The sequence below is a fragment of the Poeciliopsis prolifica genome, unplaced genomic scaffold (assembly GCF_027474105.1).
Source record: "Poeciliopsis prolifica strain line A6 unplaced genomic scaffold, Auburn_PproV2 SCAFFOLD049, whole genome shotgun sequence".
NCBI lineage: Eukaryota > Metazoa > Chordata > Actinopteri > Cyprinodontiformes > Poeciliidae > Poeciliopsis > Poeciliopsis prolifica.
Window position 1 is genome coordinate 600,593 of NW_026562424.1, and position 70,004 is coordinate 670,596.

Below are 70,004 nucleotides of genomic sequence, written 5' to 3' on the forward strand. Positions count from 1 at the left end.
TCCTGTGAATAAGGAATAACAACACTGAATGTTTTCGTTACATTCTTTGCTTTCTACTCCAACATTAAAATGATCATAAACGGAGATGCAGATTTTCATCCCCAGGTTTTCTTGGTTAAGAGACGTGCCGTCATAGAAACATGAAGACATGAGGGCAGCGCTGAGCTCAGGCCGTCTGAACTGGACGTTTGGATCGTCTGGATCAGAGCAGAGCTGATGGAGGATGTTCCCTCTGACATGTTTCACTTTCTGTTCTCACGCTTTAAAAACAACGGAGCTTTTGTTCAAAACCCGGCAGGTTTCAGTTCTTTAATGACCTACTGAATCCAATTTGCATTATTTTATATAATCCGACTAATAAAACGTACTGTCCCGCACACAGTGAGCAATATCCTGGCATGGCGCGCCTCCACAGCCATATAGCAGTCGCTGGCAGGAGAGCCGCCGCTTTATTGGCTTCTCTGACCTGGAAGAAGTCCAGCCAGAGTCTGCTGTAATTTCCCTGCCACCTGCCTGCAGCTGCAGCTGCAGCTGCAGCTGCTGCAGCCTGCGTCCAGCATGCAGGCTTTGTCCCCGGGAGGCAGAGCGAGCCATGAATGCATTTAATGACATGGAGGACGGCCGTTCTGTTCTGGCTGAGACCCGCTTTCTGATCTGCTGTTTGATGATTTAACCGCCTTGTTTGGTGACTTTCGTTCTGTGGCAACTTGGCAGCAAGAAACATGACATTTTAGGACATACAGAGGAAACATTCTGAAACGACATTTACTCTTTATTGTAATCAGCACACTTACAGCATGTTTCCAGATTGGAAATATTTGAACATTTTAATCCAGACAACTTTTCTATTTCAGATATATTGAAATAATAATTGTTAGATTGACGTCACTGATATGTGAAGAAATTATTCTCTCAAGCCAAAATGCCCCAGATTTAATGAGCATTTAGAAACTTAAATGAAAAAGTGAAAAATGCTCCGTTTTCATTTTGCTACTGGGTCGACGGCAGCAGGTTCTGTTCTCCAGAACCAAACACACAAACTGCAGGAACGTAAACATCCATCAAAATCACAATGAGTCTGTGTCTAGTCAAAGTCCTGAAATGTAAACAGTCAGACAAAACCGATTTGATGTGAAACGACTTGCCATAGATGTGGGCTGAAAATAGCAGTCAGTGTTCCAACTACTCTGAAGAAGCTTCTGACTGAAGACACTTTAATCTTGTGTAACCACCTGCTGGAGAGGCTGACGACTTTTATCAGGAACCAGAACCTGAACAGAACCAAAACAGAACCAGAACCTGAAGCAGAACAGAAACAGAACCTGAAGAGAACCAAAACCTGAACAGAACCAGAACCTGAACCAGAACCAGAACCTGAACCAGAACAGAACCAGAACCTGAACAGAACAAGAACCAGAACCTGAACAGAACAAGAACCAGAACCTGAACAGAACCAGAACCTGAACCAGAACAGAACCTGAAGAGAACCAGAACCTGAACAGAACCAGAACCTGAACCAGAACCAGAAACAGAACCTGAACAGAACCAGAACCAGAACCAGAACCAGAAACAGAACCTGAACAGAACCAGAACCAGAACAGAACCAGAACCTGAAGAGAACCAGAACCTGAACAGAACCAGAACCTGAACGGAACCAGAACCTGAAGAGAACCAGAACCTGAACAGAACCAGAACCAGGTTTCTTTCTGTTTGTTTTGCTCTTCCTGTCATTTCCAGGTTCTTTGTTCTGTTTTTATTAACAGTTTTAATAAGGAATCTGTGACCAGTGAAGTTTTTATGTTTTCTAACCTGATTGCTGTTGGACGGCTAACGCTGCGTTTCGCTAACTGTTCATAAACGGGTCAACGGGTCAGAACCAGCGCCTGCCTTTAGCTGGAAACTTCTTCCATGTGGAACATGTTCTGTAACCTTTGACTGGCTGACCTCACATGGAACGGCGGCTCAGGTTGTGTGTTTTGCTCAGGTTGTGTGTTTTGCTCAGGTTGTGTGTTTTGCTCAGGTTGTGTGTTTTGCTCAGGTTGTGTGTTTTGCTCAGGTTGTGTGTTTTGCTCAGGTTGTGTGTTTTGCTCAGGTTGTGTGTTTTGCTCAGGTTGTGTGTTTTGCTCAGTTGTGTGTTTCGCTCAGGTTGTGTGTTTCGCTCAGGTTGTGTTTTGCTCAGGTTGTGTGTTTTGCTCAGGTTGTGTGTTTCGCTCAGGTTGTGTGTTTTGCTCAGGTTGTGTGTTTTGCTCAGGTTGTGTGTTTTGCACTGCGTTTTGCTGCGTGTGTGTCAGCTTTGTGCTGCAGTCAAACAGCTTCAGCAGCTCAGGGTAAAAACGCGGCTGATCTCCTGCTGCTGTCGGCTTCATGCTGTTCACACACTTTCTGTCCATTCGTCATTTTTACTGGGAAAGAGCCGCAGATGGATATCTTTATATTTTCAGCTGAACAGGATCCAGAGTTGCAGCAGTTCAGATTTTCAGATTAACTTGCTTTTAGTAAAAGTTACAAAAAAGAAATAAAATTAAATACTATTTAACAAACCAATAATTTACTAATAAGTAAACATGTTGAAGCCAATTAGACATAAGTACGCATACATTTACATTTACATATGTAAACTCACATGCATACATTTACCTAACAGTATAAGCTTAACTAATTTGACATTTTAAGGCTTTTTTCAGAGCTCATCATTTGAGATCTTTTCGTTGATGTCATGATTCGTGTTTTTCTGTTGTGTTTATTTGAGTTTTCTGTGTCCTGAGTCTCCTCGTTGTCCTGTCTTCCCCTTGATTGTTCCCAGGTGTGTCTTGTTCCCCTGATTACCCTCAGTGTATTTAGTCCCTCCTTTGTTCCTTGTCGTACCGTTGGCGTTTTGTCCTATGCTGTTGCATGTTTCCGCCCGTAAGACCAGTTGCTGCCGGTGTTGAGCCCTGGCTTCCGCTCAGCCGAGCTGCCTGGCTGCGGACCACTCTGTTCACTGTTTTTGTGGACACCTTATTTATTAAATTTCATTATTCACCTTACCTGGGTCTCCAGCGCCTGCCTCACCACCTCATCTACACACCACATCCTGACAATTTATTCCAGAGTTTCACACTGATAACTGAAACACATCAGGATTTTAATTTACTTTTCTCTTTAAATGTTCAGATATGACAAACTTGGGGAATTGTATTTACTCTTTCTTTACTGTAATAATTTCAAAATTCCAGAAGGAAACTTTTGTTCAGTGTTTTATACATTATTTACAGTATAACATTAAAGTAATGTTAAAGTATAACTTTAAATTAAAAGTATTATATCAGTGGTTTCATTTGCATTTCTGCAGATTTGTGCGGAAAATGACAAATCATGTTATATGGAAACCTGCATTTATTAAATCTTTTATTTTAAACATTATTCCAATAGTTTCTGCCATTCTAACTAAGTTGATACCTAAAGGTTCATCTCCTTCACCTTTGACCTCAGGAAGCTGTTATCATTTAAAAACAGGCTATTCAATATTTCAGCATGAAACATGTTTCTTCAGTTATTCTGAATGAAACATACAACAGGAGCGTTCATGTTTTTGTCACACTTGTTCCTCTGAACAGTGAAATTGTTCTATTTCTCTGAGCGTCGCCGTAAAGCCGTACATATGAAGGAGATTTGTGGTTGACCATGTGGGGGACGGCAGCGCCGCTTCGATTAGCCGCTGATTTTACAGCATCTGGGACTGATGACCTGCAGAAAACACCGTCAGCGGCGATGCGACAACTGCATGCAGAAAAACAATTTGATCATCCAGAATGTCTGAGCTTCACCACACAATTCTAACATCTATTAAAGGTAAACCTGGGAGTGGAGAACGTTTTTCTGATTCAAACATGAAAGACTTTGACACAAAAATGTAAATTATTTCAGTTTATTTTGTTCTGTAATTCAGTGGTTCCAAATGGTGGGGCGAGGGCCTCGCAGAGGGACGTAAAACACCAATGGAGGGACGTGAAACTCACCTTCATGCACACTGTAATAACAAAGAAGATTGGTTTTAGTATTTCTGATCATTTCCATATTGAATTTAAGAGACCAACCAGCAACACAAGTCTTTCCCCTGTATCATGATCATTTATTGGTTTATTTGCACCATTATTTTATCCTCATGTGTGGAGGCACAATGTCTTGTTTCATCTACGCTAAACAGCTTCAGTCAGACTATCGATGTCTGACTGAAGGTGTTTATCACTTCAACAGATTTTGAGCGCTACCTTAGCTAGCTACTTCATCTATTAAAAACTAAACCTGTAACTTTGGGCTGATTGGGCATCATCTTTGTAAAAGTACCGAAATGTATCTATATGGTAGAGCCAAAGCAATTTAATGCAAAAGCACTTTCACCGTTCATGTCTTTTCAATGTCTTTTTCAATATCCAGATGTTAGCCAGAGTAAATTATGGCTAAGCTAGTTGAGGTCGCATCAAAATTCTTTCATTTTTTTTAACACAAATGAAATTAAATGACATATTCCTCAAATTTTTACTCTTTGAAAAATTTATCAGTGTACTTTTTGTTTTCTTCATATTTTAAGTAAATATTCATATGATGACCAGGCTAACTTGCTAAACTAGCAAACCAGAACCGGTGCTACTGACAGAGGTGACAGGTCAACAGTTGAGCTTAGATAATACCAACCATCAAATCTGATTAATGACTATTAAGCAGCTAAATACCAGACACATTTTCTGAAATGTTAGCTAAGTTACCTTAAGCTAGCTAAGCCTTTACATGATTCCAACTGGAGCTAATCTGGTTAAAGGTATATGCTAGAGAAAAAGTGATTCTGCTTCAACAGAAGCATCTTTTCATGATCATATCTATATAGACCTTTCCAAGATTTTTAAAAATCTAAACTTTTTATAATGGGGAAACAGTTTTGAACTAATATTAGTTGTGTTAGCTAACTTACTAGCCCCAGTTTCATTCACTTCTAAAGACTCCTGCAGTGTTGTAGCTTTTCTCAGATAAACGTGATTCGATGAGCAAATTGTTCTTCAGAATGGAAGTTTTTCAGAGCGCCACATGGACGGCCAGGCTGCCATGCATTTGACGTGTGTGAAGGCAAACCATGTTGCTCTGATCCCAAATCCAGTTGGATGTCATTTAGGTTCTGCTTAAACCAAACTCTGCAATTAGAGGGAAAAGATTTTGCATCTCTTTTAGTCTTGAGATGTAGTGCTGGGCCTTGGGATGTTAGTAACATCACATATGGAAGACATCATGCTGTTACAGAGCAGCTTCTCTCACCAGGCACTAATAACAGTGTGGCTATGAGTTTAATAAAAAGGAATGGAACGAATTATGGCCCCATCCTAGTCAGGGCCATCATGTACTGCAGAGCATTAGCTTGGCCTCAGCAGCCAGCCCAGACCATCACAGACAGGGAGGGGAACTGGGTTCAGAGCTGCGGTTCTGCAGAGGAACACACAGAGAGATCCGGAGCCTGTGGGAAGCCAGACCAGGGTGCGTCTGATGCATAGTGTCAGGATGGCAACAGCAGTCTGGCAGGGGTTAAACTGAGACTGAAAAATGGTAAAGAGAAATCAACCCACTGACGAGTCAAAACGGAGACAGAGATCCTGAAGCTGCAGACACGATTAGAGACTAGATCAGGCGTTCTGTTCCTCAGATCCAACTCTGCATCATTCTTCAATTCTGTTCAGTTCGCTTTAATCTGACTCCAGTCCGTTTAATTCAGCTCCAGTTCGTTTTAATCCGACTCCAGTTCATTTTAATCCGACTCCAGTCCGCTTTAATCCGACTCCAGTCCGCTTCAATCCGACTCCAGTCCGCTTTAATCTGACTCCAGTCCGCTTTAATCTGACTCCAGTCCGCTTTAATGACTCCAGTCCGCTTTAACCCGACTCCAGTCCGCTTTAACCCTACTCCAGTCCGCTTTAACCTGACTCCAGTCCGCTTTAATCCGACTCCAGTCCGCTTTAATCTGACTCCAGTCCGCTTTAATCTGACTCCAGTTCATTTTAATCTGACTCCAGTCCGCTTTAATCCGACTCCAGTCCGCTTCAATCCGACTCCAGTCCGCTTTAATCTGACTCCAGTCCGCTTTAATCCGACTCCAGTCCGCTTTAACCCGACTCCAGTCCGCTTTAATCTGACTCCAGTCCACTTTTTTATAAAATCCAGTCCATTGGTGAGTTGTTAACGCTAATCGACCTCTGACCTCTGGTCCTCCATACCTCAGTCTGGTTCTGTTTGAATGTGAAAGCCAAGCGGACCAGAGAGCGCTCCAAAAGCAGGAAGTGGACTACAGTGCAGGGCATTCTGGGTAACCAAGGCTAACATGCTAGCCTAGCGTTAGCAGCAGAAATGGCTCCTGGTCTTCAGCCAAACACTAAAGAGAAATCACTAAACTCTGACGCCTCCATCTTGTTTCATCTGGTGAAACAGGAAGTTGCTCTCAGTGTCTTCAGAGGTTTCAGTGTCGTTTCCTGCAGTGGTTGTTGGTGCAGCGCCCCCACGGGCCAGGAGGGGAACAGGCTGGTTTGGGTCAGAACCACAGCAGCTGGAGGTGGAGCAGATGTTCTGGTTCCAGTAGAACCGGGTCGACCCAACTGAAGGAGGAAATCACATTTAATCTGTCCAGGTTTTTGTGATTCCAAGATTGAAACCATCAGATCCCTCCATTTTTCATTCTAATTTATAATAGTTTATTGCAAATTTTCCCAAAAAAAGGTTAAAAAAAATAAACTGAAAAGCTGATGCTAACTCGTCTCCCTCGGTCTTACTTGATGTCACATTATTATCTGCGTTATATAAACATAAAAATACAGTTAAGTTCTTTCAGTTACTATTTTGCGTGTCCAATATGGCTGCCTGTTTTTTCTCATCTTTTTCTTCTATTGTAGATTTTGTAAGTGGTTTAATTTAGGAAAATATTATCAAAATTCCTGACAAATATTTCTAAAGTGTCACCACAACAGAGACATGTTAATGTATCTGTAACTTACATGAACTGGTTTTATTTTGAAACTTTATGAATTTCCCAAGAAGATTAGCTGCAAATGTCCCTTAAAAAAATCTGTTTTGATTAAAAATCAGGAGAAGCGCTCACAAATCTCCTGGATGTGCTTTTTATGAAATCAATAAACCAACTTAGAGTCAGCTTCAGCCTCGCTCAGCGTGGCTTACCGTTTCATTTATGACCATAACAACAAAACGCAAAACCATCCCGGGTTGGTAAAGGCTGAAGTTTAATAAATCTATGATTTCATGAAAATGAAATATTTTAACCCAGCCTAAACAAACTCGATGTGAGTTTTCAGTCTAATAATTCCAGCAGTAATTTTAAGGGTTTATCTTGTTTTACTGCAGTTCAGCTGCTCTGATTCATTATTAATAAATTCATATTTAGCACAATAAACACATTTTTATTCTTCAGCAATAAAACACCATTTAGAGCAAATGAAGGCAAAATGGAGTCGGTACGTTTTCGTTCCTGGACGGGCGGACCAGTTCTGACCCGGTTCTGACCTCGCACCAGATTAGATGGAGAACATCAGTTTTCAAGTCTTGTCTCAGACTCCCAGTTGGATTTAGATCTGGACTTTGACTAGGCCATTCTTTCTGACCTCTGGATCCTGAATGTCAGAACGTGTTGATAAAATCAGAAACAAACTGTCTGCAGTCGATGATTCCTTCAAAGAATTAAGTCTTTCCAGGGTCTGTCCAGGATTTTGTGAACGTTTCTATGATTTATCTTGACCTGGTTGAGATTTGAAATGTTCTACTTCCTTCATAGGAAGTAGAACATGAATCTAGCGCTTCTTCCCCTGCATTTTTCAGAGTTAGGCTCCTCTGGTAAGGCACAGCGCCACCAGTGGATAGGAGGGTTCACTACATCAACATCTATTCAGCTGACGGTTAGCTACCATGTTTCCGTGTTTCATTAATTCTTTTTCTGAAAAGCCAAAAAACCAAATCAAGCAAAAAAACTTTAAAATTAACTTTAAAATTAAAAAAGTCATTTTGAATTTTTGTAATGCGACATTTCAAAATACACAGAAAAAACATGGAAAGACGATTAATGTCAGTTTGGACTTGGCCCATCGACAGCGAATGAATGAGTTATTCAACAACCGTCCGGTCAACAGCATGACGTTCTAAATCATCCTAAGAATAACTACAGGTTCTGATGTGTAAGGAGGATTGTTGCTTGTTTATAAATCATATAGATATCTGAGTCCATTCATAGATGAACTAAAGTCATAACATTAAGATCCTGCTGAGTCTGTCATTGATTTCCTGCAGGCCTGACACTTGCTGCTGCAAACCCAGAAGATGTAAACTGGAAAAATATACATTTATGTTGTGAAAAGATTAATTAACTCAGGTTCACGCCTGCATGCATGGCTCCTCACACACAACCTCAAAATCAAACACATCTGCTAAACATCGCAGTAATTGCAGCTCCATCGATATCATATTATCTGCTCCTTTCACTGCCTATTGATCCTGTGGCTGCTATTGTTCATATGATGCATTCAATGCACTCTATTAGCAGTTCCAAGTGTTGGGACTGACGATGCATCACAGCTCAGCTGAAGGATGGAGGAGCCGCTCTGCAGGACGCTAACTAACTAACAAACTAACTAACTAACTAACTAACTAACTACTAACTAACTAACTAACTAACTAACTAACTAACTAACTAATAATTAACTAACTAACTAACTAACTAACTAACTAACTAACTCGGTGTGAAGCAGCCTTTACTAAAAGCAAAGAAAGATGAGAATATGCTGAATATGTTTTATTTTTGCTGTCAGTTTGGACTCGTCTCCCTTCGTCAGGGTTTGGATGAATCTAATGCCTGAACATCCGCAGCTGAAACGTCTCCATTTCCTCCTGAGTGGGACTTGCTTCTTATTGACCATTAACCTTTGACCTTCAAGGAAAGTACTGGGCTATTAAACAAAGCAAATCTGATTTTGCTCTCATCTCTGTGCTTCTAAAGCAGGAATCAAGTCAAGTCCAGCTCTCAGGGAACAGAACAGGTGTTATGCAGAGAAAAGTCTGGCCTGTCGCTGAACGCACATCGCTCTGAACGCATCGCTCTGAACTCATCGCTCCGAACGCATCGCTCCGAACGCATCGCTCCGAACGCATCGCATCGCTCCGAACGCATCGCTCCGAACACATCGCTCCGAACGCATCGCATCGCTCCGAACGCATCGCATCGCTCCGAACGCATCGCTCAGAACGCATCGCTCCGAACGCATCGCTCCGAACGCATCGCTCAGAACGCATCGCTCCGAACGCATCGCTCCGAACGCATCGCATCGCTCCGAACGCATCGCTCCGAACGCATCGCTCCGAACGCATCGCTCCGAACACATCGCTCTGAACGCATCGCTCCGAACGCATCGCATCGCTCCGAACGCATCGCATCGCTCCGAACACATCGCTCCGAACGCATCGCATCGCTCCGAACGCATCGCATCGCTCCGAACGCATCGCATCGCTCCGAACGCATCGCTCCGAACGCATCGCTCCGAACGCATCGCATCGCTCTGAACGCATCGCATCGCTCCGAACACATCGCTCTGAACGCATCGCATCGCTCTGAAACGCATCGCTCTGAACGCATCGCATCGCTCTGAACGCATCGCTCTGAATGCATCATCGCTCTGAACGCATCGCTCTGAACGCATCGCATCGCTCTGAACGCATCGCTCTGAATGCATCGCATTGCTCTCTGAATGCATCGCATCGCTCTGAACGCATCGCTCTGAATGCATCGCATCGCTCTGAACGCATCGCTCTCAACGCATCGCTCTCAACGCATCGCTCTCAACGCATCGCATCGCTCTGAATGCATCGCTCTGAACGAATCGCTCTGAACGAATCGCATCGCTCTGAACGCATCGCATCGCTCTGAACGCATCGCATCGCTCTGAACGCATCGCTCCGAACGCATCGCTCCGAACACATCGCTCTGAACGCATCGCTCTGAACGCATCGCTCCGAACGCATCGCTCTGAGAAGAAAACGGACTGAAGTCTGACTGTAGAGGAAACCTTTGAAGATATTTGTAATATCATGTAATGTAATGTAAGCCCTAAAACGGTGGGTTTTATGTGGCAGAAGAATTGAAATAAATACGGTTTTGCCACCTTTATTGAGACTCAGGAGTCCAATGATTTCCAGTCACTGTCTGGTGAACTGGTTCTTCACTGCTTTTTCATTAACACCATAATAAGTTCACGCATGAGAACATGATGTAGAACATTTAATTTGAACTCTAACATTAATAGACTGGACTAATTGTCCAGTCTATTAATACAGGAGGGGATTCATTTTAATTCCTGACCTGATATCTGCATCGCCTCTCTACTGTCCTGTTGATATGAAACTGATACCTGAGCCCAGAATCCGTTTTCCCATCAATATGAGAGTTTAGAGCGATGCGCTCCAGTGGCAGGCCATCCGTTTGTCTGCATAACGTCTTTAATAAACTGTCTGCAGAAACTTTCTGCTCTACAAAACCATGGAGGTCATTTCTTTCTGAGGTCTAAACAAATCATTCCTCATAAAGAACTGGTTATTTAACCGATAAGTGACTAAGTTACTGATCCAAGTCATGATGCAGATCCTTCAGCAGATGAGCATAGAGGAAGCGGGCTGTCCGTGGAGGCCATCGGCTCCCTGCAGAGAAAAGCCCAGAGACTCTGAGGCCTCTGCTGGTGGGATGGATCCAGTTCAGAGGAATCAGGTCTGATTCCTCTGAACACAGTGACAAATCTGAGTTATTCATCAAGTTATTCGTTCATAAATGTCACAGCTTCAAGCCAAACAATTAGATAAAATGCAGATTCACGGTCGGTCTTCACTTCCTGTGAAAATAGTCGCCAAATAAAATCACATTGAATCATTTTTCTAAAAATCATTAAAATCATATTTTACGTGAACCTTAAAGTGACTCAAAGTGAACGGTACCAGAGTTCTGTCCCCATCGGGCCAGCTGTTAGCTTCAGCCTCCAGAACCAGAACCAGCTTTACACCCAGGGTGTCCAAAGTGTGGTTCTGGGGCCGTTTGTGTCCCCAGAAATGATTTTATTCGGCTCCTAATCTTAAATCAATGAAGGTACAAATGTGGCCAACAAAACAATTGATGAGCCTAAAATGTGGAAACTGTCAGTTTGTGTTCTGATGAGGCAAAAACCTGGAGCTTTTTATGCTTCTGGGTCAGATTTTATCATCTGGACTTCTTGTCTTTATTATCAGAACTAATTAACTGAAGCGTTAGTTACTCATTTCACAAACTTACTGTCCACTTTAAGGGTCAAAGGTCATCTGCAGATTTTTAATTGCAGATGACCCTGATTAACTGTAAATGATCTCCTTGCTACATTTCTTAAGCTTCATCAAGTTAAGACGTTATCAGTAATAATTCATTGATTTAAATTCTGATATTTAAAAATGTTTTTTTCAAGGATTTTTTTCGTTTCACAGCAAAACTGGAAAGATTCTTGGATGGAAAGCGGAGCAGAAACTTCTCCCGCCTGGATCTGGAGAACATGTGTTTGAATGGATCCTCGATTATATTTATTAAACTGTCGGCATGCAGATGAATTATTGTGAAATATGAGACCCCGGATTTTCATCCTGGGAATTAGTAATCAGGTTTGGCACATTGCAGCCTTGATCTGCTAATTAGAGAGGAAACGTAGGTGCAAATCCGTTCTGATTTGCTGCCAGGAGCTCTGAAGGCCGGCTGCAGATGAGGATGTTGGTCTGGCGTCAGAACAAGCAGCTGAGACGTTCCAGAGAGGAATGAGACATCTAAAGGAATCATTTTTAATATTTTAAGGTCTGATTCCCTTTTAAGATCGCTCTGTTCTTGTTAGCGAGCTCGCGGCTCGCCTTCCTCTGGAAAAGCTGGGTCACTTCTGTCTCATGTTCAGAAACGACTCGTTTAAAAAGCGTCCAGTTTTCCTACGGACCCTGAAGTAAACCAGCTTTATGCTGTTTGGTTCCTTAGACTGAAAAATGTTCACAGAAACTTCAGGCTGAGTGATGAAATGAAAGTCCAGTTTGTCTGACTCCTCCAGTCCTTCAGACCTTCAGGTCAAAGGTCAACAGATGACCACTCTATGCAGTGACCACCAGGAGAACCAGAGGACAGCAGTTGTTCAGTCTTTAGGCTGCGATCATAATCACTGTGTTGGAGCAGAGAATTCTGGGAAACGGAGAGGGTCAGTTGACCAGAAGTGATCCCTGGAAGTGAATGCACTTTGAACTGTAACCCCAGAGCCGGGTGGAAGCCCACAGAGAGTTCTGTGGACTGGATCAGAACCGGGGCCAGTTGCTGGATCCCTTAAGGAGTAAAGTGGGCCCAGAGGGCCGGGGGGCGGACTGAGCGCGCTCAGAGCGGCTCTGCTGCTGGATTATTACTGAAAACAGAAACATGCTCTTCATGGACGGTGTTTGGTTTTTTTGGAGCAGAGATAAAAGATTTGGTCATTTGGTGACAGATCAACAACAAAACATCTAGAATGATTCATGACCTTCAACATTTCTCAAACTGACATCCTCAAAATGTGGATTTGTGTTATGAAGCATTTTTAATATTTATAATGGAGACTTTAATTTCTTTTTAAGATCATAGTTCCCACAAATCTGAACAGGAAGTGATCGGCGCCATCTTGGTGGCGAAGCATCAGGACGATGGGAGAATCTCTCTACAGGAGATGTGAGCAGTGGGGATGGACCCGTATGAGACGGAGCCAACGAGCTGCCTCTGACCTCCTCTGGGTCAAAGTTCACTGCTTAGTGACCAGGAAGAGTTTATCCAGCATGGAGGAGATTCACAGCCTCAAATCCAGACACTCAAAGTTCAGACGGATTCCTAGAGGACGTACAAACTCTTGGTGTCAAACATGAGGTTCTGCCGACCGGCAGAGGGACTGCATGGAGTAACTGCAGTAGGCTACATGCTAGCTAGCGGATAGAAGCTACAGTAGGCTAAAAGCTAGCTAGCAGGTAGAAGCTACAGTAGGCTACATGCTATCTAGCAGATAGAAACTACAGTAGGCTACATGCTAGCTAGCAGATAGAAGCTACAGTAGGCTACATGCTAGCTAGCAGATAGAAGCTACAGTAGGCTAAAAGCTAGCTAGCAGGTAGAAGCTACAGTAGGCTACATGCTAGCTAGCAGGTAGAAGCTACAGTAGGCTACATGCTAGCTAGCAGATAGAAGCTACAGTAGGCTACATGCTAGCTAGCAGGTAGAAGCTACAGTAGGCTACATGCTAGCTAGCAGATAGAAGCTACAGTAGGCTACATGCTAGCTAGCAGGTAGAAGCTACAGTAGGCTACATGCTAGCTAGCAGGTAGAAGCTACAGTAGGCTACATGCTAGCTAGCAGGTAGAAGCTACAGTAGGCTACATGCTAGCTAGCAGGTAGAAGCTACAGTAGGCTACATGCTAGCTAGCAGGTAGAAGCTACAGTAGCTAAGCTATCGGTGCTAGTTCTGCAGAAAGTACTGCAGTAAATATCACTGACGATTAAAACTGAAGTACTTCTTTAGTACTTATATTGTTTAGAAGGACTTTATAGGACCAGAGCTACTTGCGGTTTGTTTATTGTTGTCATAGCAACTGTTAGGCTAGAACCTATGGAGCCCTGCAGGGGACATGGGAAATAAATTATTTTACCTTCACTGATCAGCTCATGTGGCATAATTAAATCCTGCAAGCTTTTCCTACAGGCTGCCATACTTTCTGCTTCAGTACACGGTTATGTTAATATCTCAGACCAGCACAACAGAGACACAATCAAAACTGTCAGATAATAACTCAGAAATAGTCCAAATAGTTTGGATGTATTTTTATTTCTTTCCTACTTGGAGAAAGTTTCTGTTTATATCGGGTTTTTGGTGCTTTTCTATCCCAAAAGAAAATATATAAAATGTCAGATATTTCACTAGGAGATATGAACATTCATGGAAAAACCTCACATAACGTTTTATTAAAGCAGAAAGTCCATCGGCTGCTGCAAGAAGGGCTGACAGGATTTAACTATGCCACATAACTGATCAGTAGATCATTGCAAGGGAACGCAAAAGGAAAACTGTCCATGTCCCCTGCAGGCCTCCGTAAGAACACACTGCAGGTCTTAATGAACAAGACAGATTTTTTGTGAAATCTGATTTTTGTGTATGTGGTCGTTCACAAATGACCTAAATGAGTTCTGCATGCGCAGGCGAGCGCGCCGTGACATCACATGCAGAGAGCATGCTCATATCTATCAAGATGGCTGCCAGCTACAATGTTTTTGTCACGCGAAAACTATTCAGTTCTGTATTATCTTGATTTTATTCTGAAATGAATTTAAACCTTAAATTAATGACTATAAACAGAAATATGAACGTGACAGAAGCTCCAGTCTGACACTATAATCTTAAAAAGATTGAGGTCCGTGTCCAGCACTCAGATTGATCGTTTATCAGGTAAAAATACAATTTTACAGGTAGACGCCAGTGACCCCTGCTTGACCTCAGCGTTAAATCAAAGCAACATGCTGCCGACCAGCGATAAACTAAACGGACGCGCATCGATCCCTGCATGCCGCCGACACATCGCAATATCAGTGGAGCAGGACGGAGCTGCTGCATGCCTGTGTGTGATCAGGTGTGTGTGTGTGTGTGTGTGTGTGTGTGTGTGTGTGTGTGTGTGTGTGTGTGTGTGTGTGTGTGTGTGTGTGTGTGTGTGTGCCTCCATTTACCAGCCTGGCCAGAGCACTCAGCTGTTTATGGCAGCCTGGTTCACAGGTCAACTGAGAGGTCAGAGGTCAGAGATGAATTAAATGCTGACGCATCAGAACTTCCAGTCTTGTGTCAACTTCACGTCTGACCAGCTAATGTTTCCTGTGTTAGCCGGGACAAACTGCAGCGAGGATGAGGAAAGACGGCGGTTTTCAGCATCACCGTGTTTGATAAATGCTAATAAATGTTAGCTCTCATGCTGCAGGCTTGGTCCTGTTGGCTGCTGCTGTAGAATGAAACTGTTAGCAGATACTTCAGCAAACAGGTTCAGTCTGTGAGGCAGACGCCCTGATGAGGCTTTAAGCTGTAACTAAGCCCTGAATCAACCTTTTTTTTGCCGATGAATTCTCTAAACGTGACGTTTAGGATTCAATTTTTATGTGTCTCTGCACATTTCGAAACTTACTGTCCTTGTAAGTTTCTTCAGTTCTGCATTATTTTGCCTAAAACACAAGTTGGATCTGCCGTTCTGGTTCGGGCTGACATGAAGCTGGTTCTCTGCTGGTTCTGAACCTGGTTCAGGTTCTGCTGGAGGTTTCTTCCTGTTTAAGGGAAGTTTTTCCTTCCCATGTCGCCCCCTGCTGGTCAGGAGGAGTGATGCTGCATAACAACTCGATGCTCTGCTGGGTTTCCGTAGATACAAACATTTCAAACTAATTTGATTAATAACCTGAACTTGAAGCATGGATTTATAACTGTGAATAGTTTCAATATATTTTTTAAAGTGCCTCAAGTCGACATTTGTTGTGAAATGTCGCTATCGTAATAAACTGAAGTTAATTAAAATTTGTAGAATGTTCACAAAACTAAAAACTAGAATCCAGTAGGATCTCTGAACTTTTTATAACCTTTTTATGTCTTATCACTGCCAATAAACGTCACTTAAAAAGGTAAACTATCCCTTTAATTACCGGATCGCCAGTTAAAGATGTGAGTGAAAAGTAGCAGAGATGTCGTCAGCTGCAAATGTAGTTTAGTGATGTTCCTTTTCTCTTATTTTATATTAAAGTCAGTTGAAGTCCTTGCTGTTTGACTCTTACATAGCAGATGGATCCGCTTGAAACCCAGAAGCACTTCCACGTTTCTCTCAGAAGATCCAGCTAATGCAGGACGGAGACGCATTAAGTTACAGGAGCTGATGGACGGCGGCTTCTGCCTTCCAGCCGCCGTCTCTGACTTCCTGTCGGGAGATTAACGCCACGCTTCAGGAACGTTTCAGTAAACATGCTGTCAATGACTGAAGTCGTCGTCATCCTGCTGCCCTGCAGGGCAAAGTCACCTGCCCGGCAGATGTAGATTTTGTTTTCGGCAGCGGCAGCATGAACTGGTCTGAAATCGATACAAACAGAAGGAAGTGATGGTTTCTCCGGATAAATGACCCTAAAAGTTTTAGTCACAATTTCACTTAAATAAGAAAATCAGACACAAAAAAACACCTCTACAACAGTTTGTTTTCTAATAAATTAGGTTTTACAAAAATACAAAGTTGCATATCTGAGCACCAGGAACAGCTGGGAGTTTTTGTTCAGGTCTGTAAATAAGTGAAGCTGAAGAGGAAACGTTTGTTTGCATGTCAGGAACCTGTTTGGACCAAGAGTACTTCCTTCATTCATAAAGAACTAAACTTTAAAAGTTATTCACTTTGAAATAGTAAAATATTTTTTCCATATAACTGTAGGCACCTGGATTGATCCCCAACCTATGTGCTTTTATTGTGAAAGTACCATGTCTTGGTTTGTGTGGTTCTGTTCGTGTCCATTAGCCCTTTGACCCACAGATTAACTTTATGTGTGCTTTTATTTTGACAGGTCATCGTACTTTCAGCTCTTTGAAGGCTGGAAGTTTGAACTTTTGTTAAAGTAGTGTTTGTGTCTCTGTGGCTTGTGTTTCTCAGTGGTTCTGAGGGATTTGACTAGGACGTCAGTTGTACTGACGAGGCTCAAGAACTACTAGTTTAAACAAGGTTGTAATGTTTCGGGTTGGGTCGGGTTGGGTCAGTACAATAGTTCATTGGGGTGGGAACCTTTTACTAACTCACCTTTGATTCAAATCAATTTTTGATTCCAAACACCTGGAACTTCTGATGTTTCCATTTCCATCCAGGAGTTTTTAGTGTTTGGAGTTATTTAGAAAGGAACTGCAAAAAATATTGATATTTCCCTCACCAAGTTGGATGAGCGTTCCTTAAAAGATAACGCCCCACCCACAACCTTCTGACCAATCACCTTTAGCTCTGACCTTTAGCTCTGACCTTTAGCTCTGACCTTTAGCTCTAACCTTTAGCTCTGACCTTTAGCTCTGACCTTTAGCTCTAACCTTTAGCTCTGACCTTTAGCTCTGACCTTTAGCTCTGACCTTTAGCTCTGACCTTTAGCTCTGACCTTTAGCTCTAACCTTTAGCTCTGACCTTTAGCTCTGACCTTTAGCTCTGACCTTTAGCTCTGACCTTTAGTCCAAATGTTTCCTTTCATGGCCGGACCAACCCTAACCCTAACCCTAACCCTAATCTTTTGTTTCCATAGTTTTTCTTTGTTTTGGTACTGTTTATGTTCCAGTCCTGTCTCCGTAGCAACGTCAGATCGTTACAAAATGGAGGCGCACAGACGGCGGATTTATTTTCATTTTTTCCCAAGTGATTCTGAATCACTTCTGAAACTCTGGACTTTTATGAGAATAGTTTTTTTTCATCGCTGATGTTCCGTCTGGTTCTAGAGCAACCCAGACAACCGACTGGTACCGCACCAGGTGCAGGTCCGGTTAGGGAAGAGTTTCTGATGTCACACAATGCAGCCCTTTGATTGGGCGACAGGAAAGCGTCACTGCGTGGGATAGTCAGAGAGACGCTACTGTTATGACATCAGGTTGGGTGTTTGGGTCTCACCCTGCCGGCCCAGTGGCGGTGAACACACTGGGCATAAAATGCAGAACCGAACCAAGCCGGCCCATATCGGACCGCTCAGTGGAATCAATAAGGATAACTTCTGCAAGGACCTTGAGGACCTAAAAGTCTCTTTGGAAAAGCTTCACAGCCAGGCTGGCATTGACAGATGGCGGACGTTGGTGGCGCCGTTCAGCTCCAGCCAAAGTCTTGGCCGGTCATTTGGTAGAACTTGAGGTTAAAGGGTCTGTAGAAGTCTCTGAGCCTGAGCAGAGCCTCAGGCGGTATCTGAGGATGCGGTCTACCCTTCGACTTGCCCAGGCAGCGTGGCCGGCTGCTGCCCTCAGGCTTCTTCAAGCAGGGAAAACCTTTGGTCTGGTTGAAGTAGAAGTGTTTGTCCGTCACCACGCGTTTGAGGCCCAGAAAGTCCTGGACTCTGCCCATCTCCCCCGCCGGGTCCGTCACCAGCCGCTCCCCACTTACAAACAGGAAGCGCGACAGAGGAAAGTAGCGCAGCCAGTTCTCCAGGTGCTTGGCGTAGATGCCGATGCGTACGGCGCTCCAGGACGTGTCGATGAGCGCCGTGCTGTCATTGCGGAAGGCCAGGTTCTGGAACGGCGGAAGCCCAGGAGATTTGGACAGCGTCTGGGTGTAGTCAGAGATGGCCCGGGTCACTGGGTCTCGCACCACCACGATGAGTTTGGTGTGGCGGCTCATGGCGTGGACGCGCCGCGGAGCTTCTCTGGTGATGAAGTAACTTGGAGTCTTTTCCATGGTGATCTGGCCCTCCAGAGTCCGAGGCATTAAACTCCTGCGTGAAAGACAAAAAACAGAAAATAATTAGTTCATTTAAACGTTCATACGGAAAGTTTTCCCACTTTTCTGTAAGTCTCTTTAATTTTGCACTTATTAACAATTCCTTACAATGAATATTTTAAGCCTGAGTTTAACTTGGTGAAGTTGGGAGGAAAACAAGGATATTAAAAGTTATCAGAACCTCTTTATTCCACCGTCTGGAGCGTCATGAAACAGGAATGTGTTGTCATTTTGGAGCTAGCTAGAATTAAAGCTGACCAGAGTCGGATTAAAGCGAATTAACTAGAGCTGGTGTGAACGCAGCCTGCTTGTTTCCAGTTTCCTGCTCTGCAGATTATTGTTGTCAGTCTGAAGGTTCTGGTTCTGCTGGTAGAACTGGAACCGGGTCACACGCTTGTCTTTAATCTGCTGGCTCTGCTCTCTATGAAGAACCAGATTAATGATCTGTAAACCTCCTGAAACACCAGAACAGGCTGAACATGGAAGGAAAATCTATTTGTCTTGTGTCATTTTCTACATTCAAGATCAAGCACACTGCAAAAATAGAATGTAATAACCTCTGTCTTTTTCTGTGAAGAGCAAGAAATACAGCTCCTTTCACCAAGTCAAGACAAGATGTAAATAATGGAGTTAGTTCATGTGTAAGCAGTGAAGAATGCCAGAGCTGCAGCTTTGAAGGAACCCTGGGCTGATTTCCATGCTTCCTCTCCGTCCTCAGCAGGCATGCGGTGGCGGTCGGGTCGGAGGCTTCGTGGTTGGTCTGTCAGTGAAGGTCTTATGAAGCTCTGATCCAACTTTACACACTTGGTTCCAAGTCCAGCATGTCCTCTGGCGTGCGGCGCTGAGCGCACCGCCTCGGCTCCTCTCCAGAAATGTCTGAGCTGCATTAGCGGCTGGAGCGACGCTAACCAGAGGAGAACACAGCATCCCAGACACACAGAGGTTTTGGAAGGTGGTGGAGTTTTATGGTTCGTTCTCTTTAGGGATCCTTTAAAATGTCAGTTTGGAGCCAAAGTTTATACCTCAACCTGCCTGCTGGAACCTGGATGGAATCTGGTGGATCAGCAGATTATTCCCGGTGACTGACCGAGTCCTTCGGAAGAAACAAGCTTTATGTCTTATTTATGACCCAAAAGCTGCTTTTAAAAGTAAATTCCAGCTTTGGATAAAAACTTGCAGAGTTTCATGGCGAAAGGTTTTTCTGCAGTGATCCACCTAAAACTTCAGATCTCACACTATCTGTGTTTTCACATTCTTCTAAAGACTATCAGTGAACATGCCAAAGCCATGAAGGGCTTCCAGGAAACAGGGAAAGTTTTGTTCTTTAATGAACATATTCAGAATTCAGTATAACGTTTGTGTCTCAGAAATGTCTCTCTCCTTTCAGCTGCAGGAACAACGTTTTGTTTTAAGAATTACGAGAAAAACTGGATCAAAATGGAACAATGTGTTGAAGGCTGCGTTCAAGTACTTCTTGTGTCTCCTGCGGCTGCAGGGAGACGGTCGAGTGTTTGGAGCAGAAAATCAGTTTAATTCCAAGCTGCTGTCCTGCTGCAGGCTCCGGGGGCCTCCATCGACTCTGTGATCCAGAGCCGCAAGCAGCAGAACCAGCAGAGACATGGCGGATAGTGCAGAGGCCTGCTAATGCTAATGCTAATGCTATGCTGCGCTATGGAGGGAGAGAAGGGACTTTCATCTCATTAAACTAATTCTGTGTCAATCTATGTCAAAATTCAAGTAAATAACCAAATATTCATCTATGTATTTCAGTTATGTTAGTATACAGAAATAATCGCAAAACTTTTGTTTTCCTTGTCGTAAAATTTGTGAACTTATCCACACTGAAAGCCTTTCACAAATTAATTTGGTAGGTTTGAGTTTTCAGACTAGATTTTTCTGATGCTGCATAAATAATTTCAACAATTTTGATTTTGACAAAAAAAGTCAGAATTTTTCTTTTTCAGTGGCACTAATTGTCTTCCGTACTTCTCTGATTTATGCAGACGATTCTTAATCTGTCAACTGGGAAATTGGGATTGAGGCCAGTTTGGGCCACTTTCCTCCATTCTGGTTTGTACACAAACACAGAGTTAAACTTTCCCTCATTGCATCTGTGAGCAATGAAGCTTCCTGTGTGTGTGTATGTGTGTGTGTGTGTGTGTGTGTGTGTGTGTGTATGTGTGTGTGTGTGTGTGTGCGCGTGCGTGTATGTGTGTGTGTATGTGTGTGTGTGTGTATGTGTGTGTGTGTGCGCGTGCGTGTATGTGTGTGTGTATGTGTGTGTGTGTGTGTATGTGTGTGTATGTGTGCGTGTGTGTGTGCGTGTGTGCGTGTGTGTGCGTGTGTGTGTGCGTGCGTGTGTGTGTGTAAGAGAGAGCATCGCCATTAAGGAAAGTTTTTCTGGGTTAAGAAGGCTCTGGAAGCCGTGAACCGTACGGGTTGTTCCAGACCTGAAGCCTCAAATGGAGTCTTCCAACCTTAAGGTCAGGGTGAAGGTCAGGGTGGAGGTCAGGGTGGAGGTCAGGGTGTCTGTTTCTCTCTTGGTGAGGTCACTCGGGGGCACACTGATCATGTAAAGAAACATCATCATGATCAGAGTTGTCTCAAAGTTTCATCTCAGCTTTCCTTCACTTTTCCATCTTACTCCTCTTCCTCATCGTCCTGCTCCTCTTCCTCATCGTCCTGCTCCTCTTCCTCATCGTCCTGCTCCTCTTCCTCATCGACCTGCTCCTCTTCCTCATCGTCCTGCTCCTCTTCCTCATCGTCCTGCTCCTCTTCCTCATTGTCCTGCTCCTCTTCCTCATTGTCCTGCTCCTCTTCCTCATCGTCCTGCTCCTCTTCCTCATCGTCCTGCTCCTCTTCCTCATCATCCTGCTCCTCTTCCTCATCGTCCTGCTCCTCTTCCTCATCATCCTGCTCCTCTTCCTCATCGTCCTGCTCCTCTTCCTCATCATCCTGCTCCTCTTCCTCATCGTCCTGCTCCTCTTCCTCATCATCCTGCTCCCTTCCTCATCATCCTGCTCCTCTTCCTCATCGTCCTGCTCCTCTTCCTCATCGTCCTGCTCCCCTTCCTCATCGTCCTGCTCCAGTTTGATAAACATCAGTAATACCTTCCATCTTCATGATATTTACATCAGAGGTTATGTCTGAAGCAAGAATTGTTACCAAACCTGTTAGATATAGATTTGGATGAGGCGTCCAATGAATCTAAACCCGTAACTGGTTTCTGGTGTTTATTGAGTCTGATACGTTAGAGTTAGAACTTTTTTAGGGACAGGAATTGTTATATTTCCTCAGGAAAGTGAAGGAGGGTTCTTTCAGCCTGCTGGCTGGCAGTGTGTTGCTGCACAGATCAATAATCCATTTATAACTGAACATTTCAGCATTTCTGAATGCTGAGCTCATTAACAGGATGTTACTATTATTGATATTGTTGGTAATTTTGGCAGAATGACTGAAGGTCAGAGGTTACGTCACTACATGATGTAAATCCTTCGGTTCTTGGTGGTTTGCAGCTCATCTGGCCGCCTGGCAGGCGCTTGGCGGTGAAAAGTGTTTTTACTGAGGAGGTTTGCATCACTGGGTAGGTCAGTAGGAATGTGTCTGGCTGAGAGGAAAAACAGAGGCGTAACGGTTAATAGCCGCGTCTCAAGGCCTCAGAGAGAGGAGGTCAGTCAGAGTTTCCTCTCAGGAACCAGAACCAGAACCAGACAACAGGAGAACCTGAGCGTTAACGTCTCAAGGTTTCAGAAAAGCTCATCTTCAGCTTGTGATTCTGAGAGGAAGTGGACTGCTGGTCAGTTGCTGTGAAGATTATTACACGTTAGCATCACATGCTAGCTCTTTGAGACGTTGGACGTAAAAACTTCAATTAGATCAACTTTTCATGTCTTTCTATTGATTTTTAGTTGTTAAATAACTCATGTTATGGGCTAATGTTAGGAGCTAGCTTAGTTCATTTGTGCGGGCTAAGCTATCCACATGCTAGCTTCAGCCTCTTATTAAGAGAAAATGTAAACATCTGATTTAAATCAAAGTGTATAAATGTCAGATCTTTTCAAAATGTCCATATAATGCTTTATCATTGCTTCTGTTACTTTCTTTATTTATAATAAGCTAGCAAGCTGCTAGCCATAGCCTCAAAATGCTGCAGGATGCTAAAACCTTTGTGTTACCAGAGATGGACGAATAATTTAATACCTCCAGCTTGATCCTTTGGAGTTACCATTATTTACTGTCCCTGAAAAGAAACCTAAATAAATAACTGGAGCATTTTCTGTGCTAGCTTGTAGCAGCTAGCCTGTTCAGTTCAGAAACATTGGAGGTTTTTCTGTAATGGAGGACATCATGGAGGCAGGAAGTGTCACTCTGTAATCTGCCCATATCTGCACCAGTCTGTTGGTTCCTCCCTCCCCAAGATCAGGCAGGGCGTGGCCCCCCGCCGCCCCTGTGGCCCCTGGCTGCTCCAAGATAAAACCACACAAGGAGACCAGTGTGGACCAGTAGGAACACAACTTCTGATTTTCCCATCTGATAACTTAAGAGGGAGGGAGCAATTAGTGGCAGTGACACACACACACACACACACACACACACACACACACACACACAACACACACACACACACACACACACACACACACACACACACACACACACACACACCCACAGGCTCAAACACCCAGGCTGAATGAAGCCGTGTCATTCAGGCTGTCAGTTTCCTCTTGAAACCAGTCCAGTAAACCAAAAAAAACATTGCAGACTCAACATCTCTATCTGTCTGAAGAGGAAGAAGGTCTTCCTCATCAGTCATCCTCTTAAATGCGAAACAGGTCTAAGGTCCATTTTCACTCCACCTCCATTCATCATCAGCTCTGATTCATTTACAGATTTATCAGTTCCACTTCCTGTTTGAGCTTACAGTGTCAGTTCCACTTCCTGTTTGAGCTTACAGTGTCTATTCCACTTCCTGTTTGAGCTTACAGTGTCTATTCCACTTCCTGTTTGAGCTTACAGTGTCTATTCCACTTCCTGTTTGAGCTTACAGTGTCAGTTCCACTTCCTGTTTGAGCTTACAGTGTCTATTCCACTTCCTGTTTGAGCTTACAGTGTCTATTCCACTTCCGTTTGAGCTTACAGTGTCAGTTCCACTTCCTGTTTGAGCTTACAGTGTCTATTCCACTTCCTGTTTGAGATTACAGTGTCTACTCCACTTCCTTTTTGTGATGACAGTATCTACTCCACTTCCTTCTATTCCACTTCCTGTTTGAGCTTACAGTGTCTATTCCACTTCCTGTTTGAGCTTACAGTGTCTATTCCACTTCCTGTTTATGGTTACAGATCGTCGCATGGCATCGCTCCTCTAAAGATCTGAATAAGGATCTGAAAAGTGTGGTGGACCACTGACAACTGCTCGTGTTTCAAGTGCAGATTAGAATGGAAACAGTCAGCTTTCAAGTGGATTTAGGTCTCTGGACTTTGACTAGGCTGTAACATGTAAATATGCTTAGATTGAAGTGATTGTACCTCTGGTTGCATATTCCCTCAGGATGATGCTGCCAACACCATGTTTCACTGTCTGTCCAGAGTGAAGCGACAAAAAGTTTAAAGGTCATGTCAGAGCTGCGAGAGCTGGTTAAAGCTTTCAACAGAACCAGAACCAGAACCTGTGTAGACGGACTTGTATTGAATAAATCAAACTGGGTTATTTCTGAGGGAAACTGGTGGTGGTGGATTTTATAGGGCTGAATATAAGCATTCCACACATTTCAGATTTTAAGTTCTAACAGAAAACCTGATCAGGTTTAACTGTTTAACTTTTATGTGTTATTTGATAAAAGCTCAATAAAAACAGAGTGTGTGAATCAGTTCATCTGTTCCTCAGAATCATTCACTCAGATCAACTGTCTCCACTAAACAACCCATAAAAACACCGTCTCCATGGAGACAAAGGGAAAATAAAATCATGATCAGCTGTTGGCGTGGAGGAAACAGCTTATCAATAAACCTGATTTAAGTCCTGATGGCAGCAGGACGAAGGCAGTTTGGTTGGGTTTTAAAAGCTCCCCTTTAAAAACGACGGGCCCTGAATGCAGCGCAGGTCTTCCTCTCCTCTGATTTTCCCGCAGCTCCACGACGCCAATCAGAACCAATCAGAACCAGTCCCGCACCGACCCGCCAGCAGAGGAACCGGGCCAGAACCCGCTCAGAACCTGAAGCCCAGTTCCAGTGAAACTCAGATCCCAGATCTAAACCATTAATTACAGCAACTAAAGACGAAGAACCATTAAAGTTAAAAACCAGCTGATACCCAAATAAATCAATATTCCTTATTGAATATGATGAACAAGTAAAATAGTCAAGTTTAATAAAAATATCTTTCTGCAGAGACTGTTTTAAATATTTGTTTCCATAAGCAGAGATTCATAGTTAGGAGACAGAACCTGATTGGTTCTGACTGGTTCTGACTGGTTCTGACTGGTTCTGACTGGTTCTGACTGGTTCTGATTGGTTCTGACTGGTTCTGATTGGTTCTGATTGGTTCTGACTGGTTCTGATTGGTTCTGACTGGTTCTGATTGGTTCTGACTGGTTCCGATTGGTTCTGATTGGTTCTGACTGGTTCTGACTGGTTCCGATTGGTTCCGATTGGTTCTGACTGGTTCTGACTGGTTCTGATTGGTTCTGACTGGTTCCGATTGGTTCTGATTGGTTCTGACTGGTTCCGATTGGTTCTGATTGGTTCTGACTGGTTCTGATTGGTTCTGATGGGTTCTGACTGGTTCTGATTGGTTCTGATTGGTTCTGACTGGTTCTGATTGGTTCTGATTGGTTCTGACTGGTTCTGATTGGTTCTGATTGGTTCTGATTGGTTCTGATTGGTTCTGATTGGTTCTGACTGGTTCTGATTGGTTCTGATTGGTTCTGATTGGTTCTGATTGGTTCTGAATGGTTCTGACTGGTTCTGACTGGTTCTGATTGGTTCTGACTGGTTCTGACTGGTTCTGATTGGTTCTGATTGGTTCTGACTGGTTCTGATTGGTTCTGACTGGTTCTGACTGGTTCTGATTGGTTCTGATTGGTTCTGAATGGTTCTGATTGGTTCTGACTGGTTCTGATTGGTTCTGACTGGTTCTGACTGGTTCTGATTGGTTCTGATTGGTTCTGACTGGTTCTGATTGGTTCTGATTGGTTCTGACTGGTTCTGATTGGTTCTGACTGGTTCTGACTGGTTCTGACTGGTTCTGATTGGTTCTGACTGGTTCTGACTGGTTCTGATTGGTTCTGACTGGTTCTGACTGGTTCTGATTGGTTCTGATTGGTTCTGACTGGTTCTGACTGGTTCTGATTGGTTCTGATTGGTTCTGACTGGTTCTGATTGGTTCTGACTGGTTCTGACTGGTTCTGACTGGTTCTGATTGGTTCTGATTGGTTCTGACTGGTTCTGATTGGTTCTGACTGGTTCTGATTGGTTCTGACTGGTTCTGACTGGTTCTGACTGGTTCTGATTGGTTCTGACTGGTTCTGACTGGTTCTGATTGGTTCTGATTGGTTCTGACTGGTTCTGATTGGTTCTGACTGGTTCTGTCTGGTTCTGATTGGTTCTGACTGGTTCTGACTGGTTCTGATTGGTTCTGATTGGTTCTGACTGGTTCTGATTGGTTCTGATTGGTTCTGACTGGTTCTGACTGGTTCTGATTGGTTCTGACTGGTTCTGACTGGTTCTGATTGGTTCTGATTGGTTCTGACTGGTTCTGACTGGTTCTGATTGGTTCTGATTGGTTCTGATTGGTTCTGACTGGTTCTGACTGGTTCTGATTGGTTCTGACTGGTTCTGACTGGTTCTGATTGGTTCTGATTGGTTCTGACCAATCATTTTTGATTCTGGTTTTTCTTCATGACATCAATAAATAAATTGTTTCCTTTAACACAACAAAAGGACATAAACATCCTGAACATTTCAGAAGGTAAAATTTACTTCAAATTTAAACTTTCAGCAATAAAAATAAATATGTAATGGTGCATCTGTTATGAACATTAATCCTTCATTTAAATAGGACAATAACTCATTGAGTTTAAAAACTCTTTACCAAAACATGTCAAAATATGAGATCAAACACACAAAATACATAAACTAAGCTGTGCTATAAACATAACATATAAACTAATTAGATTAAACTGCATATTTTTTCATAAACCTTAAACATTTTTTCTCAGGTTAGTTTGATTCTATTTAACAGATCAAGAAGCTTAAAATTATGAGGAGGAAAGAAATGAAAGCAACAAGAAGCAATGAATCAATTTTTTGCATAACAATTTCAAATGTACTTAATTTAATTTCTGGTAGTTAAAATTTGTTGACTGAGACTTTATTGGTTTGGTTTTTATTTCCATTTTATTTATGGTTTTTACTTGCATATTTTAAAAAAGAGGGAGAACTGGCATTATTATGTTATTATCAATATATTATGTGAAAATGGTCTCAAAACAACATGATCATTTATGCAGTCATTTGTTAATGAATCTACGGTTATTGTATCATTTATCATTACAAATTTCTTAAGAATTTTGATTTATTGTTGTTTTGTTAAAAACTGACATAAATATTATTTTAAGCTGTTTAAGCATCAACAAATATTTTTCTAACTTGGTGACACCCTGAGAAGCTTTATCAAAGTGCTTTTCCAGTCACAACATACAGTTCAATAAAAAAGAATAATTAGTGTATTTAATGATATTTATCGCAATACTGAAACATCGCGATGACGTTCTGGCCCCATATCGCGCAGCCTGACTCTGAACTTTGACAGATTTAATGTCATTGTTACCAAACATTCAGGCTGCAGAATTAGTTCAGGAAGTTGTTCTCTTCATTTTGCTCACCACCATGTCTGTGTTTGAACCTTCCTGCAGGTGCAGGTCTTACCTGTACCAGCCCAGCCCCTTGTCGTAGCAGCGGTCGAAGAAGTGCGGCTCAGCGCCCACGGCTCTGACGTCCGGGTGGACCCGCAGGAACTCCAGCAGCGCCCGGGTTCCGCCCTTCTTTACCCCGATGATGATGGCCTGCGGGAACTTCTTGCTGCCGAAGTTATTAGATATGGAGATGTTGTCGGGAGACCGCAGGCCGCCGGCGGGGTCCGCCAGCCGGTGCCGTAGCAGCTGAACCTCGGAGCCCAGGAGCCGCTCGCCCGCCGGAGCGCCGCTGCTGATCAGCGGCCGGGGCAGCGCGTCGCAGCGGCTGCTGAGGCAGTAGCAGAGGTAAGAGAAGAGGAGGATCATGGTGAGGAAGACGGGGAGCCTGGACTGCGCCTTCAGGTGTCCGAAGTTGAGCGCAGCTCTCCATCTACTGCATCCCATGGAGGACGGAGCGCAGGCAGCATGGCACGCCGAGGGACTTCATGGTTCAGCTGCGAACCGGATCATCTCATCCACAGGCGCAATGTGCGCCAAACCTGCCCACTGCGCGTCACAGCGGAGCGCCACGCATCCATCACTGAGGGACCCTCACGTCCCCCAGACTGGAGAGCAGCATGCCGGGATGTTCGGCTTGTCCTCCCCGGGTTCTGGTCCCTGTGCTCCACGGGAAACCCACATCCACGCCCCGTCCGTACAACACACGCCCCCTCCGGTTCCAGCCCACGCTGCGCCACGGCGCGCGGAAATAACCCCGAAAATAACGATTATCCGGTCAAAGAGGAAAAAGTCTCATGTCAAATGATTATTAGAGCAATTTCAGAGGAATATGGTCGTTACTTTAATGATATTTAATGCGCTTTTAATGCGCTGGTAGGGAAGGAGGCCTGAAGGATGATGGAGGAGGAATATTAATCTGTGATTGTCGACCAGACTTCATTTCTCCTCATTTCCTCTCAATCCTCCAATCTGCAGCTTCAGCTCCAGATTCACGGGGTTCAAACCAGCAGACCAGAGGAGAGGAGCCGCCCGCATGGCCACACACACACACACACACACACACACACACACACACACACACACACACACACACACACATACAAACACACACACACACACACACACACACACACACACGTACGCACGCACACAAACACACACACACACATACAAACACACACACACGCACACAAACACACACACACACATACAAACACACACACACGCACACAAACACACACACACGCACACACACACAAACGCACACACACGCACACACACACGCATACGCACACACACACCTACACACACACCACACACACACACACACACACACCTACGCACACACACACACAACCACACACACACACCTAGACTGTAACTAATCATGATGCGTTCAAAGACCATGGAACTTCTTAAACTCAAATGAACTTTTCTTCACAGACAAACTTTATAAATTGGTTATAAAACATTATGTTTTCCTCTTTTACAATTAATATTGCAGAATCATTGACTTACTGGACTGGTTTGAAGATGAACTTAAATTCATTTACAAGCTCTTTATGTTCAATTTGATCAGCTTCACATAACTTTTCCCAGTTCTATTATATAGTTATAGTTTGTCAGCAGAGTGGAGTTCAGACTATCTATCTATCTATCTATCTATCTATCTATCTATCTATCTATCTATCTATCTATCTATCTATCTATCTATCTATCTATCTATCTATCTATCTATCTATCTATCTATCTATCTATCTATCTATCTATCTATCTATCTCAGATGTAACTGAGGATGGATTATGATGGAATCTGCAGAATGGATAAAAAATATTTTCTGTTTTCTGTTGATCTTCTGTTTCTGTCTGACTGTGAAAACTTTTCTGTTTCTAGCTGCAGCAAAAGTGATGAATAAAATGCTGGAGCGAGTCAAACTGGCTTTATGCACCACAGAAAACAGTGAATGAATTTGATGTCACCTAGAAACTAAGAAGAGAACTCTGCTGTGGTTAGCTGCTGCCTAAGTATAGCCATGCAGCCATGCAGCCATGCAAGGCCACATTAGCACAGGGGTGTGGCTTGGAGCGCAGCAAGGAAGGCACTCTAAGTGGCAGACAGGAAGATACGGGACTGCAGCCTCCTGGAGGGAACACAGAGGAAACTGAACCAGGTTCAGTTCAGCAGCTTCAGCCTCTGGACATGAAATAAAACACAAGTAACAAAACCAAGGAACAGCTGAATAGCAGGCAGTATCATCTAAAATCAGGTAGTATCATCTAATATCAGGTAGTATCATCTAATATCAGGTAGTATCATCTATTATCAGGTAGTATCATCTAATATCAGGTAGTATCATCTAATATCAGGTAGTATCATCTAATATCAGGTGGTGTCATCTAATATCAGGTAGTATCATCTAATATCAGGCAGTATCATCTAATGTCAGGTAGTATCATCTAATATCAGGTAGTATCATCTATTATAAGGTAGTATCATCTAATATCAGGTGGTGTTATCTAATATCAGGTCGTATCATCTAATGTCAGGTAGTATCATCTAATATCAGGTAGTATCATCTAATATCAGGTAGTATCATCTATTATCAGGTAGTATCATCTAATATCAGGTAGTATCATCTAATATCAGGTAGTATCATCTAATATCAGGTGGTGTCATCTAATATCAGGTAGTATCATCTAATATCAGGCAGTCTAATGTCAGGTAGTATCATCTAATATCAGGTAGTATCATCTATTATCAGGTAGTATCATCTAATATCAGGTAGTATCATCTAATATCAGGTAGTATCATCTATTATCAGGTAGTATCATCTAATATCAGGTAGTATCATCTAATATCAGGTAGTATCATCTAATATCAGGTGGTGTCATCTAATATCAGGTGTATCATCTAATATCAGGCAGTATCATCTAATGTCATGTAGTATCATCTAATATCAGGTAGTATCATCTATTATAAGGTAGTATCATCTAATATCAGGTGGTGTTATCTAATATCAGGTCGTATCATCTAATGTCAGGTAGTATCATCTAATATCAGGTAGTATCATCTAATATCAGGTAGTATCTATTATCAGGTAGTATCATAATATCAGGTAGTATCATCTAATTCAGGTGGTGTCATCTAATATCAGGTAGTATCATCTAATATCAGGCAGTATCATCTAATGTCAGGTAGTATCATCTAATATCAGGTAGTATCATCTATTATCAGGTAGTATCATCTAATATCAGGTGGTGTCATCTAATATCAGGTAGTATCATCTAATATCAGGTGGTGTTATCTAATATCAGGTAGTATCATCTAATGTCAGGTAGTATCATCTAATATCAGGTAGTATCATCTATTATCAGGTAGTATCATCTAATATCAGGTGGTGTCATCTAATATCAGGTAGTATCATCTAATATCAGGTAGTATCATCTAATATCAGGCAGTATCATCTAATTTCAGGTAGTATCATCTAATATCATCTAATATCAGGTAGTATCATCTAATATCACGTAGTATTATCTAATATCAGGTAGTATAATATAATATCATTTAGTATCATCTAATATCAGGTAGTTTAATCTAATATCAGGTAGTATCATCTAATATCAGGCAGTATCATCTAATATCAGGTAGTATCATCTAATATCAGGTGGTGTCATCTAATATCAGGTAGTATCATCTAATATCAGGCAGTATCATCTAATGTCAGGTAGTATCATCTAATATCAGGTAGTATCATATATTATCAGGTAGTATCATCTAATATCAGGTGGTGTCATCTAATATCAGGTAGTATCATCTAATATCAGGTGGTGTTATCTAATATCAGGTAGTATCATCTAATGTCAGGTAGTATCATCTAATATCAGGTAGTATCATCTATTATCAGGTAGTATCATCTAATATCAGGTGGTGTCATCTAATATCAGGTAGTATCATCTAATATCAGGTAGTATCATCTAATATCAGGCAGTATCATCTAATTTCAGGTAGTATCATCTAATATCATCTAATATCAGGTAGTATCATCTAATATCACGTAGTATTATCTAATATCAGGTAGTATAATATAATATCATTTAGTATCATCTAATATCAGGTAGTATCATCTAATATCAGGTAGTATCATCTAATATCAGGTAGTATCATCTAATATCAGGTAGTATCATCTAATGTCAGGTAGTATCATCTAATTTCAGGTAGTATCATCTAATATCATCTAATATCAGGTAGTATCATCTAATATCAGGTAGTATCATCTAATATCAGGTAGTATCATCTAATATCAGGTAGTATCATCTAATATCAGGTAGTATCATCTAATATCAGGCAGTATCATCTAATATCAGGTAGTATCATCTAATATCAGGCAGTATCATCTAATATCAGGTAGTATCATCTAATATCAGGTAGTATCATAATATCACGTAGTATTATCTAATATCAGGTAGTATAATATAATATCATTTAGTATCATCTAATATCAGGTAGTTTAATCTAATATCAGGTAGTATCATCTAATATCAGGCAGTATCATCTAATATCAGGTAGAATCATCTAATATCAGGCAGTATCATCTAATGTCAGGTAGTATCATCTAATATCTACCTGTTCTGTAATCAGAACTGTGATGATGATGATGATGATAATAATAATAATAATGGAGGAACTGGGTTCCTGTCTGAGAAAGAAATTCAAATAATTGATTTTTTTTACATTAGATGACATTAGTATCATCTAATATCAGGTCGTATCATCTAATATCAGGCAGTATCAGTTATCAGGAGTTAACAGTTGTAAAATTAAACTTGTATAATGCACAGCATTAATTATGAAAAGTCAAAAGTATGAGACTCCATGTCTATTTAAATGTGTCTAAAATATGTTTGAATGTGATATTGGAGCTGATCTTAATTACAGACAGATAAAGGGGTGGAGTTACCTGTTGCTATGGTAACTTTTTTCTGTCATGAAATGGTGGTGGAGGTGGTGAGGCAGACGCTGGAGACCCAGGTAAGTGAAATGGTGGAAATTTAATGATAAAAAATAGTCCAATGACAACAACAAAGTCACAGACGTAGTCCGCGGCCAGGCAGCACGGCTGAGCGGAAGCCAGGGCTCAACGCCGGTAGCAACTGGTCATACAGGCGGCTAAACACACAACGGCAGACAAAGGCAAAAGTACGACAATCTGACAAGGACCTGACAAGGGACAAAGGACACAGGAGGGACTAAATACACTGAGGGTACACTGAGACACACCTGGGAGTAATCAAGGGGAAGACAGGACAACGAGGAGAACTCAGGACACAGAAAACTCAAATACACACAACAGAAAAACACGGAACATGACATTCACTAAACAGTATAAATTTGAAGGATAAATAAACCAATTTTGACCACTTTAATAAAATCCTGCTAAACCTTAAAAAGAAAAAGATTCAAATAGTTGAAAAAAATGGAACAGATCTCTTTGGGTCATGATTAGAACCGAATGACATGAACTCTTCATTCCTGAACAGAACTTCAGGTTCTGGTTCTCCTTAATGTCCGAGTCCATAAAGACCTGAGATGCAGAACCAACCCAACCGGCTGGGTTTTCTTTGCTTCTGGTCAATTCTTGTTGATTGTGACGGCAGGGACAGAATCTTTAACTGTTGACAGTCTGTCTTTACTGAGGATCTGGTTCCATTGATCGAGTGGTCGACTCCCCCTACTGGTCTGGAGGACTTCTGTTTCATTCTTTGAAGCATTTTTTGTTTGCAGAATTTATTTCAATTCCATTTATGTTTGTGTGTTTTGAATTTTTCCTCCTTTATGTGTTTGTACCTGTTTAACACAGAATGTTTCTTAATATTTTCAGTCATTAATAATAACTAATGGGCAGAGAACTGATACTGATGACATTTGAACATTTAGTTCAACCAGTTGTGAATCAAACTCAGTTCTCAGGGCTTCACAGAGAGCCCAAAGGCTGCGGCTGCAGTTGAACTGGGTTTAAATTGGCTGGAGGTCTTTGTTTGAGGAGAAACTTTTCTTTGTGTCAGTAGAAGCCAATATTTCTCTCAGAGGTCCTCTTCCTGTCGGGACGCTGCAGGAGCGTCACCTGAGCTCACTCTGCCTCAGTGAGTAGAGCTTCCCTCGTTTCAGACGTTCCTCCTTTCTGTGTGTTTTGGCTCAGAAATAATCTGTAACGCTCTAATAGCCATGATGTCACCCACCTGTGTTTTGGCTCTGGAGACTCGAAGAAAGATGGAATAATTTTCAGCAATCATCTTTAATCTGATCTGGATCTCAAGAGTTGAAATGATTGTTTGCTTTGAGATAATTGCAGAATAAAGTCTATTCCAGAGTTTTTCTGAGATCATATTTAGAAAGTCTAATCACTGTTGGTTTCAGACTTGAACAAGCTTGGAGGAAATGTGCTGTTTGGTTTAATTTGTTCTTCCTGTGGTTTGACTCACCTGTAAGCAGGGAGGAAATGGAACACGCCGTAACGATGTGGCGGCCGTCTCAAAACCTCCGGGTCATTTTCTGCAGAACGCCGCCGGCCAAACCCCGGGGCAGAAACGTCTCAGGGCCGTCGGGTTAATGGAGTGTTCTGTCTGCAGCCTACCAGGAGGCTGACCTCTGACCTGCGATTCATCTGGGAGAAAAGATGTCCCCTGGTCGCGGCGCGGCTCCTTTTCAGACACCGCTTTCATTTTCTCAGCAGAAAGTCGGGAGGGAAACCCAAATGTTACCTAATGGATGTGAGTCATAATAACTGTGATCAGGTGATCCAGTTCAGCCGATGTTCTCCTATGGAAGCTTTTAAAGAAGCACAGCTGGGTCAGAACCAGCTGACGGGTCAGCAAGCCCGTCTGTTCAGTCTGAAGCTGCATTAAGAAGCAGACAGGACGGCTTTGTTCAGTTTATCTACTCTAAACCTGAAGCCTTTCATTCCTCCAGCTGATGGTCAGTGATGGTACCCAGCCATCAGAACGCCGATATTCACACAAAAACCTCAATACATTCAGTAATAAACTTACTAACAAACAGCAGGAAGCAGCTCTTCCTGTTGCTTCTAATATCATTTTTATTATTATTGGAATAATGGGACATTTATTTATTTTCCTTTTGAGATAAGTCCAAAATTATTCATACCCCTCGCAGATCTAAATGTAAAATAGTTTTCAATAAATTAAGAAGTTTGTTTAGGAAATCAATATTGATCACGTTTTTTATTCTGTTAACTTTTTCACAAAAAAATTATTTGTCAATAATTTATTTGTCAAATATATCATATTTGTCAATGTGACAAATATGATTTATGTCTTTTGTTCAGATTCAGGTCTTTTGGAAGGTCTCCTTACCATCACCCTAATCTTGAGCTCCCTGCCCTGATTCTCTGGGCTGATCGTTCCACATCCTCAGGATTACTTCCTGTCAGAAAAAATATGTTGATGAAATTAAAATATTAGTTTAAACCTAAATCCTAAATCCAAGTGTATGAATAATTTTGGACCAAATTCTATCTGAAATGTTGATTTAGTTCAGAAACTAAGAACTTGAGGATACAAATAATATTGTTAAAACATTTTTTAGTACTGAGATTACGTTTCCATTTTACAAAACTGGAAACACGAGAGGCAGGCATTACAAAGACCAGTGTTGTATAGTAACAAAGTAAAAATACTTCACTACTTTACTTAAGTACATTTTGGAGTACTTCATACTTTCCTCAAGTAAGAAAATTTTTGATAACTTTCACTTTTACTTCACTATATTTCCGAACTTAATTGCATACATTTTCAATGTGTGGTTTAGTTACTGGTTACAAAAAAGCGAGAGAGAAAAGTGTTTTGACCCCACCTACTGATCGACTGCAACAAAGTCAGGCTTCTTACCTGGGCTGTTCATCACCACCAATACAATGCACCTGTTTCGCTTCTCCCATTAAACACCAAGTTAACTAAAAGCTCTCCTCTTCAGATGTCAATAAGCTGCATTTCCCTCCCATTTCTTTTTTTCTTTTGCATAATGACCAGTTGTTGCACCTATAGTGTGTGAAGTAGAGGAATCCTAACGGCTTTTTTTCTTCATGTTTGCTGCATTTTCTGTTCTGACTATTTATTTTTCTCATTTTCAGCACTGACCTTACTGAAAGGAAAAACTTAAGGTTTAGAAAAACTTTGTATTTTCTGTCCTGGAGGGTTTACTAAGAAGCTGGTTCAGTTGTAAAGCAGGTTAAGTTAACCTAAAGCAGGTTAAGTTAACCTAAAACAGGTTAAGTTAACTTAAAACAAGTTAAGTTAACCTAAAGCAGGTTAAGTTAACTTAAAGCAGGTTAAGTTAACCTAAAGCAGGTTAAGTTAACTTAAAACAAGTTAAGTTAACCTAAAGCAGGTTAAGTTAACTTAAAACAGGTTAAATTAACCTAAAGCAGGTTAAGTTAACCTAAAACAGGTTAAGTTAACCTTGTGGTTTAGGTAAAGCACCTAATGTTCTTAACTAAATGATGCTGCAGGTTTATCTATTAGCAGGTTTCATTTTGCCTGCACTTGGTTCTGTTCATTATTTTAAGTGTATTTGACAAGTTTACCAAAATATGAAAAATGTCATTCAAACTGTATTTGCCTTGTTTTACTTTTTACTTTTCATTACATTACTTGAGTTCATCCATTGTTACAGTAACTTCCAGACTTAAGTACAAGACGTTTTAGATACTTTAAGACTTTAACTCAAGTAACATTTCAGTGACTTGGACTTTTACCAAAGTCATATTTTGGAGAGGTACCTATACTTTTACTGGACTTTGAGATTCCAGTACTTTATCCCAGCCAGCACACCTAGGTGGGCCCCATATGGGATATAAGTGGGCAGGCAATATGGGTCCCAAAAGGGTTTGTCCACGGTTTCCATGGTGGCCCCACATGGGTTTGCCCAAGTAGATTTTAATGGGTGCTAACTGGGCTTTCAGTGGGGCCCACATGGTTAACTCACATGAGGCCCATCTGTGGCCCACTAGGGTGCTGTCAGGAATATTTACCTGGGTCCCAATTGGGTCTGAACTGGGCTAGAATATGGGTACCAAGTGGGTTTGTCCACGGTTTCCATGGTGGCCCCACATGGGTTTGCCCAAGTAGATTTCAATGGGTGCTAACTGGGTTTTCAGTGGGGCCCATGTGGTTAACTCACATGAGGCCCATCTGTGGCCCACTAGGGTGCTGTCAGGAATATTTACCTGGGTCCCAATTGGGTCTGAACTGGGCTAGAATATGGGTACCAAGTGGGTTTGTCCACGGTTTCCATGGTGGCCCCACATGGGTTTGCCCAAGTAGATTTTAATGGGTGCTGACTGGGTTTTCAGTGGGTCCCACATGGTTAACTCACATGAGGCCCATCTGTGGCCCACTAGGGTGCTGTCAAGAATATTTACATGGGTCCCAATTGGGTCTGAACTGGGCTAGAATATGGGTAACAAGTGGGTTTGTCCACGGTTTCCATGGTGGCCCCACATGGGTTTGCCCAAGTAGATTTCAATGGGTGCTGACTGGGCTTTCAGTGGGACCCAGATGCCTTAATCCTGTAGGAACAATTCTCATCTAACCTGGATGTGAATTACATTCATAGATATGCAATCTTGATCAACAATCCAAAGTCTAGCTTAAAACGTGTTCAAATAAAAAAAAAAAAAAGAGATGAAAAATTCATTTTGCTCAAGGCTTTTATTTAGTAATTTAAAATATTGTCAGGAGTTATTTTTTACCTCACTACAGCAATTATTAGAACTTCATTAATACTCAGGGAATGGTGCCACAAAAAGAAATCTGCAATTATTCACGACATCTTTGAAAATAACAGAAGCTAGTTTACTATAACAAACTTATAAACAGATCTATAAATATATATCTATAGATGCACACAAATAAAGACACCTACATATTTTCCTACAGGTCTATAAATGTATACATCTAAATACTATCTATATAACTTTATACACGTATATTCACATTGATACACACAATGTGAATATACACACCTATATAGATCTTTCACAATACATTTTTGTTAAACATTTTTAAAAATAACCTACATGCCATATGCATGCTTAAATTTGAAATCTCTCATACTTTACTGAAACTGTCCATCTTGAAAGACCTCCCCAACCTGAGTTTGAACTGGCAGTCTCTCTAGTCTATTTCCACTTCCACTCGGGCTCCAGTAAACCACTTCGAGAGTCTTTGCTGTATGCTTGTGTGATTCTGTAGATGGATAATTTCTTTTAAGTCCCCTGAAATAACAAGCAAAGGTAGAAATTGTATTAGTGTTTCATTTTAGCACAATGTAACATTCATGAGATTTGCATCTCCCCCTTCATGGGGCAAAAATGCTTGCAGAGATATGCCATAATCAAAAGGACTCTTGAGTCATCATTATTATGTACAGAAACTATATTCTTACTGTAAATTTAAAATATATCCATCTATATAAATCAACTACTAGGTTCTATCGTGGTTTTGTGGTTATTTTAATATTGTTTGAAATGCAAACAATATTACCTTCAAATTTTTAAGTTCTTAACAACAGTGAAAGAATACTGTTCAAATAAAACCAAAAATTGAAGACTCAATTTTTAACCTAAAAACATTACTAAAAAACAAACAAAAGAATAAAACAACCAAAATAAATTAACATATGTTTAAGAAAGAAAAGTGAAAAAAAAAAGTTACTCTGACAATAAAAACTGATATTTACCATACAAAACATCAAAGAGACGCAGGTCCAAGAGCTTGTTTCCAATGTTGGCCAAAAAGGTTGAACTGGACTTCCAGTTCATGGGACATGAGGAATCGCACAGCTGGTTGTATTGTGTCATCTAAGGATGCTCCTCCAATTTCTGTAGCCATGGCAACCTTAAGTACAATGACAATAACAGGACAACATTTTGTTTTTGTTCATCAGTTTGTCATTATATCACTCTTATGTGCTTAATTTCACTAACATATTAATCTACCTTTTTCAAATCATTATAAAGTGATCTTCACACGCTGATCCTCTTGAAGCCTGCAAAAATATATTTTATTAGTGCAATATAACATTTAGACTTTTCAAAAAAATAAAAAAATTAAGGCAAAACAGCCTTTGTATGGATTAACTACTGAAGCCTTATATTGTAAACACTGAACAGTTTTGCAATTATCCTAATTTCTTTGTTAACGTGACAGGACTAAGACAGTAGTATTACTCTTAAGAGAAGTTTAGAAAATCACTATAAATGTAACTAATAAAGCCTAAAACATTGCACATATAAAAAAATTAGAGCTACAATTAAATATAAGTACATTTCACATAACTGCTAGCTAAATATTGCAAAAATATCGAAAAGAATTTCTTCATCTTTCAATATTTGTTTCAGGCTTGGCCACTGATTGACATGATGGGTTTCAATTTACGGACCCACATGCAGTAACCACACGTTGGATAGGGATGAGTGAGTGATTTATTTACAACAGGACAAAATAAAATCTATTTCCCGGACATCAGCGGAAGGGTGAGGACCACTCGACCAGGTTGGCCTGAAACGAGAACTTAGTTATGACGGGCTTAGAATGAGTGATCGGAGGGGAAACAGGAACAGGCTTACTTCGGTGCGGGTCTTTCGAGGCGTGGGTGTGAGATGCCAGGTTCCTGAGAGAGGGTGTGCAGCGGTTCCGAAGGTAAATGCGAGGTGGGAATGGAAGAGAGCTGGAAGCTCGAAGGGTGGAGTGGAGGCAGTGGAATCGGCGGAGCGAGCAGGCAGGTATTCACTGGTGAGTTCTCGAATGAGGCGACAAAACCCCTAGGATCGAACAAACACAGAGACCAGGTGACTTCTAGTAGACACAGAAACGTTCTCAGAAAACTGTTCACAACAGGAGAGGCCAGAGTGACTACCGGTGTATGCAACCATCTAGCATACACCAGTAGAATCTTCAGTCAATCTAGCGTAGACTGAAGATTCTGCTGCTCCTCCACCTGTGCCAAGCTCCACGGGCTCCTCACAAAGATCCTCGCTGAAATAAGATGCGACACTCACATACACACACTCTCACACAGGAACCCTGACACTGATGACTACTCTAGACCAACACAATAGCGGCAGATTGAAATAAACTATGACATAACAAAACGCTTTAAAGTGTCACACAACAATTAAAAAAAGAATTTAAAAATATGAACTACAATGCCTTCATCCTATTTACAAAAAACCTTTTAGGCCCAATATACTGAAACCACATGGGCCCCATATAGTGTTCCCATTTCTGTCCCATGCCCGGTTAGCCCACGTTAATGCTGAATTGGGCCCATACATTTAACCCAATTGAGCCAACAATATGAGTCCCATTTCGGTTAACCTTTTGAGCCTCACGCAGTTGGCCCAGATAAAACCCATGCCCTCTTATCATTACCTATATAGCCCAAAGCTAAACGATTCAATGCAGTTTTATTGAAAAAACGACAATAATAATCTTGCATGGGTCCCAGCCAAACCAGCCTGAATCCATACATGAGACCCACCCATGCATGCTGATGTGACTGAGAAAGATTATTAAAAGCCCAAGTACATAGAATGAAAGCACAATAGTTACTCTTTTTAAATCATACAAATGGTTTTATTGTGTCCAGACACTTTGTAACAACCTCTGCTAGCAACATAGATTCTTCAGTGAACCGATTTCATTCTGCCTCGTTGGCGCTCAAATGAACCAATGGCAGCTCAACAAATAGAATGGCGGCGGTATTGAAAATGGTTTGGCCCACAACGCTGCGTTTGAAATCGGTCTGCACTAAAATCTGCTTATTGTGTGTAGCTGTGTGTGTTAGCAATATCAGAAAAAGTATCACCCTAAAGAAAAGCAAAAATAACAATAAGAATTAAGTCTCTTTTGGGATACTGTCGTCCGATTTGTTACGAGCAACAATTTTTTTAACAAGCGATTTAAAATCTCTCCCTAAAATTTGGTACTAGGTAAAAGAAGAAATGTACTTACAGATTCTTTCGTAGATCAGCCAACAGGCAGACTCCGCGCCAACGGACTGATGAAGAGAACAGGCTTGATTTTGAAACCGCATATCCATCCGCGGGTCATTTTACGTTTTCCAAGAAACACAAGATTAATTTTTGAGAGTGCTACATCGGTTTAACAAATGTAAAACCGATGTAGCAAAAGTTCTCAATGTAAATAAATACATTTCGTTGTCCTCCTTATTCAAATATGTTTTGGAACTATTTCTTCAGTGGATGTGTAAAGTGCCTACCGGTACTTCAATTCACCAACCTTTATTGGCAACGGTGCCTCAGAGCAAACAATGAACAAAAAGGTAATTGGAACCAAATGAATCATTAACAGAAATGTTACGTTTTTTTATTTTTTATTTTTATTTATACTGATGACTTGGAAAATGTTTGCAAATATATGAAAAAACAGATGCTCAAAATTTTACTCTTGTCTCTCACTTGCTAATGAGTTTTGTTTATTTTCTAAACATTTTGTGATATTTTTCACAATGGTCTGATCTGAACTATTTGTCCAAATAAAAATTTAAATCTTGCTGCGAACAGGCTGCAGTAAACTCTATGGATGTCTAAACATCCAATTGATAAAAAATAATAATAAAAATAAAATAAAAAGTTATTATTATTAAAAATAAAACAAGGACTAAAGCTCAACCATGACCACTCTGTGCTTAATTTTGAGTAAGCACCAGAATATGAGTTTACGTATATATTTCAAACAGATTATTTCAAAAAAATGTTTTAAGACATTCAGACTGCAATAATAAAATGAAAAAAAAGTTAGGGGTTCAAAGTGTAGCAAGAGCAATACTGAACTGGCTTTTGCTTTGACATACAGTGAAAAGTTTGAAAGTGACAGGTAACCACATTGTCGATTAAAATGTTCTACAATTTTGTCCCATTTAGACCATGAAAAAAGTACTAGGGGCTACATTTTCCTGCCCAGGTCCAACCCATGTATGGTTAGCCCATGCTCATGTCATGTTAGTTTAATGTGGACAGCCCACATTGGGCTTCTCATGTGGGGCCCATGATACTGAAACCACATGGGCCCCAAATAGTGTTGCCCATTTCTGTCCCATTTCCAGTTAGCCCACATTGTTGCTGAATAGGGCCCATACATTTAGCCCAAATGGGCCAGCCCATAGGGGTCCCATTTTAGTTAACCATATGTGTCCCATGAGGTTTGCCCAGATAAAACCCATGACCACTCATTACCCATATGGCCTACTACAAACCCAAGGGGGCCCACTCATGCGTACTGGCTTGAAGACTGGACTGGACTGTTCTAGCATAAAATAATAACATGAAAAAATGTTAAGGGTTCAAAGTGTGGCTAGAGCAATACTGAACTGGTTTAAAAAAATAAAGCATTGTAGAATTATTTTTAATGTTTTAATATCCTGGTCCTCTGGAAGCCTATTGTTTGTAAATGAGCCAGGCATAGATATCACACAGTGAACATGTTTTAGGTTCAAACATTAGGAAGACATGGATGTTCTGTTCTATCAGCAAAATATATCCTTGGGTGATCTCCAAGACGAGGTCACCTTCGTCCTGGAGACCTCGACAATGGTCAAGGTCACCAACCTTTACTATCGTCGAGGTTTCCTACAAGGAAAAAATTAAATTCTACAATTTACCTTACATCAACTCCATTAGAGGCCAGCTGAGTAACAATTGCCTTGGCAAAGACTATAAAGCTGACATCTCGGGTAATTCTTTCCAAGTTTTGAGAATCTTGCTCTTGCAGCTTTTGCTTTGACATACAGTCAAAATTTTGAAAGTGACAGGTTAACTACAGGGGTTGGACAATGAAACTGAAACACCTGGTTTTAGACCACAATAACTTATTAGCGTGGTGTAGGGCCTCCTTTTGAGGCCAATACAGCATCAATTCGTCTTGGACAAGTATGGGGCCAAGGGAATGCCATGATATGGCAGCCCACACCATCAATGATCCACCCCCATGCTTCACTCTGGCATACAACACTCTGGCTGGAATGCATCTTTGGGGCTTCTCCACACCGTAACTCTCCCGGATGTGGGGAAAACAGTAAAGGTAGACTCATCAGAGAACAATACATGTTTCACATTGTCCACAGCACAAGATTTTCGCTCCTTGCACCATTGAAACCGACGTTTGGCATTGATACGAGTGACCAAAAGTTTGGCTATAGCAGCCCGGCTGTGTATATTGACCATGTGGAGCTCCCGACGGACAGTTTTGGTGGAAACAGGAGAGTTGAGGTGCACATTTAATTCTACCGTGATTTGGGCACCGTGGTTTTATGTTTTTGGGATACAATCCAGGTTAGCACCCAAACATCTCTTTAAGACAGCTTCATCTTGCATCCACAGTTAATCCTGTTAGATGTGGTTCGTCATTCTTGGTGGTATGCTGACATTACCCTGGATACTGTGGCTCTTGATAATCACAAAGACTTGCTGTCTTGGTGAACAATTTGCCCTCTTTTGAACTCCAGTATGTCCCAAATAATGTTATGTGCATTGCAATATTTTGAGCAAAACTGTGCTCTTACCCTGCTAATTGGACCTTCACACTCTGCTCTTACTGTTGCAATGTGTAATTCATGAAGATTGGCCACCAGGCTAGTCCAATTCAGGCATGAAACTCCCACACTAAAATGAGAGGTGTTTCAGTTTCATTGTCCAACCCCTGTACATTGTTCTACAATTTTGTCTCATTTAGCCCACTTAAAAAGGACTGGGGTCTACATATCCACACCCAGGTCCAACCTGGGCGTGGATATGTACTGACCACACTGAACCCACAGTGGGTTCAGTGTGGTCAGCCCACATGGTCTCCCCATGTTGGGCCCATGACATGAGCCCATGCTGATGTCATGTGGGTTCAGTGTGGTCTGCCCACATGGTCTCCCCATGTTGGGCCCATGATACTGAAACCACATGGGCCCACATAGTTTTGCCCAGTTCTATCCCATTCCCAGTTAGCCCACTTAAAAAAGGACTGGGGCCTACATATCCACACCCAGGTCTAACCCATATATGGTCAGCCCATGCTGATGTCATGTGGGTTCAATGTGGTCTGCCCACATGGGCTTCCCATGTTGGGCCCATGATACTGAAACCACATGGGCCCCATATACTGTTGCCCAGTACTATCCCATTCCCAGATAGCCCACTTAAAAAAGGACTGGGGCCCACATATCCACACCCAGGTCTAACCCATATATGGTCAGCGCATGCTGATGTCATGTGGGTTCAATGTGGTCTGCCCACATGGGCTTCCCATGTTGGGCCCATGATACTGAAACCACATGGGCCCCATATACTGTTGCCCAGTACTATCCCATTCCCAGATAGCCCACTTAAAAAAGGACTGGGGCCCACATATCCACACCCAGGTCTAACCCATATATGGTCAGCGCATGCTGATGTCATGTGGGTTCAATGTGGTCTGCCCACATGGGCTTCCCATGTTGGGCCCATGATACTGAAACCACATGGGCCCCATATACTGTTGCCCAGTACTATCCCATTCCCAGATAGCCCACTTAAAAAGGACTGGGGCCCACATATCCACACCCAGGTCTAACCCATATAAGGTCAGCCCATGCTGATGTCACGTGGGTTCAGTGTGGTCAGCCCACATGGTCTCCCCATGTTGGGCCCATGATACTGAAACCACATGGGCCCCACATAGTTTTGCCCAGTTCTATCCCATTCCAAGTTAGCCCACTTAAAAAGGACTGGGGCCTACATATCCACACCCAGGTCTAACCCATATATGGTCAGCGCATGCTGATGTCATGTGGGTTCAATGTGGTCTGCCCACATGGGCTTCCCATGTTGGGCCCATGATACTGAAACCACATGGGCCCCATATACTGTTGCCCAGTACTATCCCATTCCCAGATAGCCCACTTAAAAAAGGACTGGGGCCTACATATCCACACCCAGGTCTAACCCATATATGGTCAGCCCATGCTGATGTCATGTGGGTTCAGTGTGGTCAGCCCACATGGTCTCCCATGTTGGGCCCATGATACTGAAACCACATGGGCCCCACATAGTTTTGCCCAGTTCTATCCCATTCCCAGTTAGCCCACTTAAAAAAGGACTGGGGCCTACATATCCACACCCAGGTCTAACCCATAGATGGTCAGCCCATGCTGATGTCATGTGGGTTCAATGTGGTCTGCCCACATGGGCTTCCCATGTTGGGCCCATGATACTGAAACCACATGGGCCCCACATACTGTTGCCCAGTACTATCCCATTCCCAGATAGCCCACTTAAAAAAGGACTGGGGCCCACATATCCACACCCAGGTATAACCCATATATGGTCAGCCCATGCTGATGTCATGTGGGTTCAATGTGGTCTGCCCACATGGGCTTCCCATGTTGGGCCCATGATACTGAAACCACATGGCCCCCATATACTGTTGCCCAGTACTATCCCATTCCCAGATAGCCCACTTAAAAAAGGACTGGGGCCCACATATCCACACCCAGGTCTAACCCATATATGGTCAGCCCATGCTGATGTCATGTGGGTTCAATGTGGTTAGCCCACATGGGCTTCCCATGTTGGGCCCATGATACTAGAACCACATGGCCCCACATACTGTTGCCCAGTACTATCCCATTCCCAGATAGCCCACTTAAAAAAGGACTGGGGCCCACATATCTACACCCAGGTCTAACCCATTATGGTCAGCCCATGCTTATGTCATGTGGGTTCAATGTGGTCAGCCCACATGGGCTTCCCATGTTGGGCCCATGATACTAGAACCACATGGGCCCCACATACTGTTGCCCAGTACTATCCCATTCCAGATAGCCCACTTAAAAAAGGACTGGGGCCTCCATATCCACACCCAGGTCTAACCCATATATTGTCAGCCCACATGGGCTTCCCATGTTGGGCCCATGATACTAGAACCACATGGGCCCCACATACTGTTGCCCAGTACTATCCCATTCCCAGATAGCCCACTTAAAAAAGGACTGGGGCCCACATATCCACACCCAGGTCTAACCCATATATTGTCAGCCCATGCTGATGTCATGTGGGTTCAATGTGGTCAGCCCACATGGGCTTCCCATGTTGGGCCCATGATACTGAAACCACATGGGCCCCATATACTGTTGCCCAGTACTATCCCATTCCCAGATAGCCCACTTAAAAAAGGACTGGGGCCCACATATCCACACCCAGGTCTAACCCATATATGGTCAGCCCATGCTGATGTCATGTGGGTTCAATGTGGTCAGCCCACATGGGCTTCCCATGTTGGGCCCATGATACTAGAACCACATGGGCCCCACATACTGTTGCCCAGTACTATCCCATTCCCAGATAGCCCACTTAAAAAAGGACTGGGGCCTACATATCCACACCCAGGTCTAACCCATATATGGTCAGCCCATGTTGATGTCATGTGGGTTCAATGTGGTCAGCCCACATGGGCTTCCCATGTTGGGCCCATGATACTAGAACCACATGGGCCCCACATACTGTTGCCCAGTACTATCCCATTCCCAGATAGCCCACTTAAAAAAGGACTGGGGCCCACATATCCACACCCAGGTCTAACCCATATATTGTCAGCCCATGCTGATGTCATGTGGGTTCAATGTGGTCAGCCCACATGGGCTTCCCATGTTGGGCCCATGATACTGAAACCACATGGGCCCCATATACTGTTGCTCAGTACTATCCCATTCCCAGATAGCCCACTTAAAAAAGGACTGGGGCCTACATATCCACACCCAGGTCTAACCCATATATGGTCAGCCCATGCTGATGTCATGTGGGTTCAATGTGGTCAGCCCACATGGGCTTCCCATGTTGGGCCCATGATACTAGAACCACATGGGCCCCACATACTGTTGCCCAGTACTATCCCATTCCCAGATAGCCCACTTAAAAAAGGACTGGGGCCCACATATCCACACCCAGGTCTAACCCATATATGGTCAGCCCATGCTGATGTCATGTGGGTTCAATGTGGTCAGCCCACATGGGCTTCCCATGTTGGCCCATGATACTAGAACCACATGGGCCCCACATACTGTTGCCCAGTACTATCCCATTCCCAGATAGCCCACTTAAAAAAGGACTGGGGCCCACATATCTACACCCAGGTCTAACCCATATATTGTCAGCCCATGCTGATGTCATGTGGGTTCAATGTGGTCAGCCCACATGGGCTTCCCATGTTGGGCCCATGATACTAGAACCACATGGGCCCCACATACTGTTGCCCAGTACTATCCCATTCCCAGATAGCCCACTTAAAAAAGTACTGGGCCTACATATCCACACCCAGGTCTAACCCATATATGGTCAGCCCATGCTGATGTCATGTGGGTTCAATGTGGTCAGCCCACATGGGCTTCCCATGTTGGGCCCATGATACTGAAACCACATGGGCCCCAATAGTGTTGCCCAGTACTATCCCATTCCCAGATAGCCCCCTAGTTGCTGAATAGGGCCCATGCATTTAGCCCATATGGGCCAGCCATATGGGTCTCATTTTAGGTTAACCATATGTGTCCCTTGCAGTTCGCCCAGATAAAACCCATGCCCACTCATTACCCATGTAGCCCACATCAAACACAAGTGGGGCCCACTCATGCGTGCTGGCTGGGATACAACACTGACAAAGACCCTTCAGGGGAACCAAGCTGTAATTACAGCGACTGAACACAATTTTAATGATAAATGTATAAACATTTTATTTACTTGTTTGGCAGATATTTATTAAATAACAAACATATCAGGTGAAGTGTTGGTTAAGCCACAATTCAGCAGTTAAATTTTATACCACAATATTAACCATAAAGATTATTACAGGTAGCTGCTATCCAAAATGCTGGTTACCGTGGCGAATTTAGCATTAATCCCAGTGATCTGTGCACATGATCACTGTCATTCAACAAGAAAATATATCTCTGATAAGTATTAAATAATTAAATAAAAGCAGTATTTTGAGGACAGCTATGATTAAAACTGAGTAAAAATCCGTTTGGATCAGAACCGCAGATGACAAATTTAGTAACGCCGTCTTAAAAGGCATTTTGAGCAGTCTAAATATGAATTAAGTTATCTTGAATTCTTGTGCTTAATAGTCAGAATGAAAATGCATAAATCTTAAATCATCATTCAGCTGAGACAAAATGTAGTTGTGTCCAGTCAAAACAAATTTTTACATATTTGGAATGGAATTACAGATAGTCAAAAGAAACCGATTTTATGTAAATATGGCCTGCCATACAACTACAGCAGTCAGAAACAGAGGAACCAATACATTGGCTGTGGATGAAAGTGTCATTATTCTGATCGCCTCAGTTATTATGTTGTCGATCAGAAGCTGAAAAGTTGGGAATTTCTGATCTAAGAGGCTGAACGTTTAGCTTTGCTGCCCCCTGGTGGCTAGTGGGCCACCATGCTGCTCTGCGGGTATTTTCAGATTAAAATAATAATAATGTTTTCAGAAAATTTATAAAAACACCTATACAGCTTTAGATACCTCAGATCTCTTCTGAGATTTTGTCACATCATCAAAACATGCATTCATTTATAAAAACATAAAATCTTATTATGAAAAACACTAAACGGAAGTGTATCATGTTGTGCTTCCGGCTGCAGTTTTCCACAAATTTTCGTTTCCCGTATTTAGTTATTTAGTGACGTTATTTTGTCACTTGTGCTGATGTTTATATCCTCCTCAAAGACTGTTGAAGCTCCAGGAGACTCGGAGCAGCAGGACGGACATTAGCAAGCGGCAAACCGCCTCTAGCCGCTGCTAGAGGGAGATTCAACCGCTGCTAGCCGCTGCTAGCGGGAGATTCAGCCGCTGCTAGCCGCTGCTAGCGGGAGATTCAGCCGCTGTCCGCACCGCCCCCGGCCGCCTTCCAGGGCGGTCTCATGCTGCACCCTTAGCCGAGGCTCTGGGTCATCGATGGCCGCCCGGCAGCCCTTCGCGGACTCGGACACTGCGGATGAAGCGGTCCGGGCCACCTGCGATGATGCGACCACCTGCAAAAGGTGTGAAAATTTGACAAAATTTGAATGAATGAATCAAAGAATTCTTTAATTCTTTGATTCATTCATTATTTCATTCATTCCTGGCATTTCTCCCATTTTACTAATCAGAACGGCAAACCTTAATAGATATTTACGCGACAGACAAACTAAACTCAGAGTCCAGTGGAATGAAGAAGAAGAACAAGATGCATGGTTTTAGGTCTAGACTTTGACTAGGCCATGTTGACCCATGAATCTGCTTTGACATGATTCATTTGTCATCCTGTAACTTTCAGACGTGTCTGTTCTCCAGCCTGAAGCAGATAAACGCAGATAAACGAATCTCCTCATCAGAACCAGAACTTCTGGTCGGTAACCGGACCTTCAGCAGGAACGCATCAAAACGTCTAAAAGCTGCAGGATTTTAGTTCTCCGGGCTCAGACATGGCAACCTTTGATCTAAACCATCCCATAATATTGTTCAGGGTTTCTCCTCCCCGTCTCTAACTGGTTTTCTTCCAGCGTTGTCCTGGTTCATCTCCATCAGCATCGATTCTTCTGAATTGAAACTGAATTTATTTATCAGGTTTGCCACCAGTAAAGGCTACTGGAAGGACTCCAGCCTCCAGTACTTTGTGAGGAACGTTGGAGAGAGGAAGGCACCCGAGATCAACAGAGGTGAGTGATCCGGTCAGGGATCCAGTCAGGGATCAGTAGACTGATCCGGTCTGTGTAAACCGACCCCGCTGCTGTTCACCCTGCTCTCTGACCTCAGGGTACTACGCCCGGGTTCAGGGGGTCAACCTGCTGCTGGATGCCTTCCTAAAGAAAACCCAAGGTCACTGCCAGGTCATCAACCTGGGCGCCGGCCTGGACACCACCTTCTGGAGGCTGCAGGTGAGGAAACGGAGAGCGCTTCTTCCCAGCATGCTCTCTGTCCTGCTGCAGACCAACTGAAACTTCAGTGTGTGTGTGTGTGTGTGTGTGTGTGTGTGTGTGTGTGTGTGTGTGTGTGTGTGTGTGTGTGTGTCTTCAGGAGGAAAAACTGTTGCCAAGGAAGTTGTTTTTGAAGTTGACTTTCCGACTGTTGTGGCTCGGAAAATCCACCACATAAAGTGAGTCTGCAGCTGTTCTTTACTGCTGTTAGTTGGTTTATCAGCCTTTATTGATCCCTTTTGAGATTATATCCTAGTTATTGATTAATCTATTAATTATTCAGATGGATGATCACAGAAAAACTAGTGTACTCTGCAGTTTCTAAGCATTTTTTATACAATATTAGAAATGCATAAAAAATGCTAATAAATATTGAATTATTTTTTTAATAATAAAATCAATATTTTCTTGCCTAAAAGTCAATAACAGTATTGCTTTAGTTAACTCTTCATCATCCTCTTCAAAGGCAACAGTGAAGCTAATCTGGAGATCCATTTTCTGATTGCAGATATTAAATATTAATATGTAAACATTATAGCAGATAAATGCAGAGAAACATCATATTATTGATAACACAGCTTCAACTAGAAATGCTTGGTTCTGCAGCCAGATCAGATAAAATCACCTTTGACCTCTTCTCCTGGCTGGTCCGGCAATGCAGAACAACGTCCGCCAGGGGGCGCCACAGTCTGGTTCAAAATCAGCATATTAGTGAATAAAGGAACATGAACAATAAGACAGGAGAAATAACTACCATGCTGTGATAATTGAGAGTATTCACCCTGTTGGTTCAGGTCACAGATTCAAGCTTCACTGTTTGTATTTTAGTTGTATTTGACTGTAAATAATAAAAACCTTGCACTGTGTGTCCTGCCCTGCTGAGGGTTGAATCACCTACCTGAAGTTTCTACCATCCAGATTCTCAAAAGTCAAACAGGTTCAACGTTTCATTTGTAAAACAGTCAAAATGTGGACAGAAAGAGGATCAGAGAGTCAGAACAATAATTACTCACATTTAATCTGCTTAATAAAACTTCTGCTGCTTCCTCTGGATTCTGTATGTTTAACATTTTCTCAGGTTTTTAGAATCAGGTAAAGAAGCATTTTAAATAGTTGACATTGTCTCAAAATTACATTATTATTATTTTTGACAATAATTTCTGGGACAATTTATTGTTCAGCAAAATGTTGTTGTGACAGATGTTTCCGTTTTGGTCTTTGACTAGGACAAAACCCCCTCTGTCCAAACCCATCATCGATGTTCACTCCACCGACTCTTTCCTGCTGGGTAAGAACCATCATCATCACCATCATCATCACCATCATCATCACCATCATCATCATCACCATCATCATCACCATCATCATCACCATCATCATCATCACCATCATCATCATCACCATCATCATCACCATCATTGTTAAAATATTGATTCCGTCTCTGCGCCTCCTCAGAGTCTCATGTTCTGGACTCGGACCGGTTCTGCATCATTGGAGCCGACCTCAGAGACGTTCCCGGCCTGGACGAGAAGCTGAGGCGGTTCCAGCTGGACCCGGAGTGAGTCCAGCTCAGATCAGCGTTTCCATGGAAACCATGGTCTGTTTTCTCAGCAGGTCTCTGCCAGGTCCAGGAACTGCAGCTTATCTGCTGCAGCGCCGCTGCTGCAGCGCCGCAGCTGCAGAGCTGCTGCTGCAGAGCTGCTGCTGCAGAGCCGCAGCTGCAGAGCCGCAGCTGCAGAGCCGCTGCTGCAGAGCTGCTGCTGCAGAGCTGCTGCGGGTCAGAGGCCATCTGGAGGCTGATTGCAGGCGGTGCCACGCCCACTGCCACCGCCGCAGGTTTTCAGAACCAACCCTCCAGTTTGCTGAGTCACAGTTTCAGATGAAATCTGCTGATTCAGGCAGAGCAATCAGGCTCAGGAGTTTCTGCTGCGTTTGTGTTGCCTTCATGTTGCCTGTCCCGGTGTTGCCGCAGGTTGCCCACGCTGCTGCTGTCAGAGTGCGTGCTGGTCTACATGACCCCGTCCCAGTCGTCCAGCCTGGTCCACTGGGCCGCTCAGACGTTTCACACCGCCATGTTTATCAACTACGAACAGGTAAAAATCACTGGTGCAGCTGTTTACTATCTGTTCCTATGGAACCCAAACCAAAATCTCTCCTGCCTCTGTGACAAACTAAACCCAGTACCTAGCATAACTGAGGATGACCTTTGACCCTCTTTACTTTGCTGAGTTGATTAAATTTTGACACATTGGCCTATTTAAAGTCACGCTGCAGCATCATTTGCCTCGTCAGTGTTCATGCTTTTCTGTTATGTCAAGTTCTCAGGAAACAGCAGGAAGTGACCTTTGACCTGTCGATCTGTTCCTGTAGGTGAACATGAGCGACCGCTTTGGTCAGGTGATGATCGAGAACTTGCAGAGGCGGCACTGCGTGCTGGCTGGGGTGGAGCTGTGCCAGTCTCTGGACTCCCAGGTAAAACCAGTCCGTAAGAACCAGTGTGTAAGAACCAGTGCGTAAGAACCAGTGTGTAAGAACCAGTGTGTAAGAACCAGTCCGTAAGAACCAGTCCGTAAGAACCAGTCCGTAAGAACCAGTCCGTAAGAACCAGTCCGTAAGAACCAGTCCGTAAGAACCAGTCCGTAAGAACCAGTGCGTAAGAACCAGTGTGTAAGAACCAGTCGGTCTTTGTCTGCAGAAGGAGCGTTTCCTGCAGGCCGGCTGGGATCAGGCTAGCGCTCTGGACATGATGGCGGTCTACAGCGTCCTGCCTCAGGAAGACGTGGCCAGGTAGGTCAGCTGCACTGCCCCCTGCTGGCAGAGATGGCATTAAAGCAGTCCAGTCCGTTTGTCTATGAAATCTGGTCCGTTGGTGAGGTATGAACGCTAATCGACCTCTGACCTCTGGTCCTCCAAACCTCAGTCTGGTTCTGTTTGAATGTGAACACCATGAGGACCAGAGACCGCTCCAAAAGCAGGAAGTGGACTACAGCGCAGGGCATTCTGGGTAAATACAACCAAAGCTAACATGCTAGCCTAGCGCTAGCAGCAGAAATGGCTCCTGGTCTTCAGCCAAACACTAAAGAGAAATCACTAAACTCTGACGCCTCCATCTTGGTTCATCTGGTGAAACAGGAAGTTGCTCTCAGTGTCTTCAGAGGTTTTAGTGTCGTTTCCTGCAGTGGTTGTTGTTGCAGCGCCCCCACAGGCCAGGAGGGGAACAGGCTGGTTTGGGTCAGAGGACAGAGAAGTTCTGGTTCCAGTAGAACCGGGTCGACCCGACTGAAGGAGGGAAACTAATTTAAATTTAAAGTCAAACAGCAATTATGAATTTTAAAGCAGCTGAAACATATATTCAGATTTAGTTTCTACCTCACAGAAATTAATGGAAACTCATTAATTTCTCGTTAACTCCATTTCATTGTTAGAAATGGAGTTTCCATAGCAGCCACTGGTTTCCAAATGAGTCTAATGTTGAGCAACCAACTGGTGGCTCTGATGTGAATCAAGTTCATATGTGGACCTGCCTTGCAACAGGAAGGTTGTGGGTTCGACTCCGGGTTTGACTGGGTGACTTTTGTCCTGCAGAATCGAGCGTTTGGAGTTCCTGGATGAGAAGGAGCTTCTGCAGCAGCTGCTGCAGCACTACTGCATCTGCTGGGCCACCAAAGACCGGCTCAACCTGGGTGAGACCCGCCACAGGCTGCATGTGTGCGGCGCTGCCGCAGAGCGCCGCGCGCCGCCGCACCACTTCCTCCATCTTTAATCAGCCGGGTCGGTTCTGCTTCTTTAGGGCTGTCACAGCTGGCCTTCTGAGGGTCAAAGGCCACGGTTGGGTTGCCAGAGTTAGCAGGAGGAGCAGCAGGGGAAGAGGACGCTCAGATCACCTGGAGCCGCAGGGTCAGAGGTCACACTGGAACCAGATGCTGGAAAAAATGAAACGAGAATATTTAAAAATGTTTGACAGAATCTGCTGTAAATAAAGACTGAGAGATGAGAAGAGATTCGTGTTGTTATTATCATCATCACAACGTCTCAAACCGGTTTTCCTCGTTTTTCATGTGAAAATCGACGTAGAGCAGAAATTATTGAAAAAAAAGTTGTTTTTCTATTGAAAATAAAATGGCAGGTTTACAGATCCGTCTAATTATTTCACTAATAACAGGAAAATATGAGTGAAATATAATTTGTGACATTTATAAATGGTGAATGTTACATAACCAAACTGTTGCTTTTTTACAGTGTATTGTTACAAATGTCTGAGGTCGTTAACCTTTCTGATACTCAGGAGTCAAAGGTCAAGTCCAGTGTTTGTTATCCTCTTTCTTCAGTTTATCTGTGTCGTAAAAGCCTTGATGTTGCCATGGAGACCTGCAGCTTTGCACTTCCTGCTTCACAAAGTTGTTTGGTTTTATGGTTGAAACCATTTAATTTGATTCTGAAATCTTTTATTGTGATTGTTTTATGATTTTATTAGAAATAGTTCATTTTCAGCTGTTTTAAAAATGCTTTGAATTCATAAATAGGGGAAGAATTAATTATGGAAACATTTTAGTTATTCAAGTTATTTCATCGTGTCAATGAGAGAAAGAAACACAAAATACTGAAAACTGATAAAAACACAATAAATCAAATTGATTGGAAATGAACCAATAAAATCAGGTGTTGCCTTTAAATGGAGGCTCAAATGAACGTTTCGTAACAGACCTGCCTGGTTTATGATCCACGGCTTCTTAAAGAGACAGAGACCCAAAGTGTCACATTTCTCTTTAATAAAGTTTTATAAATGCAGCATTTTGATAACATCCCTGGACATGAACTGAGACGTTTCATTAATCATATTTAAATCTTCCTAGTAATAATCTGGAGGAAGAAATAAAAAATGTATCAATATTTTTAAATAATCAATAACCAGTTGATCAATTGTTGGCCGTTTGGTGACCAGAGAACTGGAGGTTTTTTTATTTAAAATAATAATTTCCTTTTGAAATATTTTTTTCCTGAATATTCCTGAGATCAGAAATTGTTGGATGTTGAAGCTTTTATTTTGGAATCTGTTGCAGCAGGAAGCAGAAGAAACATTTCAGAGGATCTGATATTTTTATGATCTCTGCTCTTTGTTGGAGAAAATCTTCAATGAAAATTGATTCTGATTGTTTTGTTGGCAACATAAGGTCACAAAAAGGTCATAAAGCGGCAACTTTGATGGCAACCACAACAAATTCTCTGATAAACGTAAAAGTTCAAACTAAAGATCCAGTGAAAAGGTTTTACAGATTTCTCCAGGTTTTGTTTTTGTTACATTTTAAAGTTTCAGATCAGAAACAACTTTAAATATGAGAGAAAAGAATAAAATCAAAAATCTGTTTCAGACGATTTTATTAAAACAACCTGGAAAGTATTCACAGCCTCCAGTTCATGTTCCTTTGACTAGGCCAGTCAGACAATGACCTGCTGGTGACCTTTGGGTCGTTGTTCTGCTGTAAGAGTAGAGCTCACAGTATCATACTGCCACCGCCGTGTCTGGCTGCAGATCTGATCTTCTGGTTCTTAAAACTTTTTCTAAGTTTTAAGAACTTAAATGTTTTAAGTCTTTCAATTTTTCAGCTTTTGATAAAATATCTGAGTTTTTTGTGTAAATTTCCTCCTGATTATTTTATTTCTTTGTTGATAAAACGTCTGATGTGGAAATAGCTCAGACTTAGAGTCCAGACTGAATTCATTCATTCATTCATTCATTCATTCATTCATTCATTCATTCATTCATTCATTCATTCATATAAACATTATTCCAGTCAGTCAGATATTACTTTGGGAATATTTCTCCTGTCTGATTCCTGCAGACTTTGACTTTTCTAATCTTTTCTGCAAACAGAAACTTTGAGGCTTCGCTTTGGACCGGAGCCAGAACCTGCAGAACCATTAAGACTCTCTGACCTCAGATAGTCGCTTATCCTTCACCTTTGGATTTTATGAGCAGTCGGTTGAGCTGACAGCTGGAAACAAACAGCCTGGCAGAAGTTTGCCTCAGTCAGCATACTGCAGCAGGAGTGAAGGGACACCATGGAGAAACTGGAGATGGCGGCTGCAGACTCTTCCCTCCTGGACGAAGCCAAGCGGCCGATGTCCAGGCCGCTCAGCAGGTACGAGCGGGTTTTCCAGCCCTGCCTGGCGGAGGTCCTGGGCACCATGTTCTTTGTCTTCATCGGCTGCGTGTCCGTCATCGAGAACGCGCCTGCAGCGGGGCGGCTGCAGCCGGCTCTGGTGCACGGCCTGGCGGTGGCGGTGCTGGTGGCCGTCATGGACAGAATCAGGTGACTTTCCTCAGGATTGGCCGGTTCTCCTGCGGCCCGCTGGGTTTTGACTTAAAAAATTTAAAGTTGACAAGACATGTGAAAGTATGAGCAGATAATTATTTGCTATTTGACATCAATAACAGTCTTAAAAAGGCAAACATTAAAGAAATGATGAATTAAACTAAAGCAGTTTTTTTACTTTGCTGCAGTAGTCAGCATGCTGACCTGCTGAGCTTCTCACTAAAGACACTCTTTAACCTTCTTCGCTGCTACAGGTGTAAAATACCTTTAATAGAAAACAAGCAACCCTCAGCCTGGCGGGACGTTAGTGAAGCCTGGTGGCCTGCCAGGCTGATGAGTGAATGAATCTGGTTCAGTAACGTTTTTCCTTCCCTGGCTGAAGCGGCTCCCATTTCAACCCTCCCTTCACCGTGGCCATCTGGCTGTGTGGCGGCATGGAGCTGGCGATGGTGGCGCCATACCTGGTCAGCCAGCTGGTCGGAGGAGTCCTGGGAGCCGGCATGGCTAAGGTTGGTGCTATCAGCAGCAAAATGTCCTGACGCTGTTTGCTTGGCAGCAGCATGTGAAGCAGTTCTTCCGTTGTCAGCTGATGACCAGCCCAGAACGCTTCAGCAACGCCAGCGGGGCGGCCTTTGACCTCCTGAGGTCAGAGAGCCAGCTGTACCGGGCGCTCTTCGGAGAGGCGGCCATGACCTGCCTGGTGACCCTGGTGGTGCTGATGGTGGCGGTCAACAGCCGGACCAAAACGCCCTTCGGCCCGTTTCTGGTGGGCAGCACCGTCATGTTCAACATCCTGGCAGGGTGAGTTATTAGCATCAGTGACCTTAATGTCCCTATTAATGACCTTTATGGTCCTATTAAAGACCTTAATGTCCCTATTAATGACCTTTATGGTCCTATTAAAGACCTTTATGGTCCTATTAAAGACCTTAATGTCCCTATTAATGATCTTTATGGTCCTATTAAAGACCTTTATGGTCCTATTAAAGACCTTTATGGTCCTATTAAAGACCTTTATGGTCCTATTAAAGACCTTTATGGTCCTATTAAAGACCTTTATGGTCCTATTAAAGACCTTAATGTCCCTATTAATGACCTTTATGGTCCTATTAAAGACCTTAATGGTCCTATTAAAGACCTTAATGTCCCTATTAATGACCTTTATGGTCCTATTAAAGACCTTTATGGTCCTATTAAAGACCTTAATGTCCCTATTAATGACCTTTATGGTCCTATTAAAGACCTTAATGTCCCTATTAATGACCTTTATGGTCCTATTGACCTTTCTGGTCCTATTAAAGACCGTTATGGTCCATTAAAAACCTTTATGGTCGTATTAATGACCTTTATGGTCCTATTAAAGACCTTTATGGTCCTATTAATGACCATTATGGTCCCTTTAAAGACCTTTATGGTCCCATTAAAGACCTTTATGGTCACATTAGAGACCTTTATGGTCCCGTTAATGACGTTTTGGTCCCATTAAAGACCTTTATGGTCCTATTAATGACCTTTATGGTCCCATTAAAGACCTTTATGGTCACATTAAAGACCTTTATGGTCCAATTAAAGACCTTAATGTCCCTATTAATGACCTTTATGGTCACATTAAAGACCTTTTGGTCCAATTAAAGACCTTAATGTCCCATTAAAGACCTTTATTGTCCTATTAAAGACCTTTATGGTCCTATTAATGACCTTTATGGTCTCATTAAAGACCTTTATGGTCACATTAAAGACCTTTATGGTCCAATTAAAGACCTTAATGTCCCATTAAAGACCTTTATTGTCCTATTGAAGACCTTTATGGTCCCATTAAAGACCTTTATGGTCCCATTAAACACCTTTATGGTCCTATTAATGACCTTAATGTTCCCATTAATGACCTTTATGGTCCAATTAAAGACCTTAATGTCCCATTAAAGACCTTTATGGTCCAATTAAAGACCTTAATGTCCCATTAAAGACCTTTATTGTCCTATTAAAGACCTTTATGGTCCCATTAAACACCTTTATGGTCCTATTAATGACCTTTATGGTCCCATTAATGACCTTAATGTTCCCATTAATGACCTTTATGGCCCTGCCATTGTGAGCCTGTTTCTTCCATGTTGATAAATCCATCATTGTGATGAATAATCAAACAGTAACTGTTTTATCCCTCAGAAACAAACAAACCTTGAATTTTTTGACCAATGAGATCCAACCTGGTTTGTTAAGAAGGGGGCCAGTAGGAGGCGCTGAGTTCTGGGGAGTTTTAAAGAGACGTTATTCAGAATATAACTGTAATGTGCAACATGTAATACATAAACAATGACATTAAGTTTATGGAACGTTTATTTTTCTTCTGCTTGTTTGAGTCAAAGATCAAAAAACATTTATGATAAAAGAGCTTTTCAAGTTTTGCTCAATAGTTCCAAAATATGCATAAAATTGACTTTTTCTCCTGAATATGGAAATCTACCGATATCTCTTATCAGTTGTTTGTAGGTATTTTAATGAGTAACTAAATCCTGTTTTATGGAAACACAGAGCTGATATTTCAGGAGCTTGCATGAATCCCAGCCGAGCGTTCGGTCCGGCCCTGATCACCAACCACTGGACCTACCACTGGGTTTACTGGGTGGGGCCCATTACAGGCGGGGCGCTGGCCGCCGCTCTGGTCAGGTAATGTAACTGTACGACAAAGCAAAGCTTTCTGAAAAGCTGTGACCTTGACGACCTGGCTCTGTTTCAGGCTCATCCTGGGAGATCAGACGTTACGAATCGTCTTCAAGTCATAATTTGTCTCTTTACTGTCGTGTAAACTTTATCTCTGCATAATTTTGACTCATAATGTTTCATGGATGTTCTTGCCACTGTTGAAATAATAAAAACAGGTTAATGTTTATGGGAACAGTTTCTGTTTCCTGTGAAAAATTAAAATCATAAATATGTTTATTTAGGTGTTCATGTTTCAAAGTCATATTTTCACTATATTATTCCCACATTTATGAATTTCAGAGTCACTAATTACATATTTAATTCAGAAAGTAAATATTTAATTTCCAACCAAATGCTTATTCAATATTCATTTTCTTAATTTAATATTTAGCAGCTAATATTTAGTAACATTTTTACAGCTTGAAGGTAAATGATGTTTAAAGCTGGATGTTTGTCGTTTGTTGGTTTTGAGAGGAAAAGTGTCAATAAAAGAAGCAGACATGTTGGCAGCAAACTGTTTATTGCTGTTTGGTTGTTCAGAATGCGCCTTGCCGCGTCGCGCCTTGCCGCGTCGCGCCTTGCCGCGCGCCTTGCCGCCGCGGCTCAGCGGTATTTCTCGGCCAGCGCCAGGGCCACGTTGGACAGGAACTTGTCCAGGGCGACGTGAGCCTCCGGGGTGAAGTCGTTGGGGAACATGGTGGCGATCACCACCTGCAGGCACTGCGCCAGGATCTGCGGACAAACACGCCGTCACGTCACAGCAGAAACACCATGAAGCAGCGGGCCCAGTCTGGTTGGGCCAGAACGGGTCAGAACCTTGAAGTTGGCCGGGTCCACTCGCAGCTGGAAGGCGTGCAGCTCGCTGAGCTCCAGCAGCCCGGCGGACAGGTCGTCTATCTTGGCCACCGCCAGCGCCACTCCGCCCATGATCTTCTTCCCGTGCTTCGTGACTGGACCGGAACCGGCGCTCAGGTCCGGCCAGTGGGAGAAGTAGGTCTTGGTTTGGGGGTACACGACCAGCATCCTGCCAGGAGAACAGGGGTCAAAGGTCACAAAGCCTGAATTATGAGATGTTTGAAGACAAAAAAAATTGATTTACTGGAGAAAAATGAAATAAAATTAAAAAATACTTTATTGATCCCAAAAGAAAATTCAATGTTATTGTAACTCAGAATAAATTGAATTTTCAGTTATTGTAGACACTGATGGCTGCAGATCTCCTGTAGCAGTCTGTATTACAGCGGCTCTGGAGCCTCTGACTGAAGAAGTCAAATCAGTCTTTAAGAATCATAAAATATTACATTTCCTGACTCTGCTGCGTTTTATTTCCATCAGGAGCTGAGCTGAACGTCTTTAACTCTGAAATCTACGCTCTGCTGTTAATGTTAATATTAACATTTCAGCTTCAGTCTGCGATCAGAACTGAAACAGAGGAACCGTGAACAAAATGACTGTCTTTTCTAGTTCAGTGGATCTACTCTGCATGACTTGGTTCTGGTTCTCCGGGTTCTGGCGGCCGGATGTCGGGTCACCTACCTGGCCAGAGCTTCCGCCCCGATGGCGTCCGCCCCCTTGGCGATTTTGGCCCAAAGCGCCTTCACCGCAGCCTTGTCCTTCTGTGTCAGACTCATCTCTGCTCGTCTCGGTCTCTGCCTGAATCTGACGTTTGTTCCCGGTTCCGTTTAAATCCCCTCGGCCCGGACATCCCTCCCACCGCGCCGGTGCCAAGTCGCCGCTGACGCGGCAGCCCGGTCCGGCCCAGTCCGGCCCGCCTGATAGGAGACTGGGTGGCGGGACGCCAGCAGCAGGGCCCCTATCAGCAGCCGGCATCAGGAGGGAGGCGCAGAAACACCAGCAGGAACAAACGGCTTCCTGGAAGCAAAGATAGAAAAACTGAATGGCAGAGGTCGAAGGTCACAACCAGAGAACAGCTGAGAGACGGAAACACAATATCAGTCCTCTGACGTAAAAAAAAAATCACAATTCAAATAAGAAAATAAATAATAAAAATAAAATCCTGATCAGTTTGAAGATTTTTTCACTTTCAGTTTTTCTGAGCTCAAACTCACATCTGACAGTGAGACACGGTGGAGGCAGCATCATGCTGTGGGGAGGCTTGGATCATAATAATAATCAGTTTTCTGGTTCATCCTGTTTCTGGAGGATTTTAATAAACTGGAAATGTTTTTATTTCCTCATTTTGATCTCAACATTTCATACTGTTTCAAACGTTTAAAAGCTTTCTGTTTGAAATGTTTTATGTTCAACGTTTTGTCATTTTATGTGTGAAAAACTACAAATGAACTTTTTTAAAAACTTTTTTATCCAAATTTATTGAATTTTTATAACATACAAGAATAAGACAAACAAAAGTGACAGTGAATCACTCAATACAGATTCTCATTCAGTAATTTAGTCCCCAAATCAAACAAACACAAATAAACAATAATAAACAATGATAAAAAAAAAACTCAGCAATCTCTGCACAGTTCTCTTAATGTCCTTCATCAGAAACTCGGTCAATGGTGACCATGTTTCTTCAGATTTCTCTCCTTTTCCTCTGATAATGTAAGTGAGTCTCTCCAGAGCCACACGATGTCATCTCCTTCACCCACATGTGAATTGAAGGCATGTCCATTTTTTTCCATTATAGAGATATTAATCTCCTGGCCTGCAGGAGTCCAAAGTCAGTCAATTTTAACTGTCTGGAATTAAAAACACAATTCTCCGGATAAATACCCAAAACACACATTTTGGCCTCAGCAGGTACATTCATTCCAACGATTTCTGACAGAGTTTGCATAATCAAGTTCCAATATTGCTGTAACTTTGGACACTCCCATACGCAGTGAAAGAGAGAACCTTTCCAACCAAACATTTACAGCAGATATCTGGGATGTTAGGTGCCCAGCGGTTCAGTTTAAATGGAGTTATGTAAATTCTCATCAACCACTTGTATTGAAGGAGTTTCATTCTTGTATTGATTGACTGTTTTTGGGCCTTTACTCATGCAGTGTTCCAGTCCGCTACTGGTATCTCTTCTCGAATGTCAACTCTCCATGCATCCAGTTTATCTGCAGTGGATTCCTTATCATGCCTTAGTAAAGCTAAATAAAATAAATATGACCTCTCTTCTCTAGATTTTCTAGCACAATATTTTCTAGGTATGACAGTGGCGGTCTGGGTTCAATCTTTTTATGTTTAGACATAAGAAAATGTTTAATTTGTAAATACTTGTAAAAATGCTTCTTTGAAATGTTATATATTTGGCATAATTGCTGAAATGTAAGAAGCCTGTCATCCTTATAAAGATCTGGCAGTTTATTTATTTGCCCAGCTTTTGAAACCTCCATCAGCTGTTCCTGCTGTAATCTCTGTTCCCCCAGATGGGTGAGAAAGAGGAAATGGATCAATATACATTTCCAATATATTGATGGATCCAGACATCAATTGTGTTTTTTAGAAAGGGATTCTTTGTCATTTTTATCAATTGCTTTGGCTTTGCGGAGTACAAATACAGATTTAATCTAAGGTTTGTTGTTAATTGTTCAATTTCCATCCAAGCTGGGGGTGTTTCAGTTGAAAAGTAGAACATGGCTGAGTGTAACTGGGCAGACCAATAATACAGTTTAAGATTAGGGAGTTGTAACCCCCCTCTCTCATATGGCAGGTACAACAGTCTCAACCTTTTTATCATTTCAAATAAATCTACTAAAAATACCATTTAATCTATCAAAAAATGTTTTGGAAGAGGCAAAGGAATTGTCTGAAAAAGATACAAAAATCTTGGTGATATATTCATTTTGATGATATTTATCGGGCCAATCATCGATATGGGCAATGTCATCCAATTATTCAGTGACTCGTTTACTTCACTGACCAGAGGGTCATAGTTTGCTGATACGATTGTTTCAATGTCTGAGGTGATTTTAACACCAATACACAAATCCCTCCCTTGCATTGATAAAAGGCGTCTGTACAACCGGGTTCAGTCTTTCATCCCTGTTCAGAAATAGAATAGAGGACTTTGAATCATTTATTTGTAGCCAGAGAACTGATCAAATATCTTTATTTGTTGCATTAAATTTGGGATGCTAACGGATAAATTTGTCAAAAAAATTATCAGATCATCAGCATACGATGCCAGTCTATGCTCCTGGTCTCCCAGCTGAATGCCAAATAGATCCGTTTGGGTTCTGATCATCATTGCCAAGGGATCTATAGCTCAGACAAATAACACTGGAGATAACGGGCAACCCTGGCAGTGGAACGTTCTAACATGAAAGGTTTAGAGGCTAAATTATTTGTCCAAACACCGACTTCAGGACTTTATTATAAATAAATAAATGATCCTGAAAATGAAATGGATCAAAATATGTCAAGTTTTAAAAACTTATTTTAACATTTCTTCTCTGAAAATAAACTGATGAACTAACTCATGATGGGTTAATAATTAGGTCATTAACAGAATAAATAAATCAAGTGTAAAAATTTACTGAGGATTTTTTTAGAATTAATAATAATAAATTGTTATTTTATTAAAGTCCCAGGGAAGCATAAACATGTTTGTTTATTTTCTCTAACATTTAATCATATGAATATTTGAAAATCCTCTCAGATTTCTTCTCAGATTTTCTTTGATTGTATTTTTTTTTTAATTGCTCATTTTTGGATTAATTTGCTATCTTTGCTCCAAACTTGGCCTGCAGCTTTTATCAGGGAGTTCAGGTTCTGGTTGTGGTCCAAACAGAACCAGAACCGCCTGCAGAGGGGAGGTGGTGCAGATAAGAGGCGGCTGGGCGGGGAGATAACAGCTGCAGCAGAGAAATGACATGAATCGTTTTGAAGAAACTAAAACAAAAACGTTGTTAAATATTCAATAAAAACCAGATGCTGATGATTATAATATCACTTTAATGTTTTGTTCTGATTTCTGTTTTATTAGTTTTAATGTTTTGTTTCAAAATACTTTGGAAATAAAATGTAATTTTAAAAAATAGCAGCAGGTTAATAATTATTTACTATTTCATTTATTATTATTATTATTATTATTATTATTATTATTATTATTATTATTATTATTATTATTATTATTTTATTTTTTTAATCAATGTGCTCCATTAATCGGTAGCTGCTGTTTTTTCTCCTTCTGGAGATTTAAATATGATTTAAATCATATTAAATCATATTTCTGCTTTTTGTCTTCAGATATGAAAATTTTTTCTAATCACTTCATTAAAAACACATAAATTATCATCATGTTTTATGATTTTTTTATTTTAACAATGTAATTTGACAAGATATAATTTTCTGTTTCTGATTTTCACAGTTTTGATGTTTTTATATTTTTATATTTTGATGTTTTTATATTTTTATATTTTGATGTTTTTATTTTGATGTTTTCATATGTTTATATTTTATGAAGTAAAGTTTTGTGTCTGAAATGTTTCATAAATAAAATTGATTATTTATTCAACGGATTGAAACACATAAAAGAAATTAAAATAATTGTTTAAACTGAACTTACATTAAATTTCCAGTCAGCTTGAAAGCCCAATGATGACGTCATAGTGAACGTGGGTCGGTTCGGGTCTCAGTCCAGGTTTTTCTGGTAGGTTCTGGAGCGATGTCCGGGTTATCTCCAGCCAATCAGCGGCCTCCTCCTCAGGGCGTGGGGAACCCGCGGGCCGTTAAATGGACCCGGTTCGGCCCGCGGATCCATTCAGTTTCTCTCTCAAGCCAGAAGCAGAAACAAGCCGCCATGGTAGCCTGGTCCGATCAGGAGCGCAGCGTCATCACCTCCATCTTCTCCAACCTGGACTACAACGATGTGGGCCCCAAGGCTCTCAGCAGGTACCGGTCCGGTCCGGTTCGGTTCGGTCCTCCCAGCCTTCCGCACCCTCTCACCGCCTCTCTGTCCCCCAGGTGTCTGATCGTCTACCCCTGGACCCAGAGGTACTTCGCCAGCTTCGGGAACCTCTACAACGCTGACGCCATCAAGACCAACCCGAACATCCAGGCCCACGGAACCAAGGTTCTGCACGGCCTGGACCGCGCCGTCAAGAACATGGACGACATCAAGAGCACCTACGCCGAGCTGAGCGTGCTGCACTCCGAGAAGCTGCACGTGGACCCGGACAACTTCAAGGTAGGACCCGGCGCTCCAGCGGCTCCCTGCGCACCCAGCGCGCGGGGCGCCGCTGACCGGCTGCGTTCCTCCCGCAGCTGCTGGCCGACTGCCTGACCATCGTCATCGCCGCCAAGATGGGCTCCGGCTTCACCCCGGAGGTCCAGGCGACCTTCCAGAAGTTCCTGGCCGTGGTGGTGTCCGCCCTGGGGAAGCAGTACCACTGAACCCGGCGGCGGCGGCCCGAACCCGGGAGCGCAGCGCGCAGCGCGCGCGGCTCCCCGCGGCGCCGCGCGACTCCCCGCGGCGCCGCGCGACGGGAGGCGCGTCTCCTCCCGGAGGAAATAAAGGCTGAGGAAAAGCAGAACGTTCTCCTGACTGCTCTGTTCAAACATGACGCAAAAAATGTTGCAAAAAATAAAATCAACCAAGTTTCATTCGTTTCAACGACGAAAACGTCACTTTTCAGTTATTATTTATTAGTATTCATTTTCCGATTTAATCACTGAGAAATCAATCAGAAAAACAAAACAACTTGTTAATCTTTATTTTACGACATTAATTAGTTGAGAATAATAATAATAATAATAATAATAATAATAATAATAATAATAATAAGTGTCGATTCTAAGACTCTGAGCTGTTTTCCGTTTGGGGTCAAACTAAGAATATCAAATAATTCAAAAATATAAACAAAATAATATATTAAACTTTTATTTTTGTATAATTTGAATTCAGTATAATAAATCCAAACATAACGAATGTATTTCTGATTTATCTGTAGTGCAAAAGTAACAATAATAATTATAAAGATCAATTATTAATGGCTTGATATTTGTTGTTTGAGAAGGAAAACTCAAATGAATTTCAGAAACATATTTTGTCCCTCAGCCTCCAACCCGAACGTTGCAGTTGCTGGTTTGATCCAGCAGGAGGCGCCGTTTGGATGAACCGATCAGATCAGCTGAGCTTTGTTTGAAAAATCAAAATAAATCTAAAAATTCATCTGACAGGAAATCAAATCATCAGGAAAAACAAGTTGAATAGATCTGGAAAAAATGTTTTTCACAAAACATAAATTCCCCAGAGACAGACAACATAAATAATCTCAATAATCTGAGGAATAACAGCTGATTCAACGCTAAACTTTGACTAGGCCGCAAAAGTCAACCTTTTCACTGGACCTGAGACTGGAGGTTTTTCTGTAGGAAGCATTCTGCCGATCGGCCACATGGCGGTGCTGTTGCTCAATTTACTATTTTTGACAAATTTGGAAAAGTTTTGTTGTTTTTTAAAATCTTCAATATGATTAAAACTTTTCATCATCTGAATCCCTCATCATGGTTCTACTGTTGGTTTTCTTTTACAACTGATGTAAATGTTTTTATATATTTCGGCCTTTACATTTTCAAACATACATTAGTTCACATTTTGGTTATATAATTTCCAACATGTGAATAAAGTCTGGCTGGAAATTTTAGAGGATTTATGAAGTTTAATAAATTACTCAGTTTTAACTATTAATGAAATGTGAAGTAGATTTGTCTTTAAAGAGAAAATCTTTTATTTGCATCATACAGTAGCATAGTGAAGATGTTTTTTCATGCAGCTGCAGAGGGTGGACAAACTAATTAAACAAGATGTCTGTTGAAGTTTCAGTCGGGTTATCTGGAAACTTGCTGTTTTTCCCTGCATGCAGATAGAGAGTTTAGTTTTTGCATCCCGTAGACATGATAGTGAACGAGGGTGTAAGGTTGAACTGTTCCATCTGTTTTCCTTTGTTTCGTTTGTTTGGTCTTAGCAGATTGAGTCTCTGTTAGCAGAGAGGTGAATAAAGCAACTGTGCAACTCTGGGTTCTTTAGAGCAGATTTTGATTTTCGCCTAATGCAGTGGATTTTTGCTCTCTGTCTGCAGACGTATTAAAGATGTTTTTGCTCCCTGACTTCTGTCTGGACCTCAGTCTCTGAATTATGTACTTCACAACAACTATTGATGTCATTAATAGTTATTTAATCTGAAATGTTTATGTTTCTGCATGTAGGCCTGTCGCAATAAACAATAAATCAATTAATTGCACAATAAATTAAAACTATCGACCTCATTTCAATTATTGTCTATATCGTTTCTTCCTGTCTTTTTCTCTTACTGTTGATGACAATGAATGAAAAAAGGCTCAACTCCACTGACCCTCCCTTCCTTATTTCTTAGTGTAATGCCCAGCGCGCTGCACCATCGGATGTCTCCCATTGTCGACTCATTATCAAAACCTGAGAGACACATTAGCCGACAGAAAGCATCGCTATAACGGTTTGATCGAACCGTGTTGTGTCCAACAATGAACACAAAATAATAAGTCCAGTTCACTAATATTGAAACCAGGCATTAATCAATTCCTTACTACAATCTACCTGCAATGCATGTGGCTACTGTCAGTCTGACTGAATGAAAATCATTATAAACTATTTATGTCACGTTATGTCAGTGTATAAAGATCTTCAAGCAATATTATCGTTTATCGCAATAATTTTTTGAGACAATTAATTGCCCAGCCAAATCTGTTATTGTGACAGGCCTATCTGCATGATCCATAACAATAAAGGTTTGGGACCGAGCACACAGCCTTGTGGTGCACCACAATAAGCTCCAGGAAATTAGAATCAACACTGAAATCGCAATATATTAGTACTCATGCCCTTGCAAAAAAATCCCATGAAAATCTCATGTAATCATGTTTTCACATGGAATTTTTTTGTAAGTGTGCTTAAGGTCAGATTTTCTTTTTAACATGAAAAAAATTTTCATAAGATACAATTTTTAAAATCTTTCTATCATCACGTTTATTTTCATAAAACTGTAATTACATGTGTCAACATAAAATGTAATGAACATAATCAGCATTTCATCAGAAGACACAAAGAAAGACAAACAAGGTGTTTAATAAATGTTTATACAATAAAAACAAAACATGACTCATTTATCCTGCAGTTGTTTATTATAACAAAACCCATGAAACAATAAGACAATAAATCATTTACATGTAAATATGATGCAGAACAGTGGCTGCTGAGTCTCATCTGTATTTCTCTGAGAGAACGGCTGCGAAGGCTGACAGGAACTTATCCATGGCAGCGTGAGCGACCGGCGTGAACTCTGACCCCAGGTAGCAGGCCAGCGTGACGAGCATACAGTGAGAAAGCAGCTGCAGGAGGGAGAGAGAGAGAAACACGACAAATCAAAACTGGAGCAGAACCTGGGCAGCAGTGACAGCAGCTGCAGGAGAAACCATGAGCTCACATTTCAGAAAAGAATCAGGATGAAAAGGTTTTGATTTATTAATATTGTTTATAAAAACTGGCCTGAGGTCAGCAGGCAGAAGAACAGCTAAGATCCACAAAGATCTATTATTTTATCAATTACAACCAAATATAAAAGATTTTCAAACAGAATATTTCTACAAATCTGAAAATTCAAAAGATAATTTTTTCTGAACGTTTTACTTCATGTGGCCACAAGGTGGAGCCAAGCCAACCTTTGACCTTTGACTTCTACATGTCCAAACTAAAGATTTCTAAATATCAATAAATGCTTTTCATTAAAAAAAATGTTTTGGTTTTTGATCAATTGAAACAAAACTTCAACTGAATGTTTTTATGATCTTTTTCTAATTTACTTGGATCTTACAATATAAGATCCAAGTAAATTAATTAATCACATGTAATTAAAGATCCAAGTAAATTAATTTCTTTTCACCTGAAGGGGAAAAGAAACATTTTCTAATATTTTTACAGACACAATCTGAAAAGTGTGGCATGAAATTCCAGCCCTTTTACTATGACTCCCCTAAAACCATTAATGTCAGTATTATTGGTATTTTCTGAATAAAATAATTTACTGTTGTTTAGGTGAATTGATCAGCAAATATATTGATAAGTGACATTTAAATATAAATAAGTTGTCCAATAAAATGGAAGTCCTTCACAACTTTACCACATTTTATTATTTCCCAAAATCAGTTTTTATGTATTTAGCCAGATTTTGTGCAACTGGAGAGTAACTGAGAAACGTAAAGAGAAAATAAACGATTTAAAACATTTCATAAAAAAAGTGCATCAGTCACAGAATCCCAACAGATTCACTTTCACAAGTGAAGCATTACAGACGTGATATTTCACTTGATCAACAGATACAAAAAAACTACTTGACATTTCTTTGGGTTTATTTGAAATGCAGCAAAAGCAAAGAGCAAAAAAAAAGAAAGGAGGAAAATCAGGACAAGAGAAGAAAATTGTTTCTACGGCTGCAGAAAGAGAGAAAAACCAAAAACCAGAAACCAAATCAGCAAAGAGACAAAACAGAGGAGTGTGTGTGTGTGTGTGTGTGTGTGTGTGTGTGTGTGTGTGGTGTGTGTGTGTGTGTGTGTGTGTGTGTGTGTGTGTGTGTGTGTGTGTGTGTGTGTGTGGAGCCCTCAGTGGGTTCCACATATCCTGCATGTTCCACTTCCTCCCTGCTGGTGAAAGTTCATCGAATGAGTTGTCATTGGATCCCCTCCCACTCACTGTGGGCTCCACTCACTGTGGGCTCCACTCACTGTGGGCTCCACTCACTGTGGGCTCCACTCACTGTGGGCTCCACTCACTGTGGGCTCCACTCACTGTGGGCTCCACTCACTGTGGGGTTTGAACCACCGCAGAGAGACGAGTATTTTCTGACGTTTTAAACAAACGGCTTTAGATTAAAGTCTCAGGTGATCCAGGAATGCGTCTTTCTGGAGAGGATAAAGTTTGTTACAATTACTGACCTCTGACCTCTGACCCTGACCACAGACCCCAGCCTGACCTTGAAGTTGGTGGGATCTATCCGCAGCTGGTAGGCGTGCAGCGTCTGCAGCGGCGCCAGCGTGACGGTCAGCTGGCTGATGTCCTGGGCGCCCTCGGCGATGGCGAGGACGATCTTCTTGCCGTGGGAGCAGAGGTGGGCGGAGCCAGGGCTGATGTCCAGGTGGGAGAAATACGTCTTGGTGCCGGGATACGAAGCAAACATCCTGCAGGACAGAAGAACGGGTCGATGTCCAGGTCCAGACGGCGAGCCAAAGATGGATGGAAATCATTTAAATCATTTGATATAATGTTCATGTTTCAGTCATGTTTTCACCACCTCATCTGTAACTTTATGAACGTAACAGTTCGAATTAAATATTTCAACCACAAATTAATCATTTAATCTGCAAACTAAATATTTAGCTGCAAATTAATACATTCAGATTATAAACTAAAGATTTTCTATAAAGTAAGTCATTTGAAAATTTTATATTTAACTCACAAACTAGTTATTGTTCATTTTACATATTTATTTTGCTATTTAGTTTACAAACTAAATATTTGCATATTTAGCTAAGAGGCTAAACAACTAGCTT

The 70,004-nt window shown here is 42.0% G+C and overlaps 6 protein-coding genes and 2 long non-coding RNA genes across 12 annotated transcripts in view; 4 read left to right on the forward strand and 4 right to left on the reverse strand.

Moving 5' to 3' along the window:
- Positions 1-17,784: 17,784 nt before the first annotated feature.
- Positions 17,785-28,043, reverse strand: si:dkey-121b10.7 (heparan sulfate glucosamine 3-O-sulfotransferase 6). Its single transcript, XM_055057853.1, has 2 exons — positions 27,445-28,043; positions 17,785-18,514 (listed from the first exon to the last, which is right to left on the reverse strand). The coding sequence occupies exons 1-2, from the start codon at positions 27,873-27,875 to the stop codon at positions 17,896-17,898; spliced, it is 1,050 nt and encodes a 349-aa protein (XP_054913828.1). The 5' UTR covers positions 27,876-28,043; the 3' UTR covers positions 17,785-17,895.
- Positions 28,044-37,154: 9,111 nt separating this feature from the next.
- LOC129377744 (uncharacterized) lies at positions 37,155-40,624 on the reverse strand. 2 transcript variants are annotated; one of them, XR_008607961.1, is made up of 5 exons: positions 40,463-40,624; positions 39,076-39,484; positions 38,446-38,495; positions 38,187-38,344; positions 37,155-37,722 (listed from the first exon to the last, which is right to left on the reverse strand). It is a non-coding gene; the product is annotated as an uncharacterized LOC129377744 (long non-coding RNA). The 2 variants fall into 2 exon arrangements; XR_008607960.1 differs by lacking the exon at positions 40,463-40,624 and having other exon boundaries at positions 39,076-39,898.
- A 7,490-nt stretch (positions 40,625-48,114) lies between these two features.
- On the forward strand, positions 48,115-53,445 carry lcmt1 (leucine carboxyl methyltransferase 1). The gene is given in 12 exon segments (XM_055057858.1): positions 48,115-48,531; positions 49,097-49,188; positions 49,286-49,407; positions 49,547-49,570; positions 49,573-49,625; positions 50,673-50,734; positions 50,902-51,004; positions 51,419-51,539; positions 51,817-51,918; positions 52,142-52,233; positions 53,032-53,129; positions 53,237-53,445. Coding segments are annotated over 12 exon segments (978 nt in total). The 5' UTR covers positions 48,115-48,445; the 3' UTR covers positions 53,260-53,445.
- Positions 53,446-55,442: 1,997 nt separating this feature from the next.
- LOC129377733 (aquaporin-8-like) lies at positions 55,443-58,977 on the forward strand. Of its 2 annotated transcripts, none has more exons than XM_055057864.1 (5): positions 55,443-55,757; positions 56,143-56,269; positions 56,347-56,561; positions 58,293-58,427; positions 58,498-58,977. In XM_055057864.1, exons 1-5 carry the CDS (start codon positions 55,507-55,509, stop codon positions 58,541-58,543), a joined length of 774 nt encoding a protein of 257 aa, XP_054913839.1. In that variant the 5' UTR covers positions 55,443-55,506; the 3' UTR covers positions 58,544-58,977. The 2 variants fall into 2 exon arrangements, with proteins under 2 accessions (XP_054913839.1, XP_054913838.1); XM_055057863.1 differs by having other exon boundaries at positions 58,307-58,427.
- A 20-nt stretch (positions 58,978-58,997) lies between these two features.
- hbae5 (hemoglobin, alpha embryonic 5) lies at positions 58,998-60,151 on the reverse strand. The gene is made up of 3 exons (XM_055057876.1): positions 60,000-60,151; positions 59,280-59,487; positions 58,998-59,195 (listed from the first exon to the last, which is right to left on the reverse strand). Exons 1-3 carry the CDS (start codon positions 60,092-60,094, stop codon positions 59,067-59,069), a joined length of 432 nt encoding a protein of 143 aa, XP_054913851.1. The 5' UTR covers positions 60,095-60,151; the 3' UTR covers positions 58,998-59,066.
- Positions 60,152-64,074: 3,923 nt separating this feature from the next.
- LOC129377739 (hemoglobin subunit beta-1-like) lies at positions 64,075-64,880 on the forward strand. The gene is made up of 3 exons (XM_055057872.1): positions 64,075-64,316; positions 64,389-64,611; positions 64,689-64,880. The coding sequence occupies exons 1-3, from the start codon at positions 64,090-64,092 to the stop codon at positions 64,815-64,817; spliced, it is 579 nt and encodes a 192-aa protein (XP_054913847.1). The 5' UTR covers positions 64,075-64,089; the 3' UTR covers positions 64,818-64,880.
- Positions 64,881-67,508: 2,628 nt separating this feature from the next.
- zgc:163057 (Hemoglobin subunit alpha-D-like) overlaps positions 67,509-70,004 on the reverse strand; it is a 2,862-nt gene continuing 366 nt past the window's right edge. The window contains exons 2-3 of one of the 2 annotated variants that reach the window (XM_055057873.1): positions 69,390-69,632; positions 67,509-67,790 (exon numbers count right to left, since the gene is read on the reverse strand). In XM_055057873.1, the coding sequence (XP_054913848.1) occupies positions 67,619-67,790; positions 69,390-69,632 (415 nt within the window). In that variant the 3' untranslated portion in view covers positions 67,509-67,618. The remainder of the gene's footprint in view (positions 67,791-69,389; positions 69,633-70,004) is intronic. The other variant, XM_055057874.1, reaches the window with a different exon arrangement.
- The window catches only part of LOC129377745 (uncharacterized), a 1,093-nt gene continuing 291 nt past the window's right edge, over positions 69,203-70,004 (forward strand). Inside the window, exons 1-2 of one of the 2 annotated variants that reach the window (XR_008607962.1) lie at positions 69,203-69,335; positions 69,415-69,877. This is a non-coding gene — a long non-coding RNA (uncharacterized LOC129377745). The remainder of the gene's footprint in view (positions 69,336-69,414; positions 69,878-70,004) is intronic. The other variant, XR_008607963.1, reaches the window with a different exon arrangement.

Excerpts from the sequence above, each read along its gene's own strand:
- si:dkey-121b10.7 (XM_055057853.1), bottom strand. The coding sequence starts at position 27,875 with ATGGGATGCAGTAGATGGAGAGCTGCGCTCAACTTCGGACACCTGAAG. Across the intron at positions 18,515-27,444 it reads AAGGGGCTGGGCTGGTACAG|GAGTTTAATGCCTCGGACTC; the intron begins GTAAGACCTGCA and ends TCTTTCACGCAG.
- LOC129377733 (XM_055057863.1), top strand. The coding sequence starts at position 55,507 with ATGGAGAAACTGGAGATGGCGGCTGCAGACTCTTCCCTCCTGGACGAA. Across the intron at positions 56,562-58,306 it reads ATGTTCAACATCCTGGCAGG|GAGCTTGCATGAATCCCAGC; the intron begins GTGAGTTATTAG and ends CTGATATTTCAG. Across the intron at positions 58,428-58,497 it reads CTGGCCGCCGCTCTGGTCAG|GCTCATCCTGGGAGATCAGA; the intron begins GTAATGTAACTG and ends GCTCTGTTTCAG.
- hbae5 (XM_055057876.1), bottom strand. The coding sequence starts at position 60,094 with ATGAGTCTGACACAGAAGGACAAGGCTGCGGTGAAGGCGCTTTGGGCC. Across the intron at positions 59,488-59,999 it reads GGGGCGGAAGCTCTGGCCAG|GATGCTGGTCGTGTACCCCC; the intron begins GTAGGTGACCCG and ends TTCTCCTGGCAG. Across the intron at positions 59,196-59,279 it reads TGGACCCGGCCAACTTCAAG|ATCCTGGCGCAGTGCCTGCA; the intron begins GTTCTGACCCGT and ends GTTTGTCCGCAG.
- LOC129377739 (XM_055057872.1), top strand. The coding sequence starts at position 64,090 with ATGTCCGGGTTATCTCCAGCCAATCAGCGGCCTCCTCCTCAGGGCGTG. Across the intron at positions 64,317-64,388 it reads GGCCCCAAGGCTCTCAGCAG|GTGTCTGATCGTCTACCCCT; the intron begins GTACCGGTCCGG and ends TCTGTCCCCCAG. Across the intron at positions 64,612-64,688 it reads TGGACCCGGACAACTTCAAG|CTGCTGGCCGACTGCCTGAC; the intron begins GTAGGACCCGGC and ends TTCCTCCCGCAG.